General features: G+C 40.6%; 1 protein-coding gene, 1 long non-coding RNA gene and 1 pseudogene across 3 annotated transcripts; all 3 read right to left on the bottom strand.

The window, feature by feature from the left end:
- Positions 1-33,502: 33,502 nt before the first annotated feature.
- On the bottom strand, positions 33,503-34,749 carry LOC120443529. Its single transcript, XR_005615477.1, has 3 exons — positions 34,723-34,749; positions 34,349-34,541; positions 33,503-33,730 (listed from the first exon to the last, which is right to left on the bottom strand). It is a non-coding gene; the product is annotated as an uncharacterized LOC120443529 (long non-coding RNA).
- A 2,979-nt stretch (positions 34,750-37,728) lies between these two features.
- LOC120443643 lies at positions 37,729-40,784 on the bottom strand (annotated as a pseudogene).
- Positions 40,785-49,062: 8,278 nt separating this feature from the next.
- Positions 49,063-68,819, bottom strand: slitrk4 (SLIT and NTRK-like family, member 4). 2 transcript variants are annotated; one of them, XM_039615107.1, is made up of 3 exons: positions 67,414-68,819; positions 64,135-66,625; positions 49,063-54,678 (listed from the first exon to the last, which is right to left on the bottom strand). In XM_039615107.1, the coding sequence occupies exons 2-3, from the start codon at positions 66,581-66,583 to the stop codon at positions 54,473-54,475; spliced, it is 2,655 nt and encodes an 884-aa protein (XP_039471041.1). In that variant the 5' UTR covers positions 66,584-66,625; positions 67,414-68,819; the 3' UTR covers positions 49,063-54,472. The 2 variants fall into 2 exon arrangements, with proteins under 2 accessions (XP_039471041.1, XP_031585704.1); XM_031729844.2 differs by lacking the exon at positions 49,063-54,678 and having other exon boundaries at positions 61,934-66,625.
- Between the last annotated feature and the right edge of the window lie 3,270 nt (positions 68,820-72,089).

The raw sequence follows: 72,089 nt of genomic DNA, 5'->3' as shown, positions 1-72,089 counted from the left end.
GTCGAGGTACAGTGACTGGACTAAAAAAGAGGAGCCAAATTTAGAATGATCAGTGTGTATGCAGGTCAGGAGACAGGTACAATGTCTAAACCCAAAACATGGTGGAAGCTCTGATGAGGCTTGGGACTGCATTTCAGCCCGTGATATTGGGGATCCCTCAATTTTGACTCAGTCAGAAATATTATAATGATGATCATTTATCAGAACATATTCATTTTTTATATCTATGTATAAAAACAAAGCTGACACTTGTGAGACTTCATTAAAGGTGTGAACATCAGCAGATGTCTTTGTGTTAAAGTAACTGATAATAAAACAGAAAAACATGAAGGAGATGTTCCTGTTCTGGCTTTTTATAGCAGATAACCTTAAAAATATTCTGCAGTCGATCAAAAACTGAAAAAAACATGAATCATCATATGAACATTACCTGCTGCTGCTGAAGTGAAGCAGAGCAAAGTTACAAAGGTTTGATTAAACACGGCTAAGAGTTTTGTAATTCACAATCATTTGTAGAAGTTTACATTTCTTTGGTATTGAACAGCAGAAATGAGGCTTTCTTGTTGGAGGTCATTTTAGAAGAAAAAAAAAACAGTGACCGACAGCGCTGTACACAACGGTAGACTGGTAAACAAGAGAATAATGCAGAAAACAGAGATTTGAGATGGGAAACTGTTTGTACACTGAGAGAGAGAGAGCTGTGCAGGAAGTGCAGGAAGGATTTTAACCTGGTCACGATGGTCATTGTCATGATCACAGAAAAAGTAAAGGGAATTCATGATGATGTTTTTCAAAAGTGAATCCTAGTTTGGATCTTCTTTTGCTGCTGGATCAGTGAGTTTTGGTCAGAGAGTGATGAAACCTGCAGTTTCAGAATCTGTGAGGTGTCGGTTTCCAACAGGTAAACCGCCATCAGGCAAACAGGGGAGATGAGCGCTCTGCATTTAAATCTTTGTTCAGTAGCGGTTTTAGATACGGGCGACACGGGCGGTTGCCCGGGGCGGCATCGTGATGTTGGGCGGCATCACGGGCATCGGCAAAAAAAAATAAAATAAAATAAAATAATTGCTCGTACTCATGCTGCCCCAACGGCAGCCAGCGCATATTGGGAAAGTCGTAGGCACCGATCGGTTTTCTATCGCCCATTTGCTGGGAGTAAGGGCGCCCTCCGTTATAGGTGCGCCTGCTGCTTATGCACAGGGAGGAGAGGGCGGGGCGGCGGGGGATTCTCTGGCTGGCTGGAGCAGCGTCTAATAACCAACTCGCAAAATAAAACAAAATAAAAACAAAACAACAAACACAAAAACACCGGACATTATGATACAGACTTATAATTTGTACCGATGTTTTTTCGAAATTCTATACGCGAAAAGTGAGCGCGAGAGCCCTCGGTGCGCCTGCGCGCTGCTGAAGTCAAAGTAAACTTTGTTGTCATACAGTCCAGTATATAGAGAGACGAGACAGTTACAGCAGTGCAAATAAACGAACAATAAATATAGTAGAGTAAGAAAATAAATCTACACTTTAGGACTCGGGGTAAAGGGATCAATAACAATTTAAAATTTATAATTTACAGTTTGATGATTTAAAGTCTCACACATAACCCGTCGAAAGGGAGGAGACCTGCTGCTTCCAAATAGAGCACATTTCATTCATAATGTTGTAAATCCAAGCCCATTATGTATTCATGATTTGAATCCTGGGTTGTGTGAAATCCCAGAAATACACCCTAGACAAAGTGAATCTGTGAACTAAGGTGTAGGTCTGTTAGGTTATGTTGTGGTGATCCTCTGGTTGAGGGATGGGTGTTCATACTGGAGTGCAAAATTAAAACCAATGGAAGATGGACAAGAAAAGTTCAAAGCCATCAGGTGCTCAGTTTAGAAAAAAGAGAAAAGAAGAGGAGGTAAACGAACAAATGATACAGGTAAGCAGATGTGTCATTGGATAATGGCAGGTCATCCTGAAACAATCAGAATCAGAATACTTTATTAATCCCTAAGGAAATTATGTGGGTTACAGTTGCTCCAAGAAGAAATGGTAAAAATAGTAACAGTAACAGACTAAACTCCAAACAATACATTATGTTACAGATTTTAATATTAATTAGTCATTGTTGATTTGTCCTGTTCTCATTGTATGATAATTATGATGGCTGTTTGGTAGCCGTTTGCATACTATGCATACTCTCTCTCTCTCTTCATATGTGTGTGTGGACAACAGTTTTATGTTAAATCCTTAACATGTTTTGTGTGTGTGTGGGGGGGGGGCGCCAGAGGGAGTGTTCGCCCAGGGCGCCAAACAGGCTAGGACCGCCACTGTCTTTGCTGTCACAGCTGTTTGGTGGTTGTTGAAATAGGTTTGTGAGCTTTACCTGAGATTCTGGCGTTTCTGGCAAAATACATTTATATTTAAAAAGGATTTAAAGAATCGAGATTGCCTTATTCAAACTAAAATCAATTTGGATCAGGAAATCATTTTTTTAAACCCACCCCAGGTCATACCAAATATTTTTAAGCTTGTTACAATTGTCCAAACTTGCCTTGTCTACTGTGTGTTTCAATAAATGGTTACATCTATTTCCCTTTTTCCTAGCAAATATGACAAATCAAATAAATACAAAAAATGAGGAGTGTCTCACAGCCTTTGCAAGTTACAATTAGATTTAAGTCCAGACTTTGACTTGGCCACTCAAAAAACATATATATTTAGTCAATATTTTGTCCTGAAGCTTGATGTGTTAGAAGCAGGAAAAATGGGCGAGTGTGAGAAGGGCCAACTTGTGTATCTTTGAGAAATGGTCCAAGAAGGAACAGTGCTGAACCAGCAACAGGGTCATGGGCAGCCAAAGCTCACAGTTACACATGGAGACCGAAGGCTAAACCATGTGGTCTGTTATGACTCTGCATTGTATGTGTTTGTTTTGTGCAATCAAAGCATCTGGTTATGTTAATTCAGCTGTGCCGGGGCCCTGCTGCGATTGGTGCGTGGATACACAGCTCCAGAGTTCCAGCTGGAGGACCCGCCCATTAAATGGAGGCTGGAGCGCCACAGCGAGAGAGGTTCTCGCGTTTCTCCCAACGTCCGAGCAGTACGCCTGTGACAGCCGCTAGCTGCACGAGTGCTTCACTCATCTTATTGACTGGCTCGGAGGCGGGTCCAATCTAACAGCTGCATAACTGTCAGACACCACATCAGTGGAGTCCATGCCATGATGGGTCAGGGTGTTTTGGCAGCAAGAAGGACCAACAAAATAGTCTGCAGGTGGTTATAATGTTATACTATACTACACAACACAGGATAGAATTTCAGTAAGGTTAAGATAGAAGAAAATAGATTTTTTTTTAAATATTCAAAACACAAATTGTTCACATAATAAATGCTAATTAACAAAAGTTAAGAGGAAAATAAAAATACTGACAGAAGAAACCTGATTATGTTAGAACTGTCTCCGTAGTCAGATCACCTACACTGATAAGAAAAGCATGGTCACTTTTAGATATAAGACTCATCTCTGGAAGTGCTGGGAGGCCTGCATCTGAATGAATTTGGTTTCACGGTTATTGCTCCTACACTCACTGCCACCTCTTCAGGCTGTTTTAATATCATGAACAGGTTTTATTATAATTTAGAATTTATCATTATCTATCACATCCGTATTCACATACTGTCATGTTTTGTCCTTTTCTCGAGTTACAAAAACGACATATGATAACTAAGCATTCTCCTTTGTTGAAGATGATGTCTTCAGAGTCGCACAATAGGAACAGTTTTGCATAATCAGTTCAATGACCAGATGCTGGGGGTCCATCAGTTGCCCACCCAGCTGTTGCTGCAGAGTGTGTTTTTCAATAACACCTCCCTCAGCCTCAGGAACAGTTGCCTGACAAAAATATAAGCTAAACCTAAACTACAGACCAAGATGAGGTTAACCAGAAGAGCTGCCAGGCTTACCTCTGAAATTGTTGCATTAGCAGCTATATCAGTTTATGAGAGTTTTCCATACACACTCATCATTATTTTTTTCATTTATGTATGTAATAACCACCCAATTTCACTTTTTTATGTTTCTATGGTGAACAAAATTAAATCATGTACAATCTGCATGAAATTCAACAACTAATAACTAGTTACATTTGGTATTGTTGAGGTGACGTTGTACAGTCTAAGAGGGGTTAGCTGCCTGGACTTGTGATATCACAAGATCATGTGAGATTTCAAACCACAGGAAAGTCCCCGGGGTTATAAGAGCATGCTTGTGCTTTTTATTGTGGTTTAAGCTGTCAAGGACAAAAACATAAAGTATCAAACCTGGTAATCATATATTTCCTACTTTTCTTAAGTATGGAGTGAGAGTTTGGTGGTGCAGTGTTTAGCACTGTTGCCTCAGAGCAAGAAGCTCTGTGTCTCTGGGTACATGTAGGTAGTGGGGCTACAGGTCAGTAGGTATAAGTGGTTGTCTGTCTCCCTGTGACAGACTGGTGATCTGTCCAGGTTGTGTCCCACCTCTCGCCCTATGATAGCTTGAATAGACTTCTGTCCCCTGTGTGTGTTTACCTGTTCCCCAGGTAAATGCCGTTTTTTTGCCAATCTGAGCTGTGGTACCTCGTCTTTTGGACTGGACCACACATTTGGCCTGATTTCACTCCCTATGTGGGCAAGTGAGCCCAGGCTACTCATGACCCTGTTGCTGGACCAATTTGGATGGACACTGTCCACTGCAGACTGGAGAACACCACACACCCCTGCAGTTTTGGAGATGCTCTGACCGGGACGTCTAGCCATCAAAGTTTTTCTAACACATCAGTTTTGAGGACAAACCGCTAACTTGCACCCACTGACCACTAACGACTGCCATGACAAAGAGATACTCCATGTTACTCACTTCACCTTTCAGTGATCATAATGGTATGCCTGATATATCACCAAGATACTCATGCCACCATTTTCATTAAGCGTATTTTAGAACTCTTCATTGTAACGATGGATTTAGTTAGACTAGTTAGACTTCATAGACTGGTTCATGGCAGACTTGGAAAGATATCTTTGTAGATCTGGCATTGTGCATGAGGATTGTGAGGCCTAAAAAACGGGAAAGAGCATTTCCCAAACCGACACCATATAATGCAGTCAATAAAGATAGCATGCTAGGGAAGAACATCTGCGCCAGGATAAGACTGGGAATATTCAAGTTTACACTGCTGCAATAGTCAAGAAACACGTCTCAACATTTTATAAATACACAAAGCAAAACAACAGAAGGCCAGAGACTTCGGCTGGCTGTACAAACAGAAAGACATTTGGAAGGAAAACACCATCCCTGCTGATACTATGCAATACGAGAGGAGGAGGATGTCATATAGTCTGTCTAGGAATTAAAAGACAGTGAAGAAAAGAATCTGACATAAAGTTGAACAAAGAGAAAACAGGAGGAAGAATGAGCTCCTCCAGTGAAGATTTTCACAGAACAATGATCTGCCAAAAGCACTTGCTTACTTACACTTCAGACTAATTTTCTCATTCTCTGCCTTCTACTCTTTTCCTGTCATCTGTTTCTCCTGTCGGTACATATCTCTTATTTATCATTTCCTTCCTTCTGCACTTTTGGCACTTCATATTCTGCCTCTCACCATAAATTTACAACAAACAAAAGTTAAGCAGCCAGTCACTCTGGAGGCAACATTCATTTTAATTATGGCCTGTGAAAAGCTTTCAACTTTCTTTCAGGCGCTTTTGAAAACTTGGTCATATCATCAATCTTCAATGAATGACTTTGTAGCAAAGATTTTATCTGGACAATATGAAAGCTGTCAGAGAGAAACAGCATTTATCACACTGTGTCTGGTGAAACTTGGACTTTTTTGAGGAAGTTAAAGGCAAAAATTGCAGGTTAGTCACGTCAACGAATGACTGTTGTCAAGTCATGATTTAGAGGTAGGTTTAGAAGCAATAATAACTGCAATTAGTGGAACGACTCTAATTATTAATAGTCATGTTTGTTAAGTACAAAATATTTTATAGGATCAAATTAACAATATATGAAAATAAATAGATATGCTTTGTAATTGTTTTGTGGCTCTTTATTAGTTTTGAATCCAGTCTGTGTTCATGCATGTGTAACTGTAGCTCTCTGTCTTTGTAGTTGCTTCACATCTGTTTGTAGTTTTTCTCTGTTGTCCGGTTGCTTTAGGTATTATCACCCCATCACCCCGTGAGTGGGTGGTGTTGACACCATATTTTGTGAAAACGATAGCACCAGGACGAGGCAATGTAAGATTTTTAAGCTGAGTCCAAACATTAGGAGCATCTCCAAAAAATCTAGGTGGTCCTGACCTCAAGTTTAGAGGTCAGGTTTCCTGTAAATCACAGAGGATTTCCAAGTTGATACCATAAGTGCATCTATTAAAAACCTCAGACAAGTGTTGGTGTCAATGAGCCTGATGTCAAGGTCAAAGGTCAAGTTTTCTGATAATCTTATGAATGTGATAATAATAATAATGCATTGGATTTATATAGCGCTTTTCAAGGCACCCAAAGCGCTTTACAATGCCACTATTCATTCACGCACTGGTGGAGGCAAGCTACGGTTGTAGCCACAGCTGCCCTGGGGCAGACTGACAGAAGCGAGGCTGCCATATCGCACCATCGGCCCCTCTGGCCAACACCAGTAGGCGGTAGGGTAAAGTGTCTTGCCCAAGGACACAACGACCAGGACAGAGAGGCCGGGGATCGAACCGGCGACCTTCCGGTTACAGGTGCCCTTCCCAACCCCCTGAGCCACGGTCGCCCCATATCGACCATTTAACTGATCATTTAGTGATCATTTAACTCTGTAGCTGTTTCATGTCTGTTTGGAGACACTCTTTTTTTGGTCTCTTACTCATTTGTGTGTCTTTGTGGTTGTCACTCTTGTGAGCACCTTTGTAACGATGGTGTCTTTTCAGGTTGGTTTGCAGTCATTTTGTGTCTGCTTCTGGTTGCTTACTGGTCTGTTCACTTGTTTTTTTATGTCTTTATTAGTTTTGTGTCTCCCTGAAGTTGTTTTGTATGTGTTAGTTTACATTTTCTGTATCTTTGTTCCAAGGATCCATGTCTTTGTTGTCAGTTAGTTTTTCTTTGTAGTCACTTTATCTCCTCTCCAAGTCATTTAATTTTGTACTCTTTTTAAAAATATATTTTTGTAGGCTCTCTTTGTCTTTCATTTCAAAATGAAACCCTTTGAAAAGAGGCTCTGGTTCAGGCACCTTAAGCCAAATTGGTCCCAAGTAGACTAATCCAATTCAGATACCAACGGTGGCATTAATTGTCCCAGAGTTTTTCTAACTGGATTTGAATCTGAGCCCAGTATTCCCAGTTTACAGTGCAATGAACAGTGCTAACCTGGGAGTCATGAACCACAGTCCAACACATTTGGTCCTCTTAATACTGTGTAGTTGAATATGCCATCCTGCAAATGCAATTGGCCCAACTCAGCTGGCTTCCATAAAGGACTGGGGTAGACTGGCACTCTTTGGCTTTTTTTTTCTATTCCCATGTTTGCAATTGTTACTGTTCCTCAATAGAGGTCGATACAGTTCGTAGACTAATTAATACTCTCAGAAGTTCTGCCCATCTCTGCAGCGTCCTTGGTGATACAGTCAGTATGCAGCAGCTTTAATCACACAGACAGCTCACTGATGCCATTGCTAGAGGTCAGAACACAGTTAATCTCTTACCCGGTTTCCTTCGCTCACTTCCTTTGCCTCTTTAGTCTTCCTCTTCTTTTTTCCTCACAGTGTAGTACAGCAGCTCTTAGCTGCTTCATTGGTAACATTTTCCTTTACATCTTTGCCCAATTCCGTCTTACCCCTGATCATGAAGTGCTTATCAGCTTTGCTTGTTTTTCTTTCCAATTACCGGCATCTCTTTGAATGACAGTGTTGGTCTGAAAATGAGCACTGGCCATTTGTTGAATCACTTCAGACTAATCTATGATACTGTCATGAGACTGTGATTACAACAACAACTGCATTTGTTTCTTTATAACATTCTGAGAGAGTGGGGCTTACATCTTTTACTTTTGATTTCACACAGTTGCACAGGAAGCAGTGCTTTCTTTAGTCTACTTATTATAGCATGTTTTAAGTTAAGACTCCAAATATAAGTTCAATGAGCTCTAAGAAATATAAGCACAATATCAGCCAGGAAGTCTTAATGCTTGCTTATAACGATGACCACAGTGTTTCACCATCCTTAATCAAGTAGTGTAGGTTTCACGAAGTAATTGAAACCAACCATGGCAGATCCGAAAAAACTGCTTGACAGTTTAGCGATAATGATTCAGACAGCATTCATAAGCACTGATTTGAAGGCCATGTTAATGGTGCATTTACACCAACCTGCCAGACCATTAAGACCACACACAGCATATTAGAACATGCTTAGAGCCTGGTACAAAAGAACAGCTTTGATCTCTGTGGATACTTTCAGTTCACTGAAGCTTTTTTATTTTTTATAACTCACACCACTTTGGATTTTTTAAGGTTTACCGTTAAGACCAATTTGTACCAAACAGTAGCCAATCACTGTCTCTAATTGGTCTTTAACTTCAGTAATGACTTCCTCCAAACCATCAATGTGTCCTTTAGACCAGCGGTCCCCAACCCCCGGGCCACAGACCGGTACCGGTTGAGTTGAGGCTCGGGTGTGAAATGCATGGTTTTCTGGGTTTTTATCATTTTTATTGTTAACTCGGTTTCCCTGGGTCTTTTCCCGTGTGTTATGAATAAATCTTCTTCTTTTGTTCCCAGTACTGGTTTTATTTTGTTGCATTTATTCTTCCCTTTCACGGACCGGACATAAACCGGTCCGTGGTGCAAAAATGGTTGGGGACCGCTGCTTTAGACCCCATTCCTACAAGACTGCTCAAAGAAGCCCTAACCTTTAATTAATTCTTCAATCTTTAATTTGATTAGTCTATTAATCGAGTACATACCACAGGCCTTCAAGATGGCAGCAGTTAAATTGTTATTCACAAAGCCATCCCCTTGACCCAGCTGTCTTAGCCAATTATAAGCCAATCTCCAATCTTCCTTTTATCTAAAAAATTATTGTTGTCAAACAGCTAACAGATCATCTGCAGAGGAATGGCAGGTTCAGAGCTCATCACAGCACAGAAACAGCTTTAGTGAAGGTTACAAATGATCTTCTTATGGCCTCTGACAGTGGACTCATCTCTGTGCTAAGGTTAATTATGGAGTTCCACAGGGTTCTGTATTAGGACCAAATCTGTTTACATTATACATGCTTCCCTTAGGCAGTAGGAAAAAAAACTATAATTAAATGTATATATTATTGTCTATATTATATATGTATATGTAAAATATATGTATATATTATTTATATAATATGTTTATAATATTAAAAAAAACATAATTCAAGCATGTTTTGTTGTTATTGTTATTTTATATTTTCCTGCTTTTCTTTAACTGGTTTATTTATTTCAGTTTATCAACTTGTTTGTTTGTAACCACATTAAAACTGCCATTTATGAAAGTGTGTAGAAATATTAAAAACATTAAAATCCATGTTAAAATGTAATATAAGAAGTTAGCCACCTTCGTATTACAGAAAACCCAGAACTTAACTGGATAAGACAATATCCTGCTTTGTAGTACATGCTTCAGGCGGTCTCACTGAACGTAGTAGCACCGTGGCTCACTGATGACCTGTCTTGGATATACCCTCTTTCTGCCAAGCTGCAGCTAGGACGAGCTAGAAAGATAATGGATACACTTTTGCAGAACTTGCTCAGTTGAGTCTATATGTACATATGATATATGACTCACTGTCTTTAAAGCTGTATTTATAAGTCTGTGAATGATGAGTTCATCAGAAAATGTCAATGCCCCCTGGACAGGCCAGCCCACAGCTAATGCAGAGAACATCATTAAGTCATCAAATTGAGTCACACACCAAGTTGGCTTCTATCAGACAAGACCAGACAGAAATCACTGCTGTATAATCTTTTTTCTTGTAATTACCTTGAATCACTTTTTCTTCATAATTTTCTCTGAATATGAGCTGTCTGCTGCAAATCCACCTCGTGGTTTCTTTTTCTCTTTCACATTCCCAGCCCATCAATCATACTTAACACCGTACATTCCTCCATGACCTCCCCCTCTGTGCAACACACAGTCTACACATTTCTTTTAAGTGAATGTCTAATTGTTCTGCATGTGTCCTCCTTCCTAGTTTCTGCTGTTACCCTCCCTTCATGCTTACTCCATTCCTGCCATGAACATCAGTGGAACGTTGCTGTTATGCTGTGCTTTGATGCATCCGTTCATTTGGAAGAACACACACTCCACTTTTTGTGATGCCACATGCACTCGAATGTTCCCGTGTTTATTGCTGACATTTCCTTTTTGTCTTTTCCCCTCTACATACTGAGTTTGAGTCTCCTCTTATCTCGTTAGTCAGATATCGAGGGTTTGGTCGCTCCTCCCAGAGGGGATGGGGGGACCAATTAAATATTTATGGATCAACATTCATTCAAATGTTTGGCAATGGAGAAAGCCTGTGACCGGAAAACTGACATGAGTTGTTTGTGCACAACATGCAGCAGGGGACATGGAGGGCTAGTCTTCAGCACGTATCAACGTGAATGTGCTTTGTAGTGGCTGTGCTGGCAGATGATGTTATTGTAATGGACATATTTGTAGGCTGTGGGCTTTTAGAATCATATTGATATCATCCTATTGACCAGAAGAGAGGAAGTCTCTGTGGACCCGGCAGCCCCCCCCCCCCAAAAAAATACATAAAAAATAGTCATCAAAACTTCAGGTCAAAGCAAATAACGATTGAAATAGGATAATCCGAAGCACAGTTGCAGATTGCATGACTCCCAATATAGGGAAATTTGTTACTAAAGCCAGGAATAAAAAACAGATACGTGACAACTAAATATTTTGAGATATTTAACGTATTTACCTTTAAGTTACCGCAAATGCTCTGGCTAGCTTTTAGCTAGTGAGTGCAGGCTGTCAGATCGCTGTTTCCTCGTAATGGCAGAGTGACTATTTACTTTGGAAGAGGCTGGCAAAGCTCTCCGAAGGCAAGAGGGTCGCATGTCTGATCTGATAAAAATCAGTATTTGGGACAATATCAGGATTAAATAAGGATCGTTATGCAGGTTTTTGTGTGTTAGATCCTAACTTCAGTTCAGGAGATGAGGCTTGAGGTTAAGCAGGACTAGGATGAGGTAGAGATGAGTGATGAGAGAGAGCAGTGGTGAAGGAGGCAGACCAGGAAGTGGAGGAGGAGAAAGAGGGAATGAGAAATAGATGATAAAATGTAGAAAAATATACTATTTTTAAATGGTCATAAAAGGTTTAAAAGAGCTACTTGTGATCTTTACATTCAACTAACTTGTATTCGACATTTTACAGCAGCTTTTGGCTATATTTAGGTGTTCGGAATGTTTCAGAATAGTCAGGAATCTGGAATATTCTTCTGGGATATACAGGGTTAGGACCATGGTGCATATATAAATACAGATAAAAAGAAACCCCAAAGTCTGGAGAACATTCTGAGCTTACTATGACTCCATTCTTCTCTGAGTCCATTAAAATAAAATTGAGATAAAAAGATAAACAGACGGTCAAAGAAAAACCAGCTGGTCTCTGGACCTGAGTGAACAAGACCTAATTTAAAATGTTCACACTTTATTTCTCTATAGCTCTTTTTTGTGCCTTCATATGAAAAACTACAGTGCCAGTTGTTTCAGTAAGTATGCAACAAAATAACCAGTTTATTCTGAAGTTACAAAACCCTAGCAACAATGAGTTTTATCTATTTGGAGCAAGACGGGAAACAGCACAAAGCTACAAAGTCAGTGCGGGCAGTGGAGGTTGGGGTGGCTTGGCAAGTCAACAAAACAAGTATTTGAAGAAACCAGTGCTGCTTGTTGACCATTTCAAACAATGACCTCAAGTGTTCTTCGACCAAGTTATTATTATTACTTTGTGGGTGTGCGCTTTGGCGTTATTGGACAGTGAACCGTAGTGAGGAAGAAAGGAAACAAAAGGGAGAGCGAGGAACATGTAAGGTTAATCATCCAAAACCAAACCAGGAATGTTCTCGACTTGTGGTTTGCAACTTAACCACTTTATAGTTTTGTGAAGAGCCAAGTTACAGCATCAGGAGTCATGATGGGAAGTAATCCTTACTCTCTGCACTGGAGAAAAGGGAGTTTTTGTCAACAACTTTAGCATTTGATGTATTTATATTTGTTTTTAAAGTCTCATGGTGGTTAATACTACTCTGTAATATGTGATCATCCTGAAGTGTGACCACACGCTGGGGGAGGGCTATCCTTCAATGTCCAATGTCCTTTAGTTCCATCAATACAAAGATGTCTATCTCTTCAAACAAATCTTTAGTACTTCAGTATCATTTGTACTACAATACATCGTGTTTCTTATTCAGTGCAATCAAATTGTAATCACAGGATTTTTACAATAGAAAAGTTCGCCTTCATTACCTTAGAGCTATGTGGTCAATACAACCCCATGGGTCAGGAGAATAATGCTCGTAGCACAGCTTGCTTCCATAAGGAGGTTAGAAGCATGCTGTGGACCTCTGCAGTGACTCCACTACAGTCGTTGCCCCTCCTCGTGCCAGCAAAGTGGAGCGAATGTTATTGCTCATTTACATTCATGTAGTCATGATGATTGCGTCAGGTTTAAACTTTAGAAGGAGGGAACATTTTCATAATCGCTATGGTCACAATTATTGTTTAGCTATATTACTACTATATTAAGCCATTGCTCATAGTAATTAAGTTACATGAGCACTACAGTGGGAAATGTGAGTAATTTGGCCTATCTGAGATAGCTGGCAGTTTCTCACTCCATAACAGTCGTAAGAGATCTCATTGTGAGCCATTCAGCAAAATTTAACACTAACATTTGACAAGGTGGCTGCAAAAACCAAAGAAAAGGTTTATATGTGTCACAGAACGACAAACTGAAGGCACCTCTACACTCATACAACTTTTGATCTGTCTAAAGACAAAAGCAAACACTTTTGACCCGTCTTGGTAAGCTGATATGCAGGCCGAGACCAAATCGACATTCATACCGAGGCAGAATTCACTGAATGGTTTCAAATAGGGAGCTCTACACTTACACAGATGGCTGACATTTATCTGTAACTGTCCAATATTCCATCGAGAACAGATTAGCCAAAGTCATGAAAGGTAGTGGAATAGTAAAGGAATGCAATTACTGCTGCTGGATTCTTCCAAACTCTCTTTTTACCCAAAAGCATCCTGATGTCAGCTTCCTGAATACTGCACATCAATGCTTTTCATACATGTCCCATCGAGGCCTGAGAGACTGCTGGTTTTCATTCCAGCCAAACACTACAGCAGCTGGCGCCACTGATTAACACAAACTCAACAAAAGCAGAAGAGCTAAATGGTGAAATGAGCTACTCCAGCATTTTAGGGGAGGCAAAATACTGAGAAAGTTCAGCCTTGGAGCCCAATGGCAGAAAAAAAGCTCTTTTAGTGATAACCATGAGTTTTATAGTGGCTCCTTCAGGGGAACGAACACACTTTGAATAACATGCAGATCTATAATCCTAGATTTATTAACCGTGTTTCTATTCTCATCTCTCTGGAATGACTTTCAGTTTATAGTTGGGCTTGTAGATATAATACCTATCCAAGTAAGAGTGCTGGAATTTAATCAATGACTCAATTACAGATACACCTGACCACAGTGTATTACATTCCAACATCTCCACCATCATGGGCAGGACCAAGGAGCTAACAAAGGACATCAGGGACAAGACTGTGAGACCTTGAACCTTCCTGCAGTAACAACACTGTAATAGATGGGTCGTTAATAGGGTTTCAGCGGTTTAGTCACCCAAAACATATCACCAAGGTAGACCATGGAGGGAGCTGAAGCTTCACGTTCTCAAGAAGAAGCCAAGAAACCTCGGAAAGTGTATTCATACCTTCATCACCTCTGGACAACTGCAATCTATGTATTTGGGTTTTGAACACTCATTTCTCCATCACTTGCACTTATTTCTGAATGCTGCTGTACATCTTTTCACAGGTATTAGAAAGTATGATCACGTCACTCTGGTTTTAGCAGGTTTACATTGGCTCCCTGTTCATATTGAGTTTACGGTTCTTTTGCTTACTCTTAAAGTGTTACACAGTATGGCACACAGCTATTCAACCATTAAATCCCAGCTTAAAATCCTAATATTGTACCAATATGCATGTAAACGATTTGAAATGAAAGGTCTGAGATTCTACTTTCTCAAACTGTACTTCTTTGTTGCTAAAATGTAACTCTAGCCCGACGCCTATGGATCGATGACCTGGCCACCAGCAGCTCCAGGAAACTGGGCACAGACCGTGTACCTACCATAAATAAATACTAATTTCCCCATGTTTGTCAGTATTGTCTTTGTAAAACTGTTAAAAAAATATGGTTTCTTCTTTCTTTAAGCATGAAAGTATCAGTATCATCATTTCCTGCCATGTCACAGTGATGAAAAGCAGCATGAGCTGTTGCGACTGTGTTGCCAACAGAGGTCTCTAAGAAGTGGAAATGCTAATTCAGCTATTTAGATTCAGTCTTCACACAGTGTATCGGTTAAAGCTGGACAGCACACTGTAAAAAAAATACAGTAGCTCATTGAAAAACAAACAAAAACAAGGTAACAGCAAGATTTTTTTGGTTGGTTGTTAAACAGCATCAACTCAGCCACTCCCGAATGAATCCCATCAGACTTTTTTCGTTAGACTCACTCAATAAAACCAGCATAAATTACTATACTCTAGAGCAGGGGTGTCCAACTCCAGGCCTCGAGGGCCTGCACGTTTTAGATCTGGGTCAACATATCTGAATCAAATGATTAGTTCATTACCAGGCGTCTGGAGAACTTCAAGACTTGTTGAGGAGGTTATTTAGCCATTTGAATCAGCTGTGTTGGATCAAGGACACATCTAACACCTGCAGGACACCGGCCCTCCAGGCCTGGAGTTGGACACCCCTGCTCTAAAGGCATAATTAAGAGTAAAGAACTTGATTTTATTGCATTTTTTGGTGATATTAAGTGATCTAGTTATTCTAATTTAAGTTTTTGAAATTATTCATTTAGATATCAAAGAGAGAAACATAAACATAAAAGAATAAAAACATATTAAGCAGCAACAGTAAAGCTATGGGCTGGTATACCTGACCACATGTTTAAGAAAAGGGCTTTTTTGGCTTCAGAGTCCTTCGTCTACAAAAACATGAGTTAGTCCTGAAAGGTTCAGAAGAACCATGATGGTTCACTCTCTGGTATTGCAGGGGAAGGAGACCAATTTTGATGGGCATTCAAACCATAAAAGCAAAGTTTGGTGAAATTGTTTGCAAGGAATTCAACCAGTGTAAAACTCTTTAATTAATTAATTTAGTTAAGTATGAAATATTTCTATTTGACTAAGGCATTCAGGCAGGTACAAATTGTAAAGGTACAAAACCTTCAAAATTTTGTGGTTTTTCACTCAGTTTTTTTTCCACAACAATGAAACTCTCTTTTTCCTCTCTGAGCTATCTGAACATGCACAAAATGCTCACGGACTTCACTTACTTGAAACTCTCAAACTGCAAAACCTGCAGACGTGTACTTGAAATCCTCTCCACACAGCCTCCAATTAGACTGGACCCCACGGTTATCTGCAGTTATACAATACACAGCATCTATTGTACATACACAGTATCGAGTTTCACACCTGATACTAGCTTCACATCTTTCTGCTTTTTCTTCTTCAAAACCTGTAAGAACTTTGAAATAGGTACATATTGGAAACATCTCTGCTCCCTGGCACTGAACAAATACTCTGCGGGTTTCACCGCTGCAACATGCTCTTTGAAATACTCTCTTCTTTTTGCAGGAGGGGAAAGAAGACTGTTACTCCCTGGAGCTAATGTAATTTGGTTGCACTGACATCAGTTTGTCACCATTTGATGTTGATGATTTGAAATGAGCAAATCATCAACATCACAGTGATGCTTCTGTAAGTGTGGATGTAAAATCTGTCAAAGTAGAACCTGATGAAGAAATAAAGTGCAGTTCCTCCTCTAACTCTCTGATACACCTTTGTGGCACACTTAATATGGATTTCAATTTAAGCAGAGGATCAGCAAGTGGGCTACGTATCCCTCTCTTAAATTAGGCAATTCTTTAATTTCTTCATCTTCAGGATGTTCACTTACTGCACCTCCTGTGTCCTCCTCAACAACAGGATCCTCTCTTACAGTTAATGGATTCGCTCGTACCTCTGCAAAAGCTCAGACTTGAAGTCAGCCAGTGAGTGAGGACCGTGTTTCCAGTTCCTACGACGTGCTGGTTCCATTAATGTTTGTTTGAAAGGACAGTCTTCAAAAAAATACACAGTTCTTTTTTATAATTAGTATTTTTAATTACAAGCTCTGTGCCCAAAATAATTCTCTCTGTAGTGAAATGTGTTCAAATAGCACCATGCACATTGTGCACCTGTCACTGTCTCATGGGTTGGATGGCTTTTTGACAGACGTGTTCGCAGGCTTGTTTTCAAAGAGCAATAATGCTCCCAAAAAAAACGAGGAAGAAATTCTCTACCACAGCTAGAATAGTTTAAGAGACAAATCTTTCTTGATGTTTCAAATTTACTGACCCAATTCATTACAAAAAACTAAAAATTAAACAAAGTACTGCTTAAACTATGTGAGCAGAACTCCAGTGCTTATCAGACAATGTTTTTGATGTGTGAGAACAAAAATCCACAAAACACTGCACGTCTTGAATGTTTAAGGGAAACTACACAAATGTAAACATTTTAAGGTGTATATAGATGATATTAATATTGTCTTGTTGTCGCTGCTACGTGAATTATGTTTGACTAATTTTAACCAAAAGGTGAAATTTAAGAAAAAAAAAGCAGTGAAAACGTTTCAAACTGAAGCTGCAGCGACTACAGAAACATTTTATTCACTGACAATTTAAGGAAATGCTCAGCAGACGTACAGGTTTGCTGATTTCATACTTGAGTCTTGCTAAGTGAAGAGAAAAATGTTTGTTCATAATCAATTTATATCTAACTTCAGATGATTTGTCTTAAAATACATTATCAACTCACTAAAACATTTAAAAGTAACAAAATGAACTTTTTATTTTAAAACAGCTCTTAATATTCAGTTTTACTTAATGAGCCCATTAATACTTTTTTACAGTGTACTGAATCCTAGAAAGCACACACAGCAGGAGAAAAGGTGTTGGGACGTCTGGGAGATGATGTCGTCGAGGTGACGAGGTCACGTTCAGAGTGTGTGTGGATCACAGCAGCAGCCAATGAAACCTGACAAACACTAGAAAGACATACAGGTAAATACATCCAGTGCCGACACTGGATGTCTGTAAGGAGTTAAATTATTGAAGCGCCTTTGAACACGTGTCAGGTGCTGCTCCTGCAGAATGAATCAACACTATGATTTATTGATGGCAGGTAATTTTGAAACGCTGCTTAAGCAAACGGACCATTTTGATGATACTCAGCAAAATGGATTGTTGGTATGTGACTCTGGGATGTGTGTTTGTGTGTTTGCCTTTGAGATGTCACCAAAAAACGCTAAATAGGGCAACCCACATGACCCAAAAATACTCACTTCCTCTCTCTGTCTCTGTTTCCCTTCATCTCTCCCTCTCTGTCTTTCTCGCTCTCAAATGGGAGCATTGTATGTGGCCTATCTACAGCCCAAAAACCTCCTCCGGGCATTACAACACACACATACACACTCACACACACATCACCCGATGCTCCAGGCGTACAGCAGACCGGCAGCAACTTTCAAACTGGCTTAGCACGGCTTACTACAGCTTAGAAAGGCAGATTGGTTACAGAGAGTGTCCCCGAACCAGAAAGGCTCTCATCCAGTCCTCCAATATGGCCAAAATTTCTATCAGCAGCTGTTTACATGCCTGAAATTTCGAGCGTTCGGCATTTTCATCCCCTGGACCGATTCAGAGTAAATTTAGGTACAGTTTCACCAGGGGAGCCAGGCTCATCAAAACACAACCGTGCTTCTCTTCTCCTGGGGATCCACCAGCGTGCAGCCCATGACCTATTTTGCCCAGCTTCACTGTGGCCTGGCTGGTTTACAGACGCTATCGCCAGTGTTTGTTCCAAGCTGGCTGAGCTGATGATGGTTCAGGCACAGTTCCTACAAAGCCAGATTTGGCTTAGCAGACTCCCACATGAGGCAGGGATTCTGTAACCTTTTAAAACCCACAATCCACAACAATAATGCCAGGATTTTTGGCAGGTGTGAGCACAAAAGAAACATGCTCCTCACCCATTAATCAGGTTTAGGTCATGAGTTGTACAATAATTTAACAATTAAATCACTAAATAAGCAGATTATAATCTCTGTTTTTAATGTGCATTTGACTGTGACTGTGGCCTTAATTCATCATTTTGCCAAAAATCGGCTTTTTGGCTTCACAGCATTAACCGTTTGCCTTTGGCATGTAGTTAACTTTAAGTGCCGTCATGGCTTTTGTGAGCGCTGGCAGCATATGGCAAAGATATTCCTGTAACCAAGTAATGAAACAGTGAGAACACACACACACAGCAGAGTGTCCACTGACAAATATTTTGCACATCACAGTCGATTTTTGTCATAGCTCACTGACCATCCCTTCCTTCAAAGCAGACAGAGGCGTCTCACACAGGGGTTACCTCAGCTTAAGGCCACACTGAGGAAATGAGTGACAAGCACAACTGAGACCAGATGAGCCTCACACTACACTGGATCAACACAAGATGCAAGAAATAGCACTTTGTAGCCTTAAACGAAACATCGTCTTCCTGTGCTATGACACCTTACATCACTGGCAACTTCCTTCATCCAATCAGTGTCATAATGAAGATGTCAGTCCATACAGGGAGGTGGACGCAAACTGTCACATTAGTTTAATGTACGTCTTTCAGTCTGTGCACGGATGTAGGCTCTTATTATGTTGTAAATTATCAATATTAAAACTTGACTACATTTAAAAAGACGTCAGTGATGACGACACTTTTTTATTTTATTTTTTTTATTCCCCCAGTGACCTCACTTGTAACCCGTCGACTGAAGCTGTTTTAAAACTGACTCTTTCTTTGTTTTCCACACAATAAAAAAGATATTTTGCATCTGTATGCTAGGCTAGATCTAATAACCTCCTAAAAGATTATTTTGACATTGACATTTTAAATATCATGTAACGTTGTTAAAGTAAAACACCATCATCTCATATTTTATTAATTTTCCTACACCGGTGTTATCCATCAAATAGTGAATTTTGAGTTGTGTGCAATAAAATTAGAAAAAAATGTGTAATTTTGAGCACTCTGTTTTTATATATCTTTATCTTAATGCAGCTCACACCAGAACACTATCCACAATTATTTTTGAACTTTACATAGAGACCATCCTCTATAATAAATACATAATGTAGATGTGTCAGCTATATGGTTTTTTGTTGCACCCTTTGTTTATTTTTTTTTATTCTAATGTAAATTTTAACTTTATGATACATTTTAAGTAGTAGTAATCATTTATAAAGATAATAAAACTCCCAAAAACTACTCTTAAAAACAGAATGACTGGTTGGGTTCACACAGGACTTTGCAGTGCTTTTACTGGTGCCAGTGTTAGCTCGCTAGCTAAGTAGCTAACACCATCAAAGGCATCTTTAGCCATTTCAGGTAAAGACACAAAATGCGTCCTACAGTGTTGTTTGGTCTTTATACACATTAAATGGACGTCTTTGATGTAAAGGAATTTTATTGGATAGAAAATCACAGTCCAGTATCCCAAACGTCCTTAAATGAACAACTTGCTGTATTCAGTTTGACACACCACCGTTCACACTAAGCTTCTTACACATATATACTAGTTAAGATACTCCGTTGGTCATGTTTCACTTTTCCGGCATTAACAGAATACATAGACCCCATGTATAAGCAGGGACCTCTGTCCCCTCGTGAACAGCAGTAAATCTGTATACGTCTCCTGCAAAGACATTCTGAGTAAAAAGCTCTGCGTGGCAGCGTGGAAAGGTGACACAACGCTGGATAACATATGCACTCTTTTCCACTTCTCTTTTCTCTTCTAGCAGTTTTTACTCAACATCACTGATTTCCTTTTCTTTTCACTTTTCTTCCTGTCCTCCTATTATTTTATTTTTCTTATCCGTTCCACGTTCCCTTACTCTCTTTTGTCAGTGCCTGTGATTTCCTCGCATTTTGCAGATTGCCCTGCTTCTCCCCACCCCCACCTCCAACATGTTCCCCTCTGCCTACTCCACTTACTTGTTCTTCATCAAACAAACAGCTACATTATTTAGCATGGGAATGAGAGAGTCAGAGAGAGCACCGGGCCCTGTGTGTTAATCCATCCGCTTTATCTACCAATCAAACTGGTGCCCCTGTGCTTATCTATGTGCCCTGATTGGACGTACCAGCTGTCATTCAGAATATATTGGGGTCTGGATGATTGTGCATGCAGACGAGCATCCGTGCAGCACCCTCTCCATCTCAATCACTTTAGGGTTTGCAAGTGACACACACACATACATATATAAATATCTATCTATATCTATCTATCTATCTATCTATATATATATATATAGATAGATAGATAGATAGATAGATAGATAGATAGATAGATAGATAGATAGCTAGCTATATATGTGTGCATACACACAAGTTTCTTTTTTGGACTCACACATGCTCACACACTGAATGGACTTGGGAAGCTTACAAGCATGTGACATTGAGAAGGGTGAACAATGGAATACACACTCTTTCTCACACTCACTCACTCACTCACTCCATCTGTATGCATAAATCAATAGGCGTTCTATGGGTGCATTTACTAAGGTCAAATGGGGCTTGGGCTGACGGGAAATAAGAGGACAGTGTGTGTGTGTGTGTAGCTTTGTGGGGGTGGCATAACGGACAGTATGAAAGAGAATAATGAACGTGTGACTGAAAGCAAAGGTTGGAAGGCTAGAGAAGAAATGGAGGCAAGCGAGCACGAAAGGGAAGATGAAAAGGAGATGAAACATGCTGAGGAGAGACAGAGGGATGAAGAGACAGAGAAAGGATGGACAGATGAAGTCAGAGAAGAAGGTGCAGGTGTGGAAGAAGAGAAGTGCTAAATGGAGGCTGAGTGAGTGGAGGTCAAGAGGGGAGATGATGGAGGGATGAGCAGGAGGGCGGGGGGAGGACGAGAGGAAGGGTAAGGAAGGGGCCGTGAACCCATTTGCTGAGCTCAGGTGTTTTAGTGGCACTGTCATGTCTTTAAAACAACACACTATTTGATTTCTCAACTGGTCTGAGTGGCCGGTGCAGGGCACAGAGCGTGACTGGCATTTATGTTTCCACTCTCGAGCTGTTTTGTTGTCAGTGAGTGAGAGGACGACGCTGTCGTGTCCATCATCGGAGCCTGAGGTCATGCTGGAGGCAGTTTTTAAGGAAAATGGAGGGATTTTCAACTTAGGTCATGGTGTTGTATGTTTGGCCTTTACTTTTACAATTAAGTCAACATGTTCACGTAAGACATGTTCTTCCTGACGGCAGTAACAGCAGCAGACACAGCAGGAGCACGAGGTCAGCAAATCAAAGGTTTCAAACCAAGCAGCAAATGTATCGAGTTTGATACATTCGAAGAATCGCAGTAGCACACATAACACCACCTTTATTCAAACCAGCAAATGTTTCTATTTCTCTGAATTCATGCATGCAGCAGGTAATTAAAATGACCAGAACCAACTTAGTAGCTTTTCTGCTGAGTCTGGAAAGCATCAAAGCTAAGCTCAGATCTCCTTATGTTTAGGGGAGATGCTAACTTTTCTATTTAGATGCAGGTCATTAACTGTCACCTTAGTTATTCCCCTAAGTAATCAGATAATGTGCTTTGAGTTTATTGAATTGTTCTCCCATGTCTTTGCAGTCAGCGAACTTAGAACATTAAGCTCATTTTTCCAACATACAGGGTTAACTGATAGGGTTCGAGTTATCACTTCAGGTGGATTAATATCAGAGTCTCTTCTATACTGACTGCTTAGTAAGTAGAAAACTTGTCCAATCAGCCTTTGTGTTTTTCCGTGATCGTTGGTTTCTGTTACATGTATGTGTTTATTGTGTAACTACACGTTTGCATGACATTTAGTTTTTCTAGATTCTCCCTGTTTGTGATACTTTAGATCCACAGAGTAAATCGGGTTTGGAAATGAGTCTATCACAAAGATACCCTTTTTTGATAAGACATTGTAAATTTAAATGTCTGGCTACCTAAAGAAGCTAAAACAGTATGATTAGATTTAGGGATTTTTATTTGGTTAAACTTTGCTTTAAGGTTAATGGGCAATTGTTCTAACGGTGACCATAAAAAATAATAATGCAAATTAATGACTTAAAGAAAAATGATTGTCTTAAAACTGAAAAGTCCAATGTTTGTTGTACCATCCATACACCCCAAACTCCTGCCCATGTAAACTGCCAACATTTCCTACAGTCTCTATGAAGATTTGCTCGTTAAAAAATAAACACACGTGATTGATCATTTTTTGACCTGGACTGCAGAAAATCACTTCTACTGTGATTCAGAGTTGAATGATGGAGAGACAGCCCAGTCTTTATGAGAGGCGATGATGAGCAGTTGAGTCCATGTGGCTGGAGCGCGAGATTGACAGACTGTGACAGACTGAGCAGAGCAAAGTGGCAAGGCAGCAAACATGAGGAGGCAGTGGACCTCAGGCACAGAAAAGTATACAGTTATACAGAGTTCCAGTCCAGTTCAAGAACGGTGTGAAACTGGAGATGTGTGATGAGCTACCATCGCTCTGACAAACTGTAAAATCTGGCAGAGACTAGAGAGCAGAAGAGGGATTTATGTAGAGAGACAAACAGAGAAGAGGTGAAAAGGAGACAGTGGGAACACGAGACAAAGGCCAGAACATGACAAATATGTCAAATGTGTGACAACTGATATCCTACATGGTAGCGAGAGGTTCTGAAGAATAATTCACAACTTTGGGTCATAATAAGCAGCCAGTCACATCCATGCAGGGGTAAAGCGGGTCAGTGAAGGTTCCAATAATAAATAAAAGAACTTGTCCATTGTGACTGAATGATGTAATATGGATGAATAATATCAATAAGTGATTGGTGATCAAACAGAATAATTAACGCAGGGTAGAATGGGAAACCAAAAGCTGCTCCACCGAGGAGTACTCCAGGTCACTGTGACCAGGGGCCTTTTTGTCAGCAGTAAACTGTGACGTTGTTTAGTCATTGTGACCCAGGGTATAGCAGGAACTTCAGGAAATGACTGACTGCTGAGGATGAAAGTGTGGGAGGAGATTTTACTGGCAGAGTTCGGAGCAGCTCTTTAACATAAAAAAAGAAACGAATGTGAACTAGGCTGGTTTATTTTTGGAAATGTGAATGTGAACTAGATCATTTTCATCAGCTGAACATTGAGCTAGTTTATGAAATGTGACAACTTTACTGACACTTCTCACTAACGCTCTGCTAATGATTTTTTCCACAATCCTGCATGTAATTTTTATTTTTTCTAACTCACATTCATTAAATGCTCGTGGTTTGAATCCACTGAGAAACCCACAGATTTTAACAAAACTGTAAACAGTTTTACCTGGTAATAGTATCCTATGTACTCTTAAAATATACTTACACCATCTGGCAAAAAGTAAAGTTAATAAATACTAAATATACTGTTTTCAGCTCGATTTATTTATTCAATTCAGTTTTATTTATACAGCACCAAATCACAACAACAGTCGCCTCAAGGTGCTTTATATTGTAAGGTAGACCCTACAATAATACACACAGAGAAAACCCAACAATCATATGACCCCCTATGAGCAAGCACTTTGGCGACAGTGGGAAGGAAAAAACTCCCTTTTAACAGGAAGAAACCTCCGGCAGAACCAGGCTCAGGGAGGGGCGGGGCCATCTGCTGTGATTGGTTGGATAAAGACATGCATGATCTGATCAGCTCGTTTTGTCCTGATTAAAAAATGTTATTTTTAATTACCTTTGCCAAAATAGGAAGTTTACAATTTTGAAAAAGAAAAATTGAAGTCTTTTGAACAGCAGTTTAGAACATTTTTATGACCTGGACATGAATTTTCAACTTTTTTTGCACGATTCAAAACTAATTCCTACACATTATTTTTTGCCCTTGGGCATATTTTCCCCATCAGTCTGCTCTCATAGGTCCTGACTAAAAAGCAAGAGAAAGTGCAGATATTGGCATTTGGAAGGGTGGTGGAGGATGAAGTCAGCAGGCTTTAATGGCAGCAAAGTTTAAACCCTGCCTGTCACAGTTTTTCACATTATTTCTAAATACATCATCACTTACATATATGTTGTTTGGGTTACACATTAACAGGTTCTTGGGTTAGCATGGTTTTGTTTAAAACACAACAATTGTCACCTATTTTAAAAGTTTTCCCCATTGCCATGGTGACACCGCCCTGCTTTTTCTACATAAAAACATAAACTCCTGACATCAAATATATATCCCACTGAAAAGCACTGGCTGCAAATTAGTGCTCAATAACACAAAAAACTGTAACAATTCATGCTCGTCAACATGGAAACATGTGGAAAGTCGTCTAAGTCATATAACTGAACTGCACTTTTTCATTTTTTTTATTACTGTTCTTTCAAACATGCATGTTTGAGAGAAAAAGGGAAACTTTTGAAAGATTGTGGGTTCACATCGCCTCATCACTGAAAGAGTCTGTTTGTGGGGGCACAGGATGCAAACCTGGTTTGCAGGCAAAGCACAAAAACCCATTTTATGATATACAGCATTCTCAAAAATTCTAAGGGCTGAGTGAGATGTAGAACATTCTTTGTGAACCTCAGATTTTGAATATTCATAATTTTATGATTCAGCATGTTCTTACTCATAATCACCTAAGTATTCATTTTGACCTCGTCCTGCAAAAACAGCTGCAATCAAAGCAAATCACTGTTTTGAAGCTGTTGTTAATTTTTACATATTTTTCTAATAAGTAAAATTTGACAATATGAGAATTTAAGATTACATGTTAGTAGTTTTATTATCTTTACAAATGAATGACATTATTTCAGACTGAACAGGGCATTTCTTATGTTCTTAAGTTGAAAACATAGTTGGTAATATCTTATCTTCTTATAAAATAAGAACCATATTTTAATTGAAAAACACGGGAAAAAGTAGAAAGTTTGAAAGTTTATCACACTGTCTACCTCTGCCGCTCTCTCATCCACCGCCCACACTGCTACACAGACGCAGGTCAGTCTGCAGCCGCTCAGTGCTGCTCCTCAGGCCTGAAACTCATCTGATTCAGCAGCTCCGCTCTAGAACTCAGCCTTTACTTGCTCGGATTAATACTCCGGACTCTGCACAGTTCAGCTACAGTTCCCTTGCTGCTCTGCACGGCCAGCAACCCAGCTGGTTCTCCATACATCCTCCACTCTGCAGCTCTGTGCCATGGCTCAGTGTCCCAGCCCCAGTTGTTCACCTTTTATTTAGATAAAAGGTGTTCATCTATGCCTGTGTTTTTTCTTCTTTCTGGGATTTATGCTTCAGTGGGAAATTTACACCATCATTATATCACATGACTCCTCTGAAACTTCCTCTGAAGGTCGACCTGAACCTCCCTAGAAATGTAACTACACATCGAGTCGACGCAGCCTGCGACTGCTGTGGTTGGTCTGCTCAGCACCGTTCCTCCTATGGATTTCTGGCTCACAGTTTTTGAATTTATCAGTGAGAGAATAACAATCATCATCTCAACATAAGGACAATAATTATAGAATCGATATAAAGACTCAGAAAACATAATCCTAGAGGGAGGGAGGGAGATCATCAGAATGGAAACACGAGAATGAAAAATCAAATCAAACCAAAATTTATTTCTATAGCACATAATAATACAACAAAGTTGACCAGAGTGCTTCACAGTCGGTCAGAGCAATAGCATAAGACAGAATAAAAGAAACAGTTAAAAGAAGGGCAGGAAACAATATGAACAATATGGGTAAAAAAAACACATAACTAGCCATGAAACAGCATATTAGTTTGAATCAAAAGCCAGACTAAAATAATAAGTTTTAAGACGCAATTTAAAAGACTGGATGGACTCAGAGGAGCGAATATAAGGAGGAACAAAGAAGTGGAAAAACTTCCTCCTCAAAATAAACTGACAACAACAAAAAGTCTCAGCATTTTATTTGATTCTATCAGTTGGCACCTCATGTAACACCAAGACACAAGCACAAGTTAATTAAGACAAAATGCTGAAACATAATTGATGCCATCCACTTACACAGGTCACATCATGGGCTCACTCATAAGTCAAAATCTTTCCTTATTCCCTCAAATCAAATCAAAAGACATCTGTGATTCAAAGTAGCTGTGAATGTGAGTGTTAATAGTGTGTCTGTGTCTCTACGTTAGCCCTGGCACAGACTGACGACTTTTCCTTGTTGTACCTTGCCTTTCAACAAGGAGGTGGTGTGTAGGCTCCCCCCCTCCACCTGCACCACGAGCCTGAACTTGATAAGCTGTAAAGGAAATGAATGGATGGAACAGTTAGAGCAGAGAAACTGTAAGAACAAAAACAGCAGAAATACTCAGGTATCATGTGCTGTACATCTTCTTCAGTGACTGATACAGACTCTAAGGTTGTGAGATTTTCTGAGACAAATACAATTTATTACAAATGTGAAAAAATATGTAATTGAACACATTCGTCATTGTCAGTGGCGTGTCCAGCGGGGTGGCCTGGGGGGGCACAGGCACAGAAAACAATTTTTTGGTGAAAGAATAACAAGTTAACATAGCTGGACTGGCCATCGGGCATTTGCCCGGTGGGCGGATGACTTATTATTTTTTTTGTAACAGCATGAACAATGAGAGGTGGTGGATTGGCCAGCTGCTGGCCGGTGTGTAAAAATAAGTCAGTTGTTTGATGGTGGCTGTGGCGGAGCTTCCACAGAGGCCAGCAGGTGGATGAGGGAAGGGGAGGCAGGAGGAGAGACCCGAGGCGGCCGCCGGTCCGCGTGTCAGGTGAACTGAACTTCAGGTAAGAAGTTATGACCTGCAGTCTATCTGGGTCAGATATAAACCAAGTTTAGGTGCAGTTTATTTTCCTTGTGCTGACTTTTTACAGTCAGTTACAATAACTCGTAATGCGTACTAGCTAGCATGATGGAGTTTCTATACAGCTGGGTGGGTGCTATGATAGAATAGAATAGAATAGAATAGAATTCAACTTTATTGTCATTGCACATGCACAGGTACAGGGCAACGAAATGCAGTTTGCATCCATCCAGAAGTGCTTTAGCCATGATATAGATATATTACAATATATATGATGTTACTGATAGTGAACTTTATTTTATTCATAAGGTTAGTAGAGTTGCCAACGGCTCCTTAAAAAATGGAATGGTCCCTCATTCAGAGAAAATATTACACGTTTCATATTGAGCTAGAGAGATGCAGTTTGTCCCGGACTTCAGCTAGAATGAAAAAGACACAAAGCTGGAGTTATTCTGTGTCTTTGCTGCACAGCTGCCTCTTCTCCTCTCATTCTCTCCCCTCCCTCTTCTGTTGCTACTTCAATCATGAAACTGATCAATGATCAGCTGATCAGCTTTTCTCTCTCGTTTGTTTATCGCCCACTTTGCGCCAGAAAGAGGAAACCAGCGGATGTCGCGCTAAACAACAGCAGCACGTTTAAGCTTGATCAGCTGTTGTTAGAATTTATTTAATATTAATTTCTAGTATCAGCTGATGTTTGCTGGAGCCACAGCTGTAAAGCTGCTGGTCATGATATCGGTTTGGTTATCTGGTGAGAGGGAAACATGCAGATGAAACCAGGAGATGTCCTTACTGAATCATCAGAGCTGAACAGGTGATGGAGAAACAGGTTTACCTTTTAGGTGACATGGATGAGTTGAAGTTATGAACTGTTTCTGAGAGACAAATAACACCAGGATCCTTTTCTAAGTAGCTGACAGCTGGTAACTGTGCAGGGGCGGGTCTAGCAAAGTTATGCCAGGGGGCCAGGTAGGGCATTAACAGGGAAAGGGGGGCACAAGGAAATACTTTTCTTTATTATTCTCATTTAAAATATCTCGCTTTAATTAAATAATTATCTGAATATTGCAAACAAAGTTTTTATCTGATGTAAATTGTATAGAGATCATATATACCAAAAAGACAGTGTACATCACTGTCACAACAACCCCCCCCCCACACACACACACACACACACACTCACACACGCACATAAAACATATTAAGGATTGTACATTAACATAAAACTGTTGTCGGAACCATACTGAATTTCGCCAGAGAAACACACACACACACACATATGAAGAGAGAGAGAGAGTATGCATAGTATGCAAACGGCTACCAAACAGCTATCATAATTTGTCATACAATGAGAAAGGACAAATCAACAATTGACAATTACTAATTATTAAAATCTGTAACATAATGTATTGTTTGGAGTTTAGTCTGTTACTGTTACTATTTTTACCATTTCTTCTTGGGGCAACTGTAACCCACATTATTTCCTTAGGGATTAATAAAGTATTCTGATTCTGATTGTTTCAGGATGACCTGCCATTATCCAATGACACATCTGCTTACCTGGATCTTTTGCTCGTTTCTCCTCCTCTTCTTTTCTATTTTTTCTAAACTGAGCACCTGATGGCTTTGAACTTTTCTTGTCCATCTTCCATTGGTTTTAATTTTCCATCCAGTACAAATCCCCCAACTCGAGGATCACCACAACATAACCTAACAGACCTACACCTTATTTCACAGATTCACTTTGTCTGGGGTTTATTTCTGGGATTTCACACAACCCAGGCTTCAAATCATGAATACATAATGGGCTTGGATTTACATCATTATGAATGAAATGTGCTCTATTTGGAAGCAGCAGGCCCCTCCCCTTTCAACAGATTGTGTGTGAGACTTTAAATCATCAAAGTCTAAATTATATATTTTAAATTGTTATTGATCCCTTCACCCCGAGTCCTAAAGTGTATATTTATTTTCTTACTCTTCTTATATTTATTGTTTGTTTACTTGCACTGCTGGAACTGCAGCCTCGTCCTCTCGTCTCTCTATATACTGGACTGTATGTAGCGGAGATGACAGTAAAGTTTACTTTGACTTCAGCAGCGAGCAGGCGCACCGAGGGTAGGGGTGGGTTTTAATAATCGATTCATCGATTAAAATCGATTCTGGCTTGGATAACGTGAAAACGATTCATTAAAATCCTGAATCGATTTTTTAATATAAATTTATTTTGCCCGAAACGCCAGAATCTCTGGTGAAACCTCACAAAATTTCAAAGACCACCAAACAGCTAAGACAGTAAATGAGAGCAGGAACACGGATTCTGCACAAGGATGTAAACACACAGCGCGGACCGCGGATCAGAATCAGTGAGATGTCGCCTTTCTCACCCGACGGGCGCTGCAGCTTTAAGCGGCTGCGCGCGCTCCCGCGGACGGCAATCACTTTCTGGCAGACAATCACTTTTTGGAACAACAACTGCACGGACACGGTCGGGGCTGAAAGCGACAGCTCGCTGATTCTGATCTGTCGGCGGGTCCGCGCTTTGTGTTCACGCCCTTTTTGCGCTGATTCTAAAGCTGTTAGTTTTATCTCTCTCCAAACAATATTGACCGAACCAGCAGCAAAAGAAGATCCAAACTACGCTTCACATAAACATCGTCATGAATTCCCTCTGACATTTACTGTTTTGTTTCCACCATGATAAAATCACACTTCATGCACAGCTCTCTCTCTCTCTCTCTCTCTCTCTCTGTACTTCAAGAACAGTTTCCCATCTAAAAATCTGTTTTCTGCATTATTCGCTTGCTTGTTACGCACAAGTCTACTGTTGTTTACAGCGCTGTCCGCCGCTGTTTTTTCCTTTTTTTCGTTTTATATACTTCCGAAAAGAAAACCTAATTTCTGCCGTTCAATACTGAACAAATTTAAACTTTTTAAAATTATGCAAAATGCAAAATGCTTAGCCGTGTCTCTAATCAAACCGCTGTAAGGTCAGAGGTAACGTTCATATGTTGATTAATGGTTTTCTTTCGTTTTTGATGTACTGCAGAATATTTTTATAAAATCCCAGGCCAGGAAAACCACCTTCATGTTTTTCTGTGTTTTATCTTCAGCTACTTTGACACAAAGGCATCTGCTGTGACGCTCACACCTTTGATAAAGTCTTGCATGTGTCAGCTTCCTTTACAAAAATATGTAAATGTACTGATCTGAATTATAATATTTCTGACTGTCAAAATTTCCCAGATTTAAATCGAATTTAATTGAATCGAATCAAATCGAAGTGGATCGAATCGATTCGGGACCTTGTGAATCGTAAACGAATCGATTCTAGAAATCAGTGACGATACCCGGCTCTCGCTCACTTTTCGTGTATAGAATTTCGAAAAAACATCGGTGCAAATTATAAGTCTGTATCATAATGTCCGGTGTTTTCGTGTTTGTTGTTTTGTTTTCATTTTGTTTTATTTTGTGAGTTGGTTAGATGCTGCTCCAGCCAGCCAGAGAATCCCCCGCCGCCCCGCCCTCTCCTCCCTGTGCCGCAAGCAGCAGGCGCACCGCAAACGGAGGGCGCCCTTACTCCCAGCAAATGGGCGATAGAAACCCGATCGGTGCCTACGACTTTCCCAATATGCGCTGGCTGATGTCGGGGCAGCATGAGGGGTCCGTGTACTTTTCGGTATTTGAAGTTTCGTTTCAGAAAGTATAATTTAAAAAAGAAAATGAGACACTTATTTAATTCTCAACTTAAAAAGCTAAAATGAAAAACGTAAAACAATTGTTTTTTTCATTTTGTCCTTTCGCACATCAGAAACGAAAAACCCAAGAAAAAAGAACGAGAAAGGGCCCTTTATTTATTTTGTCTGAACCGGAAGTTTTAGTAGGTCAACAACCTGTACAAGTGATGCGCAAACTTATGGCAAACACTGTAGTGTGGACATCATGACGTTGGAAAAATACTCAGACGTGATCATGGAGATGGCAAAACAAGGCCTGTCATCGGAAATTATATCAGAGCGTCTGTCATATGAACACGGGGAAGTGAGAGGATTTTCTGCGAGAAATGTTAGAAAGTTTTGTGCTGAGCAAATCACTAGCTGTCGACTCTCGGACACACGGTTGGAGCTTGAGGTGACACAAGCTATAAATGAGGTAAGGTACTTTCTTCCTTCACCTTATGACTGTGTATGGTTGTCTTAACTGGGTTGTAAGGGGTTAGTCTAGACTGTGTGCGCGCCCGCGCGTTTTAGCGTCTTGCGGGTGGTGGGTAACGTTAGTTATTTTAAAGATGTCTCTCACTGGTATTTGTACAGTTAATTAGCACAATACTTTAGCTTTACACATTTGCTTTCAGAATAAGCTACTTTACATTTGTTGTTCTAGTAGTAGCATGATCTTTTATTTTAAACAGGTGGGCCCAACATATGGCATAAAATGATGAAGGGCTATCTGTCCACAAAAGGGTACATGCTGCAGAGGGACGAATTGGGTCAATTTTAAGAGAGGTGCATCAACCTTATCATGAAGCAAGACGCCAGGTAGCCTATGTTATTTAATCTTCCACTAGAACTGTATTCCAATGTTCTTTGTCATATTTGTGATATACATCATGTAATGGTAGGGCCTAATTCTGTTTAACAGATGTACGCCCTGCTTTAACAGTTACTTGACTCTTCCTCAAACGTATGATCAAATCTGCCTTTATCCAGTCAGCTGTCATTTATTTTTGTGATTTTTTTTTTGTAAGGGAGCTCGGAATCTTAATCCCACACCGTACCATGCTGAATGCATGGGGCACAAGGTTCACCTGGACCAAAAGCGAGAAACTTGTAATGTTTGGAGTCACCCATGTTTTAGCTGTAGATGGATTCAGTAAAAGATTGTGAGTCATTCCACAATGCCAATCAAAAACAACTTGAGCATCTATGAATATGTTTTCAGGTAATACAACCTCTCAAACCATTTATTTCATCTTAAGTGTTTTGATGGACATGTTAGTCATATTGGACATGAGCTGCACCCAAATTTACAATATTTGATTTTCAATTAGACATGCAACAGATGGGTCTGGTTATGTTCCTGAATATAATATATTAAGAACTTACCAAACATTTTGATCAACATTTTCTATTAATGTAAAAATAAATAAAATGGAATTGCACATGAATCATTTAACTACTTTATTGCAATTAATCAGTGTTCATTTATGAATGGAACAAGGTTCTTGGATTTCCACATATCTTTCAATTGTTCTGACATACATCTAAAGTCTGAGCATGACAGTGACATTGCAAAGAAACTTAAGAAATATATGTTGTCCTACTACAACTAAAATATTACCAAAAAAAAACATGAATGAATACATTCAAAATAATAACACCTTTGCTGGTCTTAAAGCAAAATAGTTAATAAATGTTCTTTATTTTTCCTGTACCAGACCTGCAGTGATCACCTATGGTATGTGGGACCAGGTGCGAGTAGACCATGGAAAGGAATTTTATTTAACACTGTTCATGCAAGAGATGCTGTCACATCATCGCTTCAATCAGGAGAGACTGCCTTATTTACAGACCTCATCCACAAGAGTAAGATTTAAGTACCATTAACATCAGCTGAAATTCTTATACTATTACGTGTACTACTACGTACATTTAAGACATGTTTCTTTTAACTCTTTTAGAACCACACAGTTGAAAGGATTTGGCCTGAAATCAACAACCGTGTCAACTACCCACTAAAACTGCCCTACTCCAGCTGATGGACCAGGAGGAGATAGATATGGAGGATAACCTTGTGCGATACTGTGTGTCCAATCTAACCTGTCAGCTGTGTAACATTGGTCTTGCAAGTGTGGTAGAATCATGGAATGCTCATAGAATCCCAAAAAAAAAAAAAAAAGTCAGATTGCTTACAACCCTGATAATGAACATTTAAACACCTCCTCTATTTTTTTACAGGAAAAGGCATACCAAATCACTTTGCAGAACATGGGTGTAAAGAAGAATTTCTCCAGAGCTCTTGCCAAATGCACTTGAAGCAGCAGACCTTTACAGGCAGCACTTGGGATCTGCACTCAAAGAATATTCGACTTTTGGAGTTGATCCCTTCACAACCGAACAGGACAAACTTAGAACAGAGAGTCATTTTGCAGAAAAATATCCTGATATTTCACATTTGTTTTTAGAGCCGTAAATGGTGACTTTATGCCATACAAAGAAGCTCTGCTCTGTCTCATAAACATAACTCAGAGAAATGTATGAACCACTGCATCTGTAAACTGTACAGAACAGAAAAAAAAAAATCAACTGACTGTAAACATTTGTGTGTACACACTACATTACTCCTCTGCAAAAAAGATTTCAATACAGAAAATGCAGCTGTTAGACCAGTAATTTGTAGAACTCCGTTGTTACTCTCCCTGCATTTTGCACAGTGCTGTGATGTCTCTTGCCACTGTTCCACACATGTCTTGCAGCCAATAATGCTTCTGCAGCACAGTGAGAACACTGGATCCTCAATGATGTCTGCAAAAGTAAATCAGATAAGTGAGACTGTTATCCATTTATGTTGAATTTAGTTCAAACTATAGGTTCAAAGTCAGTCTTGACATAAATTTACAGACAGCATGCAGAATATTTTTGGTTATTCTGTAATTACTCTTGTTCACGCTGTTCTGAGAAAGTCCCTGTCTATATTTTTGTCTATAATTGATGAGGGCAAAATCAGTACATTTTCTCAATTAGCAAGCAAGAAAAATGAAAAAGTTACAGGTACTTGATTCAATATATGCAACTACAGTCCCATTTTAAATGTGAACTTTTTAGTTTTACATTACTGTGAACAGTGTACCGTCACCCATACTGACATTGTAATCAATTTGAAAAGCTATACTTTCATAGTCAAGATTGCAAGGAGAACCCAAATTAAATGTGCATGTAAACTTTTGAATGTTATGTTACAGTAGACCTGCATCTTGATTGTCTGTGCCTAAGTATTTAAATGGACACTGCTGAATAAAGAGCCTATGTTTGGTAAAAAATGTTTGTCCAAAGTAATGATTGAATGTGGTTTGACATTGTTTTAATTGTAATTAAAATGTTAGTGTAGATGTAATGTATTTACTAAGCAACATTTGAACATACTCATACAAACCACGCAGCTAAATCCCTCCTTGAGTGTCTGCAGCTTGGGGTTGTGACTTTCTGGGCAACTGCAAGATCAGTGAGCTCTTTGATTGCTGCTGTGACAGCTGGCAGACTTTGAGATGCCAACACCAACTCTTCTATTTTGTCACTCACTTCTCCCAAACTGGCACTGTCATCATCTTTACGGCTGCTACAAATAAAAATGGATAATCAGATGTCAAAGCTACTTACTGGCTTAAAGAAACATCACATCACTTACTGATAGATGATGATTTATGTAGTGATGTCTTACTGCTATTATAGGATTTAAATCAAATTAATTCTTCTATATTGATGTTCATCCTATAGTATATACATATTTATTCACATACCTCAGTTTCTTCCTCTTTGTTCCCTGGAGGCAATAGAGATTGACAGACCACGTGACTTTCGCGCATTGCATGCCGGGAGGTGAAGGCAGGACATTTAAATTACCGCATCAAATGCAAGCATTTGCAGCACCGCAAAACGTTTTTTCTCACGTTCCAATACCGTCTTGCTTTTTCTTTTCTCACCAAAAAATAATGTACAAAACGAAGGAGAACAATGCCGGTCCGTACAAAGACAGACTCGAGGAAAAGGCAAAGAAAAGGTACTTGGAAAAAATCAAAGGAGTGAAAGGGTTAGACCCTTACGAGCACACAGACTGGACAAAAGACATCAGCGTGCTGCCCAACTTTAACCACGCTCAGATTTATAATTACATGGTTCTTGGGTGAGTGCATACACTCATGAAGTTTTAGTAACTTCAGGTCACTGCAACAGGCCCAGGTGCAGTTCACGGACGGATGGGTACAGGACCTGGAAATGCACCGTGTTGAGCACAAGACCATCGTACGCACAACGGTAAGTTTACCTGTCTCACAAATCGTCTTCATAAATACACATTCGTGAACCGTTTATAAATAGGACCTTTTAGCTCACGGTAATTAATTAGTAGTGCAAAGAATATATGGTATGCATTACAGAAATGTAGCAGTGATAATAATATTGTATGCTGTAATCGTACTGGGCAATCACTGAGACAAAAATCTGTCATATATCCTGTGAATAAAAGTATATGTTGTTGTCTATGTACCATGGTAATAACAGAAGCGATCACGCAATATTCTGCCAGGACAATTTACCATTTATGCAAAGCTACACATTTACTGTACATTCTGTCCTCACAAACATGTTTTTCTGCATTGACTGTTTCAGGTAAATCACTCCATGCGCCTCAGCCAAAAGCCTCTTCAGCCCTGGGTTATTCTGCAATCTAATGGGGACGTTGAAAGTGCACATTGCACATGCATGGCTGGTGTGGCAGAGAAGTGTGTGCATGTAGCGGCTCTCCTTTACAAAGTTGACACTACTGTGCGTCTCACGAGGTAATATCACGCCGACAGATGTCAAAGCTTACTGGATTATGCCCTCCAACATCAAGAGAGTGCAAGGAGTACCAGGCCACACAATTGACTACACCACCAGTGCAGCAAGAAAAAGGGCACTCGACCAATCATGTAGTGCTGGACAAAGTGACTGTTCTCCTAAACCCAAAATCCGGACTCGCACTGGTGGCAGCTCACTACAAGTGCGCACACTGGCCGATTTAAAGTCTCTCACAGATCTCATGCATGAAAACCGGTCAGGCCTATGCGCTGTTATGGAGGACTTCTGCCACCTATATGCTGACCCTGTCCAGCCTCGTGTCCTCCCAAATCACTGCTACGCATCTTTGACCCACAGTTGAAGGGCTGTCAGCTATCTGTCCTTCTGCAGCACTGTGAACGTCTGAAGCACTGTGTCGTTGTCTCAAAGGCTGAGGCAGAGGCACTGGAGGAGAAAACCAGGGAGCAGCACAAATGTGACCTTTGGCACACAGCACGAGCAGGAAGAATCACTGCGTCAAACATACATGCGGTTGTGTCCACCTCCACTGCCAGTCCTGCGTTGTCAACTGTAAAGAAAGTGTGCTACCCACAAAAACTGTCACATCAGCTCTCCAACCAAGAAACGCAACAATTCAAGTGGGAAGAGACAATGAAAACACAGCACGCGAGTGGTACACCTCACAGGAAAGGTGCAGCATAGAGAACTTAAAGTTGATAAGTGTGGTTTCATAATCAACCCCGCATTCCCAGAATTAGGTGCCACCCTGATGCGCTCGTAAAATGTGAATGTTGTGGTGAAGGATGTGTGGAAATTAAGTGCCCATATAAACACCGCAACAACAACCTCCTGCAGGCCTGTGAAGATGACAGGTTTTGTTTGGGGTTAAAAGATGGAAGGGTTGAGTTGAAAAAGACACACATTTACTACAAGCAGGTACAAACACAGATCTATGTTACAAAGTCACACTTTTGTGACATTGTTGTGTGGACAACAAAAGCTTGTGTTGTTACACGTGTGATGCCAGATATAGACTTGTGGACTAAAATGTTGCCTGTCGCTCAGGATTTTTCTACAAAGTTGTGATGCCTGAGCTCTTGGCCAATCACTACAGTGATCCAGAAACCAGTGTTTCACAAGGGCCACATTACATGGATGTCACCGTGACAAAAAAAAAAAAAAAGAAAGACAAAAGCTTGCATAGAAAACTAATCAAAGTATTTCAGTTACACACATTCTGAGACAACTCTTATATTGAAGGACTTTCTTGTGATTTCATGTTTAGTGTCACATTAAGGTGGACACATCTTCCTGTACTCTGCACTTTATGGTTTGTTATCTGTTGTTCTGTTACGCACATTGAATTATTATAACGTGTTAAAATTGCAATAAATGTGTCTCACACCACTGCACTCTACAGCTGTGCTGTAAATTATTATCTCTTTATGTCCATACGCAATCTTTCTTTTCAGACTGTACTAATATACAGTGTCAGAACCAATACAAATAAAGTAAGTGTTGCACAAGTCATTCATCAGGACTGTCTTTATTTATAACTGACAAGTTTTACATGTTACTATCGAAGCTTACAGGACAAAGGCAAAATAATATACCGTTGTGCATTATTATTTCATTTTGTTAAAAACATAGCTGCACAACAAAACAAGACCAAATTGGAAAACAGTTATTCATCACTTGCTTGCTTTACAACAACACTTGGGCACATGTTTGTGGCGCACATGATACAGCAACTATCTTATCCAGCAAAGTCATGTTCTCACCTTCGCATGGCACCACAAAACCTAGACGGATGGTGTCGTTTAGGATAGTGTACTTGGACCGTAGACAGCCTATAACACGTTCAACATGGATCCTGACATGTGCCAGTTTTCGTGTGTCCTCCACATCTTTTGCTTGTAGCTGACTGCGACCCCGTGTAAATGCTGGAATTTTTAAAGTGGCACCCATTAAGGCAACACTTTCCTGATATCAAAACCCCGGTCTGCGAGCACTATGTCCCGGGTGAAAGCTTCTGTAAAAAGCCAGAAGTTTCCGCTATTCGTTTATCACTTGTACGCCCTCCCCATCCTTTAGAAATGAAAGAGATGGTCCCCTGTGGTGTGATCCCAATGAGATATTTCATTGTGTGTCTACTTTTGTATGTTGAATATGTCTCCGCCATGGCACGTAAATTTTGTGCCCTCTCTATGAACAGTTCAAAACAGTCAATAATAACTGTCACCCGGTCACCAAACATCTCTACATACTGGTGTGGCATACTGGCCTGTATGCAATGTCTTCCAGGCCAGTGCACCAATGGACTCAGGTGAGCGTACAACACATTTACAGTAATGTTAAACACAGTGGAAGTGGTTGTCCGGCTAATATCAAAGAGGTGTGCAATATGTGCAATCGGAAGGTTGAGTCTTAAACGCATGAGAGTTAGCAAGAGCATCTGAAACTGGGAAATTTTCCTGTCAGTGTCTGGCAAGCTCGGGCTGATTTGTTGTAGCACCCCCATTAGTAAAGCAAAAGAAGGCAGCCCTGTGTAGAATTTAACTTTAGAGTTCTCGTCTTTCAAGAATTCCATGTCTAATTTCTTTTTGGACAGTTCTTTTTTAACACTAGGTTTTCTTCTTGAAGGTGTGCTATTTCTTGTAACCTTTGAGAACACATTTTACACTCCTGCAGATCTTCATCCTCGTGCTTTGGATTTATCTGCTGTGGTTGGCTCTCAGCTGTAGTTTCCGTAGTGACTGGTGCTGAAAGACATACATGCACACAGACAAAGACAAGATCATTGAAAGTGCAAAAATAAGACAGTGCTTAATGTGGAAAAAGTGGTATTTATTTATGTAGATTGACAATTTTACCTGGATGGATTTCACCTGCATGAGCTGTCTCTGCCCCAGAGGAACGCGGGCCTTTTCGTGGCTGTTTTGATTTCGATCTCTGTTTTAACCGATCAAATCTAGCAGTGGTAGAAGCTTTAACTTCTGTGTGGCCCAGTTTGAGAGAGGGTGCCCAGTCTGGATCGCATTCCAGCATTTCGTAGGCTGGTTTGCCTACAAAATACAGCAAACATTACACAGAGCCACAATAAACAAAGGAGCATAGCGTGATGATTTCTGTTCAGCGCCATATAAGACGTATTAAATACCACAAAACACTTACCGTTGTGGAAATGCTTGGAGCAGACTAACATGTGAGGTGGAGTGTTTTCGAACGTTATATTAGGTCTTCTGATAGCGGCAATCCAGGCCATCCGTCGCCTCTTCGTGACTTCGGAGACATGGCTTGGAGAATTTCTCTTCCACGCCGGAATCCGATAAAAACCAAACGCATTTCCCGTCGACTTCACGCGGCTGTCGTTCTCCCGGCTTGTGCAGTTAATAATACAACAGGTTCTTGGCATTTTTTGTTTCTTTTTATCGCTGTGTAACTTATTTCAGTTGAAAGCCTGCGTGCGCTAGTACCTCTTGCCTTGGGTTCCCACAATCCTTTGCGGTTTTACCCCTCAATGACGTCACATTTTCAATCTCTATTAAAGTCTTGTTCAGGCACAGCAAGAATTTTTCGTGCATTTTGTCTCCAGTACTGTGACCCTACAGATGAAAAACAAAACCAAAGAAACCTGTTTAGAAGCCAATACCATATTACCCAATAAATATTACAAAGAGTCTGGTAAGACATGTCTCTCCATAAGATATGGGCTTTAGCTGTAATATTATGGCTCACCTGTTGTGCCCTCCGACTCCAGAATTGCATTGCCCTGTGCATCTGTCAAAATTATTGGGTTGTAATTACCAATGGCATCTTGCACTTTTCCTACTATCCCTTGAAGCGTAGCCTCAGACTCCAGGAATCGTACAACCACCATTCTATTGGGAATCAACCTCCCACCAACTACATCTGCAAAGTACACTGATCTGTAAAACAAAACATAATAATTTTACATATCTTGTAAAAGACAGCAGGCCACAAATCCATTCAGTGATTGCTATAGGCAAATTGTACTAAAACAGCTTTGCTATTCTTAACAATTCAACTATCCATGCACCTTATGTTTCTTTTTATTTTGCCTGTTCTGTAATTTAATATTCAAGAACACAGACTCATCCTACCTCTGAAATGTTTTGGAGGACATAGGGGAACTTGAAGTAGCCTGCTGTGAACGTGAAGGTGCAGACGCTGCCACAGCTGGTGCTCGCATAAATGCAAAACGCTGCCCGCTGGAACCTGCTGTTGGAATTGACTCCATGTCTTCTCCGTGGACTTCATAGTGACCTCTGGGTGTAAGGTCTAATGCGCTGAAAACACCAGAGACCGCACCGGGGAACATAGCCACGTTTGAATCATCCGTGATGTACAGAGTATGCGCGGATACCTGTTTAAGAAAAGTTTCCGTAAATCACGTTGCTCTGCTAACGTGTTACTCCTGTGCACACGGTTAATAGGCTCTAAAGGCTTACTTATTAGCTAGTAGCCGGTAAAAGTCAATGAATAACTATTTACACATTAGCACATGTGCACAATTCACATATTAGCACAATGAAGACGGCTAGACATAGTATTAGTAAAAGTAGGCCTACATGAAATCACCAAATGTTAACGTTAGCCGTTCCGCAGTAAGGAAGAACAATAACGTTCATAAAAAAACTGCTGAAAGCAAAGTTTGCGAAGTTTACATATCTACCTGAAAGATGCGACCCAGTTTTTCTGCAGTCATGTCTTCGTCCCGGAGTGTCACTCTCTTAGTTTTCCTAAAAACAACGTAATGGTCCATCCTCTGTTTATTCCAGTGTAACTTTAAGGCCGTCGATCTCTTGTGTGGGGGACGGTGTGCGCGCGCCATAAAAAAACGCGCAGAAGAAGTACTTCCCGTTTCAGACATTGAAAATGCGTCTATTTTTTTGTTTTTGCGCTAGTATACTTTCATTATTTGAATCACGAAGAAATCCAAAAAAGCACGTCTAATTTTAAGTGTATGACGGCTATTTGTTACCACCGAATGAAAAAACAAGTTATTTTCGCCCATTTTATTCTTTATCAAAAATTAAAAAAATGAAAATTCTTTTAAATATCGTTTTTTCGTTTTGGTTTCTGAAACAAAACTTCAAATACCGAAAAGTACACGGAGTATGAGCAATTTTTTGTTTTGTTTTGGGGTTTTTTTGCCGATGCCCGTGATGCCACCCCCCACCACGATGCCGCCCCGGGCAACCGCCCGTGTCGCCCGTATCAAAAACCGCTACTGGGTGACAGTAATGTTTTCCAGTGCTAGACCAAGGATATAAACACCCATAGGATCTCCCACTGTTTGGAGACACTGTGGAGGTAGGCGAGATCCTAGCTCACCCTACTGGGTCCTTTTGATGTGGAGCAACAGCGACTGTGTTTCTATCTTTCAGTTTTACACATTAACTCAGACACTTCTCAGAAGACAGTTGACAGTGAGTGCCCAGTTAGTAAGTTCTAAATTTTCTGACATGATAGGAATTACTATTGTGTGCATGCTTGAAAGGAAAGCATGGTTTGAGTTTAGCTAACAGCGATTAGATGGTGGATGCTTGAGTTATCATTTTACCAGCATGTGAAGCATATCATGAAGACTTCTCTAACTCTGCATCAGGGCAAAACTGTGAAGCAAAGCAGTGAACATTAGTGAGCAAATGTCAACCTGTGTCAGGGATTTATTTTAGGAGAATATGGGGACAAATCGAAACAGAGAAAACAAATCTGTTCTGCTTTATAAACTGTAAATAATTTATGAACGTAAAGGAAAGAAATTGAAAATTCTGAAAACAGTAGATCATGAATATTGTGTGTGTGTGTGTGTGTGTGTGTGTGTGTGTGTGTGTGTGGGGCTGGGATAGTTTTAACCCTGGATTTGCATGAACTTACCTCTGATGGATTGGCTCAGTTTTAGCTCCGACTTCCATGCAGATTGCCTGCTTTGCACAGCTGGTGATCCAAACTTCTTGCAGCACTACTCACACTGTGAAGACAGCTGAGTTGTGGTTCATGCGTCTCTGAGCGTGCTTTGTCAGGCTTGAGAAGATGACCCCAGTGATGTCATCAGCTTGGCCTTTGAGGCAGACAGAGGGAGGCTGTGCTTCAAACTCACTGCAAGACGTTCTAATAAAAGACTATCAGGTTGATTTATGGTCAATTTTAGACTCAGTGGTTTTGAAGCTTTCAGCCACCTCGCAGGAAGTAAGCCATGACATATCTGCTCCTGCTCCACCAATTTGTACAATTACTTCCATAATCTGACTCGGTCCACTCCCACTGCATTATTGGATGGCAATAGTAAATCCTTGGTGTTAATAAGAGTAAGAGGGATGCAATCTGTGGCCAATCATTGCTCTGGAAACACCACTGCCTGTTTGCTTTAGCCCATAATTATACTTATTAAGTTCAGTGATAGATGCTTACTGAAAAACAACAATTATAACTCCCAGCTGCTTTCATTTCTGTCCTCGTTCAGAGTTTCTTTCATACATATGTGATCGTACTTTACCACCATGAGTTGGCATGAAGCACACTGTTACATAGAAATGTTTCTAGAGCAACAACATGTTTCATTGCTGCTGCTTTTTGATGCCTTGTGACAAGACGGGAGTGAAAGCAGCACGAACCATTGATATCGTAGCATTTATCCCTGCGCGCATCCGAGTATCCTGGGTTAAAAACCAGAAAGTCTTTTTTGTAAATCAAACAATCAATCGCTCTTGATCAGTTTATTGTAACAGTGTTTATTTTTAGGCTGTTTTGAAGCCCAAATCCCACTCTGGCAGCATAATGATTATGTTGCTATGATATTTCTTCCTGCCCCATGAGACGATGAAGATCGTGATGGCAGCGATGGTAAAGACAGCGTCAAACACTGGGTCCCGCATCCAGGATGATTATAAATGGCCAACAGTGAAAGTTAACCAGCTCCACAGCATGTGAAGCATATCATGAAGACCTCTCTAACTCTGCATCAGGGCACCTACACATCAGTGCAGAAAAATCAAAATCTCTTTGGCCCACTTTGAGAGTTATAATTTTAGATGCAGCACTGCAGCGAGGTGCTAAAGCCAAAGGCCTCTTCGAGTACCAGTGAGAGGCAGATGAAAGAGACGCTTCTAGCAGAAAATAAAGATTAGCTTGGAACACGATTTTGTTAAATGTGATTTGTAATAAAACCACAACTATGCTTTCTGCAAGGGGCATTTCAGCAGCACATTAAATTGACAAAACTGTTTTAGTTCATATATAATTTAGGAATCTGAGCAATTTTTCTAAACTGAACTGTGGAAAGACAGAGTGCAGTGATGATGTCAAATAGATGAATCTTGGAGCTCCTCCACAGACCATGAATAATGAAATAAGTGCTTCGACGCTTACTGCAATCATAGCAACATATTTGGCATGTGGAGACATCTTTTAATTAACAACTTGAAACCTTGGTTCATGTATAAATCACTGGGATGAAACACCTTAAACAAAAACACCGGGGGCCTTCAGGAACCAAACTATCAGTGAGTCACACTGGTTTAAGTCTCAGTATTTGATTTGCAGCTTTTTCTTACTATTTAAAATAAGAATAAACAACAAACTGAAAAGTTTTAGCCTTGACTCTTCTTTTTGTAGTTTGGCCAGGTGGGGAACAAAAACCACGTAAGTAAAGACCCAACCACTGAGGAACAGGAAAAAAGAAAACTATGATTGGAGTAAATACTGCACATTTTCGCAGATCATAAACAAATAAAACATCTATAGAATAACTGGAAGAAAATTATATCCGTACACATTTAGTACCAATTTAGAGGAAGTCAAAGTTTCAATATCATTACAGTTTATCTTCCGAGAATGTGAATATTCGCAGCCATCATTTCATGCATTATGGAGAGTAAAGAGAAAAAAGCCAAATTCCACAGGACTGATCCACTGACAACTGGCAATGTTTAGAGCAAACATGTACTTATTACATTTTTATGTCTGGGCCAAAATAGGACACTGACTGACCGATGGAGTGATGCTGCTGTCATACCTAAAGAGAAAAAAATAACTTTGGTTTCAGCATTTTAGGAGAATTAAGAGTTAATATTAAATGTGCCTCTTTATACATCATTGTTACCTATACCTGATTTACCCTGTAGTGATATATGATGTTCAATCTTTGTGATACTTGAGCAGTGTTGGGGAGTAACGGAATACATGTACCGCCGTTACGTATTCAGAATACAAAATATGAGTAACTGTATTCCGTTACAGTTACCGTTTAAAAAGGTGGTATTCAGAATACAGTTACTTTGTTGAAATAAATGGATTACACGGCGGTACTTTCCTGTTTCATATTCTCGTGGGTCAGGACTGTTTGGGTTTGTTTGACAGCTACGTTCTGTTGTTCCAGGCGGCAGCGTTACGGTTGCCATGGTTACAGGGTGACGCTCTCTCTCTCTGTGTGTTTCCTGGGTGAGAGAGCGCTTTTTTGTTGTTGTTGTTGTGCTAAGCTAAAAGGCAGAATGCTACAGGCATAGCTCTAAAGAATGTAGCCTGATGGGCAGCGTAGTCCGTGCTGCAGCGAGAATGGACTACCATACACGTTATGTGTCTGTGAGCGAGGGAGGGAGAGAAAGGAAAAGTCCGAGCTGTCACGGAGCAAAAACGGGAGCTGGAAGCATGTAAATATAATAATAACCACTGCAGCCAAGAAGAGTGCCTGACGAGCCCATTTGTAAGTAAGCTATTAAGACTCAACTGTACACTGTGTTCCTGTTTTCCTCCTGAAAAAATAAGTTCCGTTGGAGCAGCCTTTCAACGCCTCTCTCTGTCTCCCGCAAGCAAAGTTGACCCAGACAACAAAGTAAAGCTAGTTTTCAGCTACCAGCCCAACACGGAACCCACCGTATTAGCCAGAGGTCCCTTTACTACGTTTCGGAGCCGCGGACCTTCAGTAACAGTAATAAACAGCAATAGTACATTCACGTAGTTGTAAACAGCATGATAATATATTAAGTAATCCAAAGTATTCAGAATACGTTACTCTCATTGAGTAACGTAACGGAATACGTTACAGAATACATTTTGGGGCATGTATTCAGTATTCTGTAGTGGAATACATTTTAAAAGTAACCTTCCCAACACTGTACTTGAGCACTTCACATGAAATCATAACTAAAAGGTTCTGTAAGAATTTGACAGCTTTCAGGAAGTGCCAGTTTCCAAATAATGCAAACATTTGTAGTAAGCAGAAGTCAACATTTGTTGCAGTGTGTAGTTTGTCGATGCCTGACTAGTTGGACAAAACCAGTGCAGATGAACCAAAACTTTGGTAATTTCTGTGGCTTCTGTTACTTTCTTTCTTCTTCTAAGTTTTCTTAATACCTTAAAGAGCACACTGACCTTTAACCCTAATTAATAGTGAAACAGACAGAATGCTAAGGTCACAGCAAATACCACTACACTGCATCTTAACATGCATGACAATGAATCACTATGGCTTTCAGGCTGAGTGCAGAACATTCATTTATATGGAAATGTGTCATTTAGATAGCTGTCCATACAGTATTCTCTTTATCCCGACTCTCACACACATATTTCCTCCCTTCATGTGATTCATATCTGTCTGCATGTATAAAGTGATTCAATAATGTTTATTAGAAAGTCACATAGATCACATTGTTTGACCTTCGGTATTTTTGCCCCATTGCTCTATGATCATCACACACACACACACACACACACTACAGATTTGTGCATGACTCAGACTAATGCTTCTTCAATGTTCATTCATCCTCCTTTTTATGAAAAGACTATGACAAATACACACACACATATTCAACATGAATACAGTCAACACTCTGGGGAAAGCTACACACGGCATTATGGGAAGACCCACACATACATGACTGCACAAACCTGTGTTCCTGCATACAGACTTATGCACATAAGCAAACACACATCAACAAGATTAGCTAATGTCATGCTCTCAATGATTTCGCAACCTCATCTGCATCTTTCAGGATGAAAATAAAAATGATTATGATGTAAAAATTTATCATGCATGAAAAAGCTTCAGTGGGCTGTAAAAGGCGATGGGGCAGCGGTGTAGAGATAAAACAGGGAGGACTTAACATGTGCTCTGTGTGATCTGTGTAATCTATACATGCACAGAGTCCAAAGTGGGGTTATGAATATGCAGATTTTTGGTAGTGAATAGTTCAGAACCTTGTAATAAACTGAGTAAATAAGTGTGTATGTGCTTCATTTATGTGTACAGAGTGATGTACTGTGTGCACGGCTAAGAAGAAAATACGTTATTTTTAGATGAAGATCTAATTATCACAGTGTACAACTTACCAGGATGACATGAAAACACAGCTGTAAATGGTAACTGCATACATGCTCTCGTCATCTGTATTTAATTCATTGCTTTTTGTGACATTTTGGAAAAGCTGAAATTTTATTGAGCCACATTCATCTGACAGCTGTTCGCATTATCAACACTACATATAGAGTATGGAACATCCTTTATGGGGCATATCTGCATGAGTATGTTTGATTCAAATTCATTGTAATATAAATCATCATAGAAATAGACCTCATATCTGTCAATACAAGTATCACAAGGTTTAGAATCCATCCATGGTTACTGTTGAGCAGAATGCATTGTGGTTACATTCTACTGAAACACTGCTGTTGTTGATATGTAATTCCATGCACATGCTTTGATTAATATGTAACATCTTTGTTTTATATGACTAACACTTTTTTCTTTGATTCAAATAGATATATCCAATAAACTCCAGCGATAACTTTAGTACAAACCTGATTCAGCAGACTTCAGACAGATGTCCAAACTAATCTGTTGCATGAAGCAGTTTAGTCATTAACTCTGTGAAGCAGGACTAACGTGCCAAAAGTGTTTTTTAAAGAAGAAGAAAAGTCAGTGACTGATGACTGAGGTTGTGTTTACCTCATCAGAATTCAACAGTTCCAAAGACATTCTTGTCTTAGGGGACAAGGTCTGTTTTTAAACAGTATATCTTACATTAGACTAATCTACAAGCAAAATGAACAGTTTTCTAACCCTACGGTCCAGCCAGGCTGATGTTTATGAAAGCAGCTGCTGACTTATCACCCAATGAAAAACATCTGGAGTGTGGAAACTGAAGGAAGAGCTTCTCAAATCAAAGATCTGTTCAAAAAAAAGCTCCACTTATTCTATGACAGCAGTTAAACAAAGAAACATTTCCATATTTGCCATCATGTTTATAATCTAATAATAAATGTCCTTTTAGCTCTGTTTTTGGTCTCCACACCTCTAGAGGGAACTATTTGAGGGAACTTATTGATTTGTCATGACACCATCATGATACTCGTGGCTTTTTCTGCATTTTGTTTCCAGACAGGTGACATATTTTAGGGAAACTCAAGAGCTGAGATTTTGTAATTTGCAGGTTTTACTGAAAAACAAGAGGCTGATGTTTGATGTGAGTGAAACACACTCACAGATGCATTTCTGTAACCCCATACTGGGGTGTGGTTGATGTACAAATATTGATTAGATTAGCTGAACAAACTTTCAACACATTTTATTTTTGTTTTATAACTCAGTGTTTTATTCAGTCTTATTAGTTGTTTTACGCCAACCTTCATTTTGCTCTTTAAACCTTTAAAGTTGGAACCATTAACTGCTAAAAAAAAATCTTTATTTTTGAAACTGGAGTGTTTATTGAACCTTCTAACTAATTTTTAAAAAATGTAATATAAATTCGCTTCTTGGAGTTATAATTTGTGTCATTTTTGCCACAAACAGCATTTTATGCAATTTACTGGTTAAACATTTATTGCACAATATATTTATTTATTTTTCTGGAAAAAAAATACTCATCCTGATAAAATACAAAGCCAAAGCAAGTAACTCCAAACTGTAGAAACACACTCTTACAATGAATGCAAGCACATATGAAATCACAAAGGACAGAAAGCAGGAAGATAACAACTTGCAGGATGTGTTGTAATTCTCCAAGTTTGGATTGAAGCATGTTGTAAAAAACAAAAAGACAATGAGGATGAACTGCTCAGAGAAAGAAGACGAGAGAATCAGGAATGACGGAGAATGAATGATGGAAGGAAAGAGCGAAAGAAATGGGAGCGCTGGAGAAGAGGAGAGAAGAGGAGAAACACAAATGTGACCTGTCTATAAAACAGAGGGAAGGAAGAGTCTCCACTCACCCCACAGCCCCTGTGCACTGCGGTCATGGGTGGGAATTAGGACACACTCATGCGCATAGATGCAGCAAAATATTAAACAGATACACAGAGAGAGCATTTGGAAGCTTGTATAATTCTCTCTGTGGGTGTCAATTAAATCTCTCAGCTCTGTCAACAGCGCACACACACACACACACACAGTCATTCTCTTTCAACAGCTAGTGCTTCGTCAACACCGGCTGGCTTGGCAAGAGTAAGAGCGAGAGAGAGAGAGCGAGAGAGAGCGAGAGAGAGGGAGAGAGCGAGAGAGAGCGAGAGAGATAGCTGTTGAAGAGAGAGATAAGAGATAGAGAACTGGTAATATGAGAACATGAAAGCACTGCAGGTAAGGAAACACTGTGGTCGCACACACACACATGCACACACACACACATGTTGGTCTTATTTAACTTTTTTTTTTTTCTGGGTCAGAATGCTACAAAGAACCATGCTGCTAATACCAACTGAGCTATACATGTTAAATCCCAAAGTATGGACACACTCACACACACACACACAAAGTGAGAGAACATTCCATCATCCCATGCAAACCAGCAGCTTACATGTCTAATAACGTTCCCAGTTAGATCCGAGCCATCGGCTGCGTTTTGAATGTATCAGACTGAACAAACAGCGGCGCCACAGGCTAATTGTACACTCTGTATAACTACACTGTCAAACTAGTTTTGACTGTTTTCTGAGACACATTACACAATGCAAGACACATCTTGAGACTTAAAAGGCAAACTGTGGGTTATGAAAGCCGCACTCAACATCATCCCAAAGCTGGAGCTGAATAAACAACAGAAGTGTGCAGTGCCGCAGGCTTCAGAGCACAGCGATCTGTGGCACAGTGTTCACAGGTTTGCTCCCTGCTGAGGTGTCCTGATAAAGACTTTAAACCCAGATTGACTCACTCAGTGCACAATTTCCTTCGACATTTATTAGAATTCAGAAGCTGGGAAATATAATATCTCATTACAGACAGATGCTATCAGTCACACCAAAAATCCCACTGAGTCTGTGGGTCTTTGGTGTGACTGTAACTATGATGCCATAACAAATAAAGTCATATGTGCCTGATGTCTTATATAAGACTCAAAAGGTGAAGTGATGAGCAACACAGCGATTCATTTTCACACCCTCCTCTTTAACCTTTAGGTTAGGGTTAGCATTAACATCGACCTCTAATACAAACTCCACGTCCTTGAAAAACCCAAATGAAAAGGCTTTAAACAGAAAGCAAACTAATGTCCATTTTGTATGGACTGCCAGTTGCCTGCTGGCTTACACTTACTCACTAACACTTTATGAGAACTGCACACTGTTAAGCATTAGTAAGGTATCAGTAAACACTTAACTATTCATGTTTTGAAATGACACATTAAGGAGAAGTAATGTTAATATAATGAATTAAGTCTTGATTAATAGACTCGCATGTTTAATGAGAGCATTACTCTATAAGTGACGGCTTATATTAAAAAAGTACTACAGCAAATATTTAGGAACTGTTACTGGTTTATGGCATTTTTTAGAAAATTCCAACTAAACCATTAAGAAAGTGGGTGCTCATTTATGCATATGCAGCTGATATACTGTAGGGACACTTATTTCATGTTGTAATTAATGGTCAGTTTAAGCAGCTGCTAGTTGTTACTTCAGTATTTTGCATCTATTCCTTACGTGGCATTTACAAAGGACAGGAGTGAAACAAGTGACAGCTATGTAACACAACCCAGCTGAAGGTTAAATGTGTGTAGGACCAGAGTCTTAGTTTGAAGGAGGAAGAGTGGCTCTCCTTTTAAAGACAGAAAGAATCATTGATGTTGGAGCCACAGGGCACTTTAATTAGGATATAGATTTAGATTCAGATTTACAGATTTACAAAAGCAAAAAGTGGGTAAAAAAAAAAAAAAAATTGTAATAATAAATAATTAAACAGGTCATAATTTGTTTAGCAACCTGAGAGCGGGTGGAAAATAACTGTCTTGGATCCTGCTTGTGTGACTGGGGACACATTTATAGTGTTTCCCAGGCTGGGAGTTCTCACGGGCCTGGAACAGGTCGTGGTTTGGGTGGTGAGCGTCTTTAATGATGTGTTGGACTCGGCACTGCATCCAAGCTCATGTTTCTCCTGGAAGGATGGGAAACTCACCTCCCCTGATGCACTCAGCTTCCCTCTCTGGGTTAATCTATGGTGCAGCTTCTGTACCAGATGATACAGCAGGATGCTGTCAGTGGAGCATCCAAAGACCTGGGCCTTCCTAACCTCGCTGTTGGTGTGTGTGGACCATCTGAGGTCCTCTGTGATGGTCACACCAAGAAACTTAAACTTGCAGACCAGCTCAACTAGGGCTCTGTTGATGTCAGTGGGGCCGTGCTCCCTGGGCCGCCTGAAATCCACGATCGGCTCCATGGTATGTTGACACTGAGGGCACAGTTGTGATCCTGGCACCATTGTGTCAGATGGCTGAGCCTCACCATCCACAATCATGTCCATCACAGTCATTTCATCCACAGATTTAATCGTGACATCGGAGCTGTACTTGGTCTCGCGGTCCTGTGCATACTCAGAATGCAGCCATATGTTTACACTGAACCATCTTCATTTAAAATAAAATGTGAATAAGGTTGTTATAAAACAAAAGGTAAGCTGATAATGCAGCAAAATGTCTGTGGGATGTTGAAGACTCTGTTCCTCAGGTTAAAGCTGACTCTAAACCTCGTGTGTTGTCAGTTAGCAGCATAAGTCAGTTTAACCTGACGTGAACCTACAAACCAGAGCAAAGCTGAACCTGAGGAACCAAAGAACCTCTAACATCTACATTTACTTGTGTTATTAATTCAGTATGAAGAACATGTTGTTTATGGTCTGCACATTTGAATATGAAGCCTAATGAAATGTTTTCATGTGTTCATGTTTTATTTTAAAGGAAAAAGCTTCAATATCTCGAAGTTAAAGAACATTTTGTCTTCAGCTGTTCAGTCTCTTTCTGTCCTAAGAACTCAGACTCTACTTTTCACTACTGCACAAACTTCACGTGGGTTATATTTGCATCTTCTAATAAATATTTGTATCTTCTGTTTGTCTCTGTGTTGTCTGCTTCCTTTTATTGCTGTGAAGACAAAGGAGACGTGTTTGAGTCTTAAGGTCCTGCTGACCTTTCAGTTTCATCAGTAAATGCTTTTTAAGGTATAGATGGTGACTTTACAGATACAATAACACAATATACTCAACTAGTAACTTAACCCTTCATTACAATATGAAATAAACATTTATTAAAACTTTTATATTCTCACAAATAACCAGCTCATTTTATTAATCTGTATATGTATGAATATGAATTTAAGTATATTGTTAATTACTTAGAGTTTGTATGGAATTATTCCTCTGGCTTAAAAGAAGTCGAGTTTATATGTTTATGGGGAGATTGCTCTGAGCCGCGTTGATGTGAACTCAGTGATCAGGTCCCTGGTGGGTATCCCACAGGCTTTTACTGAGCAGGAGACGATCTTTGTTTGGTACATTTTGGCCCCATTTGAATGCTTTTGGGCTGCATCTACTTTGTGATTGGCCATAAGATCCCAACTTTTTGCTTTTTGTAACCTCTAGGTGGATTATTTTTCTTATTTTCAAATACAATTATTTTTGCAATTATACTGTAAAAAAACAAACAAACAAAAAAAAGACGAAATAAGGAGCGAATGATGTAGTTTTTATATTTTCAGGTGGGTTTTAATTAAAAAAAAAGCAGATGGCATTGTTGTAAAATGTTCAACCCAATCCAAATCTGACCAGGGAAACTCCACCTGACATGAAGCAAAAAGAAAGAGACTCTCAATACAAGCGACAGGCGCACAGCAGAACCAGCCCTGAATAATTAACAAATGGAACAAAAAATCTAAAACAATTTCTTTGTAGGTTCAAAAATAATTTGTTTTCTCTGATCAGATCAAATGATCACATATCACTGACTTTATTTAACATAGATTCTGTCTGATGTGAGTTTTTCCTCCCACAGAAATAACTGCAAAGTTTAAATAACTGCAAAGTTTAAAAACTAAGTTTGTAAATCAGTGTTTGCACGAGCTCCTCCAAAGGTCCCTGACATCCAGGGACTTTAGACGTGGTCCAGCTGAGTGGACCTGGGAAAAGCTCACAAGCGGACAACTGGCCCACAGATCAGTTTAAAATGATACGACGACATCACGTACTGTATAATTCAGTCTTCTCTCATCTTAAGGGCTTGTCCCGAGCCCCATTTGAAATAGTTTTTCTTTCTTTAGTCAATATTATCATGCCTTATCATTTTTCTCACCATATAATCGTAATAAACACAAATCATGTATAACCCTCAAGTTAAAAAAATTTTTAAAAAGTAAAGAAAATCTTAATAAATTCCTTTTTTTTTGCGTGTGATGAATCAGTGTTTCTACACAGCTGTCTGAACGTGTTTGGATGTCTGCAGTCATTACAGTAAAAGCACAGTTAAAATGGCTGAAATGCATTTAGTCAGTATTTTTATTCCCACTCACTCGTTGTTGCATGAACAACCATCACAGCAGGTGTTGCTTCAGTTTGCACTCAACAAGTGATTTAAACACATCAAACCAAATGATAAATGCTTAAAAACTATGATTGTTGTGTGTGTGTGTGTGTGTGTGTGTGTGTGTGTGTGTGCAGTTATAGAGGTGATTGTGTGTAACATGTTCAGCACGGTAATGGATGGACACCAAAAGGTTGGCAACACTGTAGCTTTTACATGACATCTGTGTAGAAATATATTGTTGTTAAAGCGTTGTAAAAGTTTGGCCTCTTCCTGATTTCTTATTTTGTTGATTGTTTCAGATTGCCAAAAAAATTAATGATTACATAAAAATAACATTCGAAAAAGATAACCGGAATACAAAATGTGTTTTTTAAATGATGATTTCATTTATTAAGGGAAAAAGTGATCCAAGCCTTCCTGGCTCTATGCACATTTTTAAAAAGCCCCCTAACCCTAATAACTGGTAGCTGGCAAAGAGACTTTCACAACGCTGGAGGATTTTAAGGCATGAACTGTCTGATTAAGGTCATGCCAAAGCATTTGAATTGGATTTCAGTTTGGAACTGGAATAGATCACTGAAACCTGATTTTGGTTTGAGCAGGACTGACACTGTTGACTCTTTTCCTGAGTCCCTTAGAAATGACTTTGAAACACTTTCAGGACTGATTGGTGTCAATGAGTTTTCTTCTTGTTAGTTACTTTAGATCACGGTGTGATGTGTTGCTTTTTGTTTCTTTTGTTTTTAATTCAACAGATCCGGCAGTAACCAGCTCCATGTGCAGCTACTCAAACTTAGCTTTGTGAAAAATTACCAATTACCTTTTCACACAGGGCTTATTAGAGTTGGGGAGCTTTTCTCTCTCAATAAATAAAATCATCTTTTAAAAGCTGCATTTAGTATTTACTTTGGTTATTTTTGTCTCATATTAAAATTTGCTTGATCTGGAAGGTAAGTGTGACAATTGTGTGAGAAAGACAGATATGCCTGGTGACTGGATGGTATTTTAAACAGCATAAGTTAACAATAGGTAAAAACCTATCATCTACAATCAGTCAGTGAATACAAAAGGAGGTACCTAATAGCTAAATCATTATTAAACCGCTATGAGCTGAAAACAAAAATAAAATATTCAACCAGACTTTCGACAGACGTGTCTTTGGACTATGCAGCAAAAGGAGAACACTCAGTCACACAGACAGGCCTGAGCTGAAACCCAGAACCCTGGAGCTGTAAGGTGACACAGCTAACCACTGCACCACTACTCTACCCAACACACAAACACAAGGCCAACAACTGTTGAGGTGACCACATTGTCATCATTACTAAGTCAGCTTATGGTTTTTGGTTCTTTGGTGCCGTGTGGGTCGTTTACGGCTGTTTTATTGTCTTCATTTTTGGCTGGCAACAAGATTGACCTCAATGAGAAAGCAAAGATGCTTAAAAGGCTCTGCAGAGCTGATGGGAACTGAAGTCAGGTGAAAACATGGTGCAGGTTCATCACTGTGAGCTACCACCTACATCTTTCACATGGAGCATACATTTAATAGGGGAAACTCAGCATTTTAAGGATTATAGAAATAGTGAACTGACACCTGTTTAATAAGTTATTTGCCATATAATCACACACACACACACACACACACACACAGCATAATTTTACAGCAGCATGTCACTATAAGACAAAATGCAAAAGGCTATTAGAAGCTATTTAAAAATGAAAGCCCAACAAAGCCTCTGCAAAAGCCAAATCCAAATAAACACTGTAAGCGTTAAATCTGTGGTGTCAGGAGTCTGTGAGCTGCCTTCAGCAGAGTCCACATTATTACCAGAGCTGGCCCGCTACATGTCCTTGAGGGGCCAATTCATTAGTTAGCTGGAAAGCCCAATCAATCACAATGTATCTGAGAAGGCTATGGATCATAATTGTGCTCAGGTACAGCAAAGAGAAAGACAGGCAGATGAGACGATGGATGGACAGACCCAGGCAAACAGGGCTGATGGGCAGGCTTGGGGAAAGGAAGAAGGATGATTGCGGCTATAACTACACACAGTTTAAGGCGGCATCCCAGGAGACGCTCGGTGCTGCAGTCAATAGAAATGTTGCTGTAGTTTGTGCCTTTGAGAAATGAAAAGAGAAAGTAAGAGAAAAAGATGCATTAGCAATGGTACATAAACAACAACAAACAGAAACACTTTGAAAACATGGCTGTGGTGTCAGATGTTATTGGACCAGCAGTGATAACAAGCAAAGACACGGTACATCTTTTACTATACGCACAATTTTTTTCCAAACATTAATTATTTCTTTGCTGAATGTTGGTTGGGGCTACGTGATGATATGAGCTATTGATCGTGCAGGCTTAATAGGAGAAGGAAAGCCTCTGATGTGCTCCCCCGGGACGTCAGCTGCAGGCAAACAAAAAGTCTGACACACTCACAGACCAGCGTGTAACCTCTAGGGGCAGTCCCAACATCTAAGCATGTCTCCTCTACTTGTCTGCAATTGTTCCCTTGCCTTCATTGATCTGTCATAGATCAATGTTATAAAATAGAGACAGGTGTGGGTTTGTACCCAGAGGAAACAACAGCACATTAATCACAGCTTACAGCTGATGCACGCGGGTTGTTCGCCTGCTAACATGACTTGGTTTAACTTTCAGGGCTCATCTGTCAAATTACAGGAGCTTTAATGACACCCAACGCTTTCCATTGCTTAGAAGATGATGTGTAACTCCCGTCTTTAGACTTTAGACTCCCCAAATAATTCATTATTTCCAAAACGCTAAACCAATGTTTTCTTATATTGTTACTCTTACTAAGAAAAACTTTTATTTAATTATCAGATTCATTTAAGTTTATCATTATAGATCATGTTATATCATATAAGCATTTGGAGTCTATGTAAGTAAGATGAGGGACTTGCAGATACGTTATTCGTAACTTCATGAATTATTAGTTTAGTAGGCTAACGCTGATTTGTGATGGCTGCTGAAGTTTGACCATTCTTACTGCTGACAGCAACTCTTTTTTCTCCAAAGTGCAGCCAGATGTCAAACAAAACAGAGCAAAGCAGTGATGAACACAGAGGAAATGAGTGCAGCTCCAAAGCACATTTTTTGACAAATTGCTAATGGTGATGAAAAAAAGCTTCAGCAGCTGCTTGAAAAGACAAACAACAGTTTGGCTTTTGTTAAACTTAACTCACAGCCTGATCTCCTGATTTAGGTCATTTGCACAAACAGAACAGGCGGTACTGCAAACAATAAACACTTTAGAGGTTTCTTTTAGGGCAGTTCACCTTCATTAACTTCAGGACCAGTGTATGCGTTGGAATTTCTTGGTTTCATACCCTTTATATCTTTTTTAAAAGAACTTTCACTAATTTCTACAGATGATTGGACGTACAGGAAAACCCTGGACCGTACAGCGAGGGGAGCTGCTGGCAGCGTGATGCTGTGTGGGGGCATTTTGCTGCCAACGCCTTGGGTCCACTTGTACCCTGAGAGGAGAGGGTCACTACAAATCAATAGCAATTTGTTCTGAGTGATCACCTTTGTCTTGGAGGAGAAACGTCTATCCTTATGGGAGCAGTGTCTTCCAGGATGATAATACCTCATCCAGAGGGCATGAGGGGTCACTCAGTAGATTGATGAAGATGAAAATTATGCGAATCGAGTGAACTGGTCATCAGAGCTCAACCTGCATGAACCTGGAGGAGGTTTTGGACCCGTGTGCTCTCCACCACCACTAAAACACTAAATGTGGGAAATCTAATGTAATAATCAGATGTAGTGAAGTGCTGGGGACGCTTTACTAACAACACCAACGATTATGTAGGTTTCTTTTTCAGTAATTCAGTATATGTTTTGTGTAGAATGAGTCTGACACACTACCTGCAGCCTGACGTCTCCTCCAAAATAACACTGTCTGTCTTACAGATTATTCCTCTTTTCCAGGATTTCTGGGAATATCAAACACTGGCTTGAAATAAAAACTACACACATGTCAATAAACTTTTGGCAGACTTGTGGCTAAATACATATAACAGCAGCACTTTTACATCACAATTACAATTTATGCACAAGTTGAAATCGGGCTTCAACTTCTTATTCATGTATGAAAACCCTTCACCAACAGAAGTCATCATTACTGCATTAAAAGTGGACACTGTAGTGTGTGTTTGGCAGAAGAGAATACACACAGTGTGTCAACCAAATGACCTCAAGATATTTAAAGCTTCAGCACTCAAACAGGAAATGAGAGTAGAAATGTGTTAGCCTCAGACACAGGTGGTAATAGTATCACTGAAGAGCGTTTTGCTTTAGGTGACTCAATTATTTTTGGAGAGCGAGTGTCACTTTTTCACAAGGTGGACGTCTCAATTTGGTCAGAACTCATTCTCCTTTCTAGACAAAGCTTGACAAAAAAAAAAGTTGTATCCAAATGACAGAGTTTAAATGAGAAATGGAATTAATTTAATGATGTGGAGGCCAAATAGGCCCCGCAGAGCTAATAGAGCGCTGCTCTTTAATACGTGGATGCATTAAATTAAAGCTATAATTATTATATTGTCACTGTTATATTGTAAAAGAGTGTGATGGTGCACGCGTATCTCACTGCTGCTTAGTGCAAACGCACTGTGGCTGAGATGAAAGTTTGCACTTTGTTGCTTTAGGTTCAAGACCCCAGGGGCTAACGACAGACACTCACATCCCTCTGTGTAACGACAGGAAGGCACATGCACGAAATATTCCGAATCCAGCTTTGCTTTTCACACTTTTGCCTGCGATGGCCTCCACAGACAGGTGACTGGCTTCTGTGAATAAGTGGTGTGAAAATGGCAGCCAAGCAGCCAGAGCAGAGCAGCACTGGTGGATTTGTCTATGTTTAATGAGGCAGCTGGTGGGGAGGGCAGCCATTGTTTTCCTCTCATAGGGGATGCGTTGAGTAATTTGCAGTAACCAGGGAGATACCATCCCTTTTCATCCCTTCTCAAATGGCCGCCTGACTGTGGCGGATGCCAAAAATGTCCGGGTACCATCCCTAAAAACATTGTTGGCATTCAGCAGACATGAGCCACCGCAGCTACAAATGCGCCCCCACATCATAATAAGGTGTCAAAGACAAAATAATTACAGCAAATACACATTAGTGCAAACTACAGTAGTGACGGGAGGGTTTGGATTGAAATGTAGATAATTTTATGGGATCTTAGAATTCTTTCTTGAATAATTTAATCTGTCCTCTGTAGTCAAACCACTGGCACAATTTCACAGATGTAGGAAAAGAAAGCACAAATTTTTATTTTGAAGGCGTATTTTGAATATTCTGTCCAATCCTCTAATGGTAATAGTCCTTTTAATTTAAAAATCTATCAGCCAAACCAAGTCAAGTCTGCATTCATTACTGTGATACAGATACACAGATGCAACACTACGTACATGTAATGTAGGACAAGCTGATGTAAATCAGTCTGCAGTATTTAGCACTGCATTTTGATGGAATTCAAGCAGCCAAAGAAATATACTAGCTCTCCCACACTCAAACTCCATAATGATTTTTGCAACATCCGCATTGTCAAGTGAATATCAGTGTTAGTAATCTCTACAAACAGACGTCAGAATATAAATATGTAGAGCTATAGTGGACTCTTTCATTTATGTTTCATTTATCTACTTTGGATACATTTTCAGTGGTTCCACTGACTGCTCAAAACCTAACCTAGTTTACATACGCACTTTCAACCAGCTTACTGTGTTGGTGCATATTTTGATTGCATGTAGAAAAATAGCCAATATAAAAGCAAAAATGAACTGTATTTGGTAAAAGCACAATCTCAAAATCAAATCATGATCTTTGGAAATGTGTCTAAATTCGCAAACAATGACCAGAGGACAGTAAGCGATCTCTTCCCTGAATATCTGCTGATGGCACCTGCAGGTCCTAAAGACTGGCTGCTGCCCGCAGAAGGCTACGCGATGAGAAGAGCTGATAGGTTCCCAGGTATGCCTTTCAAAATCTATCCCTCAAAGTCTTTCCCCAACCCTGATGAGCCACATGACATCATTACATCGGGGTTATTATTTCCAGTTCCAGGACTCCAGATTATATCTTAACTTGAACACTATTAATTATGATGAGTAAAAATGTTAAACGATAATCTGTCGCTTCAAACAGCACATTGATAAAATAACCCGAGCATACGTCATAAATGATGCATGTTAGGCAAAAGCAAAAGGAAGCACAGCACAGGAAAAATGGCTGATCCTTCCAGTATAAAACCTTAATTAGAATATAAAGATAATTAGCATTATCATCTATAAGAATTATGGTTATCAGATGATAAAGGAAAATTAAATATTTCCATTTGGTCTTGAAATATTTCACCCAGTATGAACAAAATACAATTATTCAAGCATTTAAATAAGACGCGGTTAAAGTGGCTCCAAAACTAGCAGCTCAACTTTGTAAACAGGAAATGTTTTATCGATCGCAGCTTCCAAAACTAGAAACATTTGGTTCATCACGTCTGTTTAAAATTATCCATGAGAAGAGAACCGACTGGTGCTGTGAAAAACAAATGTAGCTTAATTCTTCTCTTCTGTTGCCACAAGATGCATCGGGCTTGGAACAAATAAGAAAGGGAGGGCAGACATTTGTTTTACAATATGCAAATTTACACTGCAGGAAATAGATTTCTACACGGGCTATTAATATACTAATGTGAAAAGTGTGTTCATGCTCTTTTTTAAATAAGAAGAAAATGAAAAAAAAAGGTGAAGTAATGAGACTCGTCGATGAAATTCGGATCTACAACAGATCATTTACATTAACACAATGTCTCAGTGATGTATAGACAAGCTAAAAACCCCACAGGGAAATGAGACTGCACACTTTAGGCACAGACAACAACTGAAGCCAACACGTAGCCGGTACATCTCTCAGACATTAACCCCCCTGTAAGGCTGTCTTCATTTGGTTAGACGCTGTTAAAAAAAAGGAACCAAGACATTTTAATGATTCAGAATTTGCATTCCTAACCAAACCTTCAGGCTGCGTTCAAGTTCTGACTAAACGCGCCGTTGGAGAACACCAAGTGCGCCGTTAAAAAGCAACGCAGTTTAGCAGTTTTGCTAAATGGTAAAAAGGGTTCAGAGTTTTCTGGTCGACACAGAATAAATGATATCCTCATACAAACTCTAAGATGTTTAATGGCAAAAAGATGCTGATATGGTTTCACTGGTTTTGTTGTTGCACTACTTGTAGTTGTGGCTCTTGGGCATGTGCTGTACTCTGGCATAGTGACGCAGGTCCTTCTTTAGCTTGAGACTCTTTAGTTAGCCAAACAGTTTGAAATGAAACAGCTGAAAACTTTTAAAAAACAAACAAAAACAGTCAGACTGCGGTGAGAGTTAGGGGTGTTTGTTCTTCAACCACAACACAAGTTAAACCTCAGGCAGCTTGTTTTTCCAACTCTGTCCAATCAGGAAGAAAATAACAAATATTCTGACGCACATCAAAAAATGACTCCTTGGACCTCAGAGGGTTCACCTCTAAACATCCAGCAGGTCACTTAGTTTTGACTTTGTGTTCACATCTGTCACTCTGCGTGGAGTTGTCTGGTGGATGTGAAGAGGTTAATCATCTTGATGCTGCTCACAGACTGCAAATCACTGTGAATGCAGTGCCATAATAATTATGCAGAATAATCAATAGTCACTGAACATATGTGCTTTTTTAAGCATTACTTTATTTTACTTCCTCATTTTTATTAGTATTATTTATCTGATGGTTGCACCTATTATGAATTCCTGGTCATATAAATAGGCACAGTCATCATGTTGTGGGGCCTCTGTAATCCCAGTTCACTTTAAATCTTAGAAAAATAATAATAAGGCGAGACTATAAGTAGAATAAAACATCAGTGGTTTCTTTTAACCAAACGCCTTCAAACATCAGTGATGCTGAAGTCCACTCACACTATTTCACTTCTGTGTTCTTAGCTTAGAGCGCCCCTTGTGGCCATTCCCCATATTAAAGCATGCTACAGACGTCTTCCAGCAGGGTTTTTACCAACAGTCTCCCCCTTAAATCCTTCCCCTCAGAAAGGCGTACGTTTTTGCGGAGCCACCCCATCAGATAAAAATACACAGTGAGGCACAGCAGAGATGATTTTAACAGTTAGGATTCAGAACAGAATTGCATAACTGTCCCTGCAGCAGGTGGGATGATAACAGCAGAAAGGAGAGAAAAGAAAAACGAAAGAAACATTCGTGAGGATTTCGTGCATTTGTGTTCTGCTAATGTTTAGCGAGGTAAATTAAAGTGACAATTTAGAATTTCACCGTTTTCTAGTGTTGTGGCACCTCGAGAACCCCCCCGACCTTCCAGGAACCCTGCACGAGAGCCAAGTCACTGCAGTAAAATTTTGGACTGAAAAGCTACGTCTCCAGCCAATTTGTGTCTTTTTTTAAGCACCAAATGATATTTCTGCTCTATTACAGAGCAGTGCGATCACAAACATGACAAAGACGGAGAAGGATGGAAGGATGGGGGAGACAGTTTGGAGGGGTTATACATATCACATTCCTATCTCTCACCTCTCTCCCCACATCCCTTTTTTAGTTCATAACTGCCATGGGTATTAATAATTAATGAGGACAATTCTCTGGCGTCTGGATGAGTCATACTCTCTGCTACTTGGTTTCCCAAAAGCACAAAAGCTTGGATTAACACAGAAAGAGGAAATCTGAATTTTTAACCCTAAAATGGAAACGGCATAAATGTTTGATCGGTGTCTATAAACAGAGGGAACTTTGATACCTGCCAAAAAAAACCCAAAAAGTCAGGTGTTCTGTCAGAAACCTGCCTTAAAAGCTGAAAAGATGGAAAAAGTTGCGGATGTTTGGGATGTAATATTTGGTGATAGCTCTACTAAGCATTGCTCGGGGATCTAAATAGGAAAACCCAGCACATATGCATGTTTGTATGAAGTTTTCAAGGTTGGAGTCTTTATTTAGGCTTGGTTTTAGTTGCTTAAACTGTTAGCTTGAAAAGCTCGAACTGGTTCATGGCCTTTGGTGTAAAAAACAAGACTTTCCCAAGTTGCAGAGGCAGTTTTCTAAGCGACTAAACAATTATATATTATGCTTGAAGGGCAGCCAGTGTTTGTACTCGAACAAAACAAGAACAGCGTTCTGTCAGCTTTAGTTTGTCCAACACTGAGCTGTCAGACGCTGCAACGTGTTCTGTGAAAGGAAAATGCTAATGGCAGGGTTTGCAGAAGTTTGAAAGTTAAGCAGCCTCGAAGAACGACGAGGATGTACGAGCTTAAAAGAAATGGGGGGGACACGGTGCAAAGAGGTGCTGATTTTAATACCTTGATTTCAACATGATTATACATGAGAAAATTAACCAATATACAGGAGATTTATGACTGATAGAAAATTGTATTTATTATACTTTCCAAGATACATTCTATTCATTTGTAATGTCAATAAACACTCATAATTTTAACTTAACAATACTTTTTAAATAAGGACCGGATAGAGTTAAGTTGAATAAAGAATTTTGAAATAGAACTTGTCCTGACAATATCATCTCGAACTAAATAAATTAAAAACAAAACGGTGACTGAGCTAATATTGCACATGGTTGTTTTTCCGATATGATTCGGCCCAGATCCAACAATTTAGAGCCTCGATCGGTTTGCCCTCGCTTTCCCTCCCTTCTTACTCCCAGGTCCAACAATTCCAGAAGCATATCCAGTTTAATGCACATTTATTTTGGTTGCATAATGTTAATAAGAAACCTTTTACAAGATACTGTGGGAGATATAAGAATAAGGAAACTGCTGGAAACGTCACAGACTCTATCAGGCCTCTTGCTCATCGTGCGACACAAGAAAAAGGAAACATCACAGATCACATTTCACAACCTTTCATCCGGCAGGCGCTCCTCAGCAGACCGAGAGAGACAGAAACCCTTGAATCGACTGAATTAGCTCTGATGCAGCACACTATCAAGTCCTTTCCACTCTTTGCGTATTATTCTTCTTAAATAATACCGATAACTCTTTAAATAACCCTGCATAGAAAAATAAATTAACTATGTTGTTAAATTTTCATTCTTTTTCTACGAATTGAGAGCTGACGGGGGAGGCGGGTCACCGATTGAATTATATTAGCGGTTTGTTGGACAATCTGGCAATGAAGTCTCTTGATGTTGATGATGCTCCGTCGTACAGTATGAGTGTGTGTGTGTCTTTCTTTGTAATTTACAAACCAGTCCCACAGATACAAATAATGTAAGACTTACAAAATAAATTCCAGGTTACGCTTACATGGCAAGCAGCTTTGTAATTTCTTTTTTTTTTCTTTTTTTCTTTTTTTAATCATTGGGTTTTGTTTTTTTTCTTTTCATTTTTCAGAAACGTCCTCTGACAGTGTATGTGCCATTAGATTTCACCCAAAACATACAGTTACTGTAAGTAGGAATTTTTAAAGAGAAACACAACTCCATTCAGAAGACACTATATTTAACATGGCTCTTTACACAAAGAAAACAAGTCATGAAATCATTCCCCCAAAAGAGTTTCGCGGTGCCTCCAATTCCCACGAATGGAAAACGGGAGCCGTTTAGCCTCCCGGCAAAGAGCAGGTGTACTGCTACTGCTGTGTAATCCACACAAGATGGCAGAGAGTCTGCAGCCAACTCCGGAGAGCTTCCACAAGATCAAACAGATATCCCAGCAACACAAAAAAGGTCAAATAAAAACAAAATAAAATAGAATAAAGCAAAGTAGCATCCTTTGAGTCACTGATTCTGTTAATCTCATCCCAGAAGAAGGAAATATGATTCGTTCCAGAGCAAAAAGAACAACCAGCGCTCCCCTCGTTTTCTTTTTTTTAAAAACGGGCTGAAGCCAGCGAGGTATATTCTCAAGCACTGTTTCAAGACCCTTTGATTTGGTTGGAAAAAAAACAGTAAAAGAAAAAGAACAACAACAAGAACAACAAAAAATACGAAGTAGTAAGTACCCATTTCAGTAGCAGCAAAAAATACTATGTCTGGTTGCTTTTTTAAGGGTGTCCTATGGTAAGTTTGCAGGATTCGTACATGTGAGTGGCATGGATAATCCAGAAGGTCTTTTACTGTGAAATACATCCACGCTTATTCTAGTAATAGCCTTGTAGTGTGGAGCCATTTTGTCCATCTCTGCAGTGGTCATTAAGGATTTCCAGAAGGCACTTTTTTTGCTTTGTGTGTGTGTGTGTGTGTGTGTGTGTGTGTGTGTGTGTGTGTGTGTGGCTGCAGAGAGGGAAATGAAGGCAGAGGGTGAGAGATCTGAAGGTTTGAATGACGTGTGTGTGTCTCGAGAGGACAAAGAGCCAGAGAAATGTGTTCGGCTGTCTGCCTGCATGTTGCTGACTTCATACTGTAGAAGTGTGTGTAATCAATGCACAGATCAAACACAACAGTCCCTACATTTTACTCAGGGCAGTCTGCTCCTCGAGCACCTGCAGGTAATCAGGTGTTCCTTGGAGCTTGGCTTTCAGCTCGTAATACTCACTTTTCCTCTGCTCCACAACGATCTTACTGTGGTTCCCGCCTATCAGCGACGACTTCTTCATCTTTTTATCCAGCGTTTTCTCTGGGTAGCGGATTTCATATCCGCCCATCCCTATACTGTTGAAATCTCTTTTGCTGTCCAGGAAGTTGTGGATGAACATGCTGGGCTCTCGGTTGGGGAGAAACTCCTCGAGTTCGTCAATGGTGCTGAGGCGTTTGTTGCGCTCCAGAGTGGAAAGCATGTCTTTCTCCTTGTCTGCGCTGTTCCGCAGGATGATCTTCTGCCTCTGCGAGTCTGCAAATTTGAAGCCGGCATCCAAGTCTGAGGAGCGACCGATCCCGCAGGTGTGGCTCTTGCCGATGTGCTCGATAGTCTGAGGGATGAAGGTCTCGCCTCCCAAGTCGTCGCCGGGGATAGAACCTTTTTTGCCAGATTTGTGGCTGTGGCGGCGAAGCTGCAAAGACATTGAGCCGCACTCCTGGTTCCCCAGCCCCTCCTGCCTGCCCACCGGTTTTTTATTCCGCCTCAGGACAAAGACTAAAAGGCAGAAGGCCACAAACACAGTCAGGATCAGCACTACGAGGATGCTAAGGATCATAATTGAGAGAGGCACAGGCCCTCCCGGTGGTGCTTTGCCAACTCCAGCAGGCGACACTGATGTCAAAACAGGGGTGGCGCCAGTCTGAATAAATGGCGGCCTCGCCATCCGAGGACACAGGATCTCGTTTTTTAAGAGGCGCAGCTCAATGTTGGCGAACTGCACAGGGGAGGCACATTTCACCTCTTTGGCAGCCACTCCATCACTTAGCTTCTGCAGCCAGAGTTTGAGGGCGACCAGATCGCATGAGCACTCCCACGGGTTCCCTTCCAGGTCTATTTGGGTCAGTGACCGCAGCTGGTCCAAGACACCGCTCACTGGCAGGGTCATGAAGTGGTTGTTTTTCAGATTGAGTCTGGCTAAAGGGATCCCCGCAAACACATAAGCAGGGAGACTCCGCAGAACGTTGTTGTTGAGATACAGGAGTTGAAGGTTCGGCATGGAATCAAACGTACCTGCTAAGATTTCCTTTATGGCATTGTATTCCAAATATAAGTACTGTAGGTTTGTGAGGCCCAAAAACATCTCTGGGTGTAACTGTTCAAGCAGGTTTCCGTTTAAGTACAGTCTCCTCAGGTTAGTGAGGTTAGCAAACACACCTTTCTGGACTGTGACAATCTGATTGCTGCCAAGATGCAGCAGATCTAAGCCCTCAAAACCTTGGAAATCACTCGGATTGATGTCACGGATGTAATTCCCACTCAGGTGAAGCTTCTTGGCATTTGGGGGTTTGGGAACAAGATCAGCTAGATTTTTAATATTCCTCTCCTGACAGCTGACGCTAATGCCAAAGTCAGAAGGGTGGGCTTTGCAGCTGCAGGGCTGTGGACACAGCTGAAAGGAAACAATCTGGTTATTCCTTCCAGCCACAATACCATTGCCATAAAACTTTGATGAGTCTGTGGTTTTTGGCGCTTTCGTGGCTATGGGAGCCACAGTAGTTGGGGGCGTTTTGGAGGGCTGTGCAGGTGGCATCCTAACATCAAATTCACTTCCAGTTCCCATGGGACAAAGCTCCTGTTTGTTGGTTTCTTTCAGGAGCCTCCCGTACAAGTCACTTGGCGTTTCACATATGGCCTCGCCAATAAAAATATTATAGGGCATGTTTTCAAGCCACGCTTTGAGAGGCGCTAAGTCACAGGTACAGTTCCAGGGGTTGTCATCCAGCTGCAGCTCTACAATGCGTCCAATGTGCTCCAGAACTCCCAAATAGGGAAGTTTCTGGATCCTGTTCCCTCTTATATCCAGATGTGTGAGCGAGGCAAAGCGAAATATGTTGTCGGGGAGTGCCTGTATGAGGTTGTCATTCAGGATCAGCACTTTGAGCTTGTGCAGTTTGTTAAAGGCTCCCTTCTCAATGTATTGTATTAAGTTGTAGTCAGCCTGAAGGTATTCCAAGTTTTCTATGCCTAGGAAAGTGTCCGCACGCAGCACCTTTAACTCATTGCTGTTCAGATGCAGCTGTTTCAACGCACTCATCCCCATGAAGGCCCCACCTTCGATGTTCTGCAGTTTATTGTTCCCGAGGTGCAGCGAGACGGCGTGGGTGAAGTTGAGGAACGAGTTTGGGTAGAGTATGATCAGAAAGTTGTTCTGGAAGTTAAGGTGGTAGAGGGACGAGGTCGGAGGGATGAGCTGTGTGGGTCGATAGACGGTGATCTCCTCGCAGTTGACATACAGCACGTTTTCCACCGACATGCAGGAGCAGGCGACGCAGGTCTCGGCCAGCAAGTCCGGGGCGGACGGGTCTGCCATCGGGGGTCCGTTCGACATTGAGGGGGAGGAAAGGGAGGAGGCGAGAGAGCCGGAGATAGAAGAAGAAAAGGCTGCCAGCAGGAGTACGAGCAGCATTTCGCCGGTTAGAAATCCTCCCCCAGAAAACCATTTAGTAACCTTTGGAAAGAAAAAGAAAAGAGAGACAGGCGCATGCACAAACATCCACACACGCAGGCGTACATACATGCACACAAAACCAGATATGCACACACACACACACACACACACACACACACACACACACACACACACACACAGCACACCATCAAAATTCATATTTGAGAACGACTGCATTGCAATTTTAATATTTAACTCATTTTATATTTAAAGTAAAAAAAAGAAAACATTACTCACACTGTATAAAATAAATTCTAGCCACGACGCTAATAATGCACATTTACAATGATCACACTATTTCATCAGAATCTATGAACTGCGTATCTCTGTTACTGACACACAGTCATTCCTCCGAATCCTGGACAACCTGAAATGTTGGATGGAGGTTATTCAGTACTGCAGGAAAAGTAGCACATGCTCTGGAAATTACCCAAACCCCTGAACTACTGCACGTCTATGCATCTTATTCTGACACCCAAAGCAAGACGCAGACATCAGCACAACTCTGTTCTGTGCCTCTCAGATGCAACATAATCAAATGGCTGCAGTTCCCTTTTCCAGGGGAGCTCTAATTTGGAGCCAGCACCTCCACTACCAGCGAGTAGCACATTCCGGTTATTTAGCAAAGAGAAGAAGAAGAAGAATTGGGACTGTGCCCATTACTGACACACTGAGAGGGGTTTAAGCTGCACCCATTTATAGCAGCTGTGACACAGAAGAAGAAATTCCACATGACGAAATCTGAGAGATCTTTTTTATGTGGCTGAATTTAAATAAATTGGACTTACCCAAAGCTGTGGTGGTGATGAATGCGGCTCCCTCTGGAGACACGGGGCAGCATTGGTGAGACATGGATGGAGCCGTGCAAACAGTCCTCCCAGCGGAAGCCGACAGTTATAGGGGCGCAACAAGGTCTCCCCCCAGTCCTCTATAGCCCCATGTAGGGAGCCGAGCAAACTGGAGAGGTGGAGGTGCGAGGCGGAGATGGAGAAACAGAGGAGGGAGCGGAGGAGAGGCGAAGAAGGAGGGAGGTCCGATTTCACCCGATGCGCCTCTTACTGACGGGCTCTTCTTGCTTGGAAAAATCGCCCCGCTGCTCGTTCGGTCCCCAAGGTAGCCGTACTACCTCCATGGGAAAACGTTCATTTGGGTGCAGGGGAGATAGAGAGGGAGCGGGGGAAAGGTAGAAGAAGGCAGAAAGAGGGGGAAATAGAGAGAGGGGGTTGGGGGGTGGGGGGAGGAGGCAAATAGCTTTCAGAGATCTTCACGGCGCGTCCGGCGACTCCAAGGCGTGAAAAGGGGCGCAAGGCGGACACCAGTACGGTGGAATAAGTCCATCATTCTCAGAGTTTTTCCTCTCTTTTTTATTTAAGGCGGGGAACTGATCGAAGGAAAGAGGAGTAGCAATGAGTAGAAAATGGGGAGGGAGAGGGGATGATGATGGTGATGATGATGGCCAGCACTGTGCGTCTGGCTACAGCTCGGCTCAGCAACCTTCCGAAGGGCCAATGAATAAATACTGGTTCGTTTCCAGCGAAGTTGCGCACGGGAATAAAGCTCCAGAGGGCAGAAGCGGCCAAAATGCCCCCATCAGGTTGGTTTTGTCACGAGGTTATTCTCCATCCGTGCAGCGCTAATCCCTCCACCCCCCAAAAAACTGTTGGTGGTTCTCTTCACTTTGTTCGCAGGCGAATGGAGATTATTTCAGTCTCATCCAAGTGGGAGGGAATCAGTTCTTATGTTTGTTTGTTTGTTTGTTTCTCTTCCCCTGTAATAACAAAGGAGAATATTGAAGCTCCTTTCCGAGAAAAAAGGGGGGAAGAAAGAAAAACGGAGAGAAACAAGAGAGACGAGTAAGGACAAGAGAAACCGGTGCGTAAAAATGAATAATGCAGTTATTCAGCCTTTAGTCCGCTGTGGTGCAAGTGAGGCGCTCGAAAGTCCGCACATTCTCTCTCTTTCATAGGTCCAAAGAAGGGAAGGGAGAAAAAAAGAATCAAAATGAACTTGATAATTTTTTTAAGTAATCCTCTCCGTGGGAAAAACACAAAAAATATCCAGGTGGAATAAATGGCAGAGGAGGGGGGAGGGGTGTCACACCGGAGAAAAGCAAGCTTGTGTTTCTCTCCCTCCTGTAAAGACAGAACAGTATCCGTGTCAGGCGCATAAGTATGCTGGCTCCTTCTGCAGCCGCATTCACCGAGCTTCCCACACGACTAGAAAGAGGAGAATGCAGAGATGGAGAGGGAGGGAGAGAGAGAGGAGGGGAGGAGGGAGAGAGAGAGTGAGGGAGGAGGAGGGGGGGGGTCTCTCACATAGACCGAAAAGAGAAAAAAGATACTCCAGACCTTGAACCAGATCCATTAGGGTGAGCGAACATTGCAACAGCTGCATTTGCTCCTTATTTACGAGCAGATTCAGATTTTTGTTTTATTATTTTTCTGTATTCTTAAATGTAATAAAAGGAGGTTTCACCTGTTTTTATTTCCTACCCTATGTGAGCTCGTGGGGGGGGGGGGGCAAGATCAAAGCGCTGATGGAGACGGAGGAAGGGAGTGTGCGCGCGTGCGGGTGGACTTGGCGCCGTTAAGAAAATAAAAGCAGCACTGCGAAAGAGTCACAGCGGCCCGGACCTGCGCAACACGGACCGAGCGCGTCCCCGAGGTCTGTGTGCAGAGAGAGAGGGATGTGTGTGTGTGTGCGGGAGCGCGCCTGTGAGCGGCATTTTAAACAGGAGGGAGAGAAAGCGAGCGAGAGAGAGAGGGAGATGGGGTTATTATTCAGGAGCGCTGCAGTCAGGCGGGCTGGAAGAGAGAAAAAAAACGGAGAAGGTGATGGAGAATCAGTCAGTCAGGAGCTCAAGTTTATTGTGCATGTTTGTGGGAGAACATGGAAGAAGGAGATGGAGGAGACAAGAGGGGGTAAGTTAGCCCCCTCCTTATACAGGTAGATTTTAATACATTCTTGCTATTATTATTGTCTCTATCTCATCACGGGTCCTGGCTCCTCAGCTGACACTGGAGGGGGAGTCCAACCTGAAACCTGACAGCGTTCGGGCTCACCGGAAGCCTCACCTCTGGTTTCCTCTTGCAACAGGTGGCGGGGCCAGGTGACGCACAAATAAAAGCAGGCCGAAGAAAGGGAAGCCGGGAAGTGTGGATGTGAGCCCGCCTGCACGGCAGCAGAGGCTAACACCGGTTTAAGTTTAAGGTTGATGACGATGAAGCAGTAAACTCAACATGCAGTCATTATACTATCACGTACATGCACACAGGCAGGTACAGAGATTTCCATCCTGTCTGACTGTACAGCACCGTAACACTGAACAACTCTACTATTATTTTGTTGGTTTGTTTGTGTCATTTTGCACTGCAGTGCATTTTATAAAGTCACATCTGCGATGGCTGGAAATGCCCAGCTCTTACATTCATCCTCTCCTGATGAGCCACACTGACTGGGTGAATGAGCCTGAGTGCATTTGGGATAATTAGTAATCACTACAGCAAAGCCAAGAACAAAATCATTGCAGGTATATTTCAAACACCAAAGAGATGCTGGGTTACTGTGTCAGGCTTTGTCAAAAAAAGAATGAGGAAAAAAATGTAAATATTCGTTAGTGACTCGCATGTTCATGTACAGGTTTCAGGATGCATCATTTTCAAAAGCCAGTAATCACATATCCCAGTAGATTTGGGTTAAAGATTTTGAGAACACAGGCCTCAGTAGGTTATATGCTAATCCTCCACTGTACACGTATGAGATTTGTTTTGATTAAATATAAAGATCATTCTTTGTTTCATCTGTATGTCAACTTCTTAACATCGACCAGGTCTCAGACGACCGGTGTAGGGTCAGGCTTTCATCCTAAACATGTCAAGCAAGCATATTTTCAGAAAGTAGAAGGTGTTATCTTTTTAAATAAAGTTTGCCCAGTGTATTTCTGCACTGCAGGTTCCATGAAATAGGGTGGATGTTGTCCAGACTCTAACACTGACAGGTTGCAAGTTAAAAGGCGATCTAATTTTGTAATCCATATTTTTTTTTAAACTTTTTAAAAATACTGTATCCATTTCATGCTTGACAGAGATATGATGATGAACAACACTTACTGGTAAAGAGATTAGGCACAGAGCGGTAACTGTAATGGCTGAGCTGTGTTTCTCGATGCTGTGACAGTCCTTTGACGACTGGAAGTCATCACTTCTCATTTTTATACGGAGCAAAAAGAAAACAAACAAACAAACAACATAAACCACAATAATCTATATAAGATGGAGTTTTTACAAACATCCCCAAAAGGCAAATTAAGCGCCCCTCATGCGTGTGTGCAGATTACTGTGTGTGTGTGAGTGTGCTGATATTTGACAGTGTTGGACATGTTCCTACACTGGCTGTGAGTGGCCTGAGGGAAGCAGGCCTACTAGAAAATGAGCCAGACAGTTGGCAAAGCCCCTGCTTCCGTCTCAGCTGTCGGTTGGTAGTCTGGCCATGTGGGCCGAAACGCTGCTTCCTGTGTCCAAACACCAGAGAAGCCCTGATTCTGCTGTGCTCTAATCCCATTTCAGGAATTAACATAAAGCATCCTAATATGTCTTTTAAAAGGATTCACATGTGCTATTGTTTTTGTCTCTCACAGCCACTGCTGGTGCTGCTTTCCTCCGCTGCAGGTCTTATTTCTTTTACTTTTTGATGTGTCGCCCTCATCTGGATGTAAAAGTAACTGCACTCCAGTCATGAAGCAGGCCAGTAATGCTGCTCAGGTAAGGCCTGCTCACTGTTCCTTATTTAAATAATGAGCAGTAATGATGCCACACTCTCTGATTAGTGTACCATAAAATTCATTTTGATGCAGATCTAATATGAGCAAAAAGTACATTTCCAATCTTTTGTTTCATACTAGACTCATGAGAGTTTCACAGCATTTCATTTATATTTATATAGTGCAAATTCATAATTCACAGTCACCTCAAGGTGCTTTGTATTGTAAAGGTCTACAATGTTAGAAAAAGCAAACAAACCCCAGCAATCACATGACCCCCTACGAGCAAGCGCTTGGCAACAGTGGGAAGGAAAAACTCCCTTTTAACAGGAGGACAGAACCAGGCTCAGCGAGGGGGGGCTATCCTCCACAGCCCACTGGGGCTAAAGGAGGGAGAGACAGGACAGACGGCAAACTACAGGAGAGAGAGAGAGTTTAATATTTGCTAATGATTAAATACAGTAGTGGTGTATAAACACACAGAAAGTGAAAAGAGATGAATGAAGAAGAAACACAGTGCATCATGGGAAGGCCTCCTGTTGTAATCCTATTATCACATGTTTTAGTCTCGTTGTAGCAAAACTAAAGGGGGGTTTCAGGGTCATCTGATCCAGCCTCGACTAGAAGTTTTATCAAAAAGGAAACTTTTACCTCTAATCTTAAAAGTACAGAACGTGTCTGCAGTCCTGCACATCTCTTTAATGT

This window comes from Oreochromis aureus, linkage group 2 (assembly GCF_013358895.1).
Source record: "Oreochromis aureus strain Israel breed Guangdong linkage group 2, ZZ_aureus, whole genome shotgun sequence".
Taxonomy (NCBI): domain Eukaryota; kingdom Metazoa; phylum Chordata; class Actinopteri; order Cichliformes; family Cichlidae; genus Oreochromis; species Oreochromis aureus.
This window is presented reverse-complemented; position numbering and strand designations above follow the sequence as displayed.

Bases quoted from the DNA above. Each gene is read 5' to 3' on its own strand.
- slitrk4 (XM_039615107.1), bottom strand. From the start codon at position 66,583: ATGCTGCTCGTACTCCTGCTGGCAGCCTTTTCTTCTTCTATCTCCGGC. The intron at 54,679-64,134 runs GTGAGTATTACG...CATTTCTCAAAG, and splicing joins CGTTGTGGAGCAGAGGAAAA to GCACAAACTACAGCAACATT.